We start from the raw sequence: 72089 nt of genomic DNA on the forward strand, positions 1-72089 counted from the left end.
ACGCGGGAGCGGAGCGACCAAGAGCATGTGGCGCCACAGCACCGGGATGTTCTCTGTCCCCTCTGGTATGCATGTGTGTTGGATGTGTAAGCGGTTTAGCAGGCGGCGCCCAGGCACCGTCTGCGATAGCCGCGTATATTGGTTCACGAGGTGGGCCTCCCCCAAGTCCTGATAGGAGTTTACCACTCCCAACGCCTTCAGTTTGGCGTTGGAGGTAGCCACCGGGAGGTCCAGTGCTCGCTTTGTTGCCTTCCTGATGATGGCGTCAATGCGCTCGTCTTGTTGTTTGGTGGTGCGTAGGTACGGCACGGCGTAGAGGATCCGGCTGGTCACGAAGGCATAGGCGAGCCGTAGCGCGACCCTGCCCCGCAGACCACCCCGCTTGTTGGAAACACGGCGGATCATGCGCCCTACCTGTTCACCTATGCTCTTGAGTTTCGCTATAGTAGAGTCCGGCCTAAGTTTGTTATTGATGAACAGACCCAGGATCCGGAGCTCCGCCACTTCTCTGATGGGACCGCCCGACAGAGATATGTGTAGAGACGTGTTGTCCTTGTGGTTTGTCCTGACGTGTAGAAGCTCTGATTTGGCGGGAGCGCATTGGAGACCACAGTCGGCAGCATATGCTTCGACTATGGAGGCGGCCTGCTGAAGGCGGTCCTCCATCTCCCCAAGGCTCCCCTCGGTGGTCCAGATTGTAATGTCGTCTGCGTAGAGTGCGTGTTTTATGCCATCCACCTGAGCCAGTCGGCCGGGCAGGTGCATCATGGCGATGTTGAAAAGGAGCGGTGATAACACCGCCCCCTGTGGTGTACCTCGTGTACCCATAGAGTACGGGCCGTATTCCTCGTCCTCGATCCGAAGGAGTGCCTGACGCGCAGAGAGGAAGTCTCTGACATAGGCGAAGACCTTCGCCCCGCAGTTAGTGGTGTTCAAGTTAGAGAGTATGGTGCCATGTTTAACATTGTCAAACGCCCCCTTAAGATCGAGGGCGAGAATGGCCTTGTCGTTTTGTTGCATGGCTGTGGGTCGTATTATGTCCCTGTGTAGTTGGAGTAGGACATCCTGTGCAGACATGTGCGGGCGGAACCCGAACATAGTGTCTGCAAAGAGGCCCTTACCCTCCATGTATGGAGAGAGGCGATCCCGAACCATCGTCTCCATGAGCTTTCCCACACACGAGGTTAATGAGATGGGTCTCAAGTTGTCCGTAGTCACGGCTTTACCTGCTTTGGGGATGAACGTTACAAGCGATGTTTTCCATTCGAGTGGGAGCGGACACCCATCCCAGATCTGATTTATGTATTGTAGCAAATGGAGGTATGCAGAGTCGGAGAGGTTCGCCAACAGTTTCACTGTTATGCGATCCCGACCCGGTGCCCCACCTCGGCGCATTTTAGCCAGGGCCGCCTTAAGGTCATGCAACTCAAAAGGGGCGTCTAAATCCTGATTTGGCTTGCCGGAGACGTGTACTCGGGCCCAACCGGGTCATTTGTGCGGCAGAGATACCTGTCGCACAAAGTGTCCGCAAGTTGCGCCGTCGTACCTTGGTACCCGTGCAGAGCCCGCCGGAGCTGTTTTTGCGTCTCCCCTTTCGTTTGAGAAGGGTCGATGAGGCTGCGCAAGAGACGCCAAGTCCCCTTCGAGCTCATCTGACGCGCTGCCGAGTTGCAGCGTTCTATCCAATTGGTGTCTGTGAGCTGGGCGGCATATGCCGCAGCCTGCTCCGTAAGTTGTGTAATACGAGCTCTAAGCTTACGATTCGTCTTGTGCTTCTTCCATCGTTTTGTTAAGCTCCGGCGCGCCTCCCACAGATGCAGGAGGTGATTGTCCACTGCGGGGATCTCGTCGGTAGTGTGAATTGTTTGCGTGTGTTGTTTCTGTATGTTGGTGGCCTGTGTTGCCCACTCCGCATAGCCGTCGGAGAATAGTACCGGAGGGACATCCAGAGTTCGAAATTGGTGCCAATTGGTTATTTTCGCCTGGCCCCATTTTTTACGGGCTGCCTTCGCCAAAAGCGTGATGCGGAGAAGGCAGTGGTCGCTGCCCAGGGTATCCCCCAGGTTCTCCCATGTGGCGTTTGTAGTGTTCCTAACGAGAGATAAGTCAGGACACGTGTCACGGGTGACCGAGTTGCCCACACGTGTGGGGCAAGACGGATCCGTGAGCAACGTAAGACGAAGGGTGGAGATGAGCTCCGCCAGCTTGCGTCCCCTGGATTTCTCGAAGTGATAGCCCCAGTGTAGACTGGGTGCATTGAAATCCCCAATGATCACCAGGGGTTCATTGTCAGCCGATTTGAGAGCACGATAGAAAATTTCGCTGAAAGTAACACGCGGCTTATGCGGGGGGCAATACACATTAAGCACATGTATTGACGGGTCGCGGCGCTTGAGAGGCAGAACCCTCACCATGGTGTATTCCTGCTCAGTGTCCAGATCAAGATCGACCTGAATCGCGGTGTATGCTTTATGCACCAGGATGCAGGTAGAGGGGCCCCCCTGAAACGAGCTATACCCAGAGAATTTAGCATCATTGCCGGGCTCTTGCAAACCAAGAAGCGCCGGCATGTCACCAAGGGACTGCAGGTAGAGCTGGAGATGTGACCGTTTTTTGCAGGCTCTGAAACCCCTGCAGTTCCATTGAATGATTTCGAATTGGTGTAATTTTTTAGCTTTCTGATAAGGTTTGCCAGCCATATTGATGTTCTTATTTTACGGTGCTGGGTAGCCACTCGGTTCGGGGGCCGGCGCAGCCCCAGGTAGGGGTTGCATCAACGCCGCGGCTATCGGGCCGGAACCGCTTTCTTCCGCTGCCTGTCGAGGAGCTATTTTACGTTTTAGCTGCGGGGAGTCGCAGGAGAGAGAATTTTGTATTTGGGAGCTGACCCAGGGCTGCACCGCCTTAAGGACAGAGTCAGTCACCTGGGCCGCAATGTCGGGAAGCATTGCAGCAAATGCGGCCTTGAACATGTCCTGAAAGGACTCGCGGACCGCAATCATAATTTGGTTCGGGAGCGCTGCCACCCGCTCCTCCAACTGCTCGGCTTTACGCTCCAGGGCCTCAAAGCGGCCGGCGTCCGCGGGGGCCGAATCGACCACCGTGTCCGCGGTTTGCCGCGAGACGCTAGTTAGGCAAGATGACACTGAGGATCCGTCATCACTATCCTCGGGCTCAGCGTTCTGCATGGGCTCAGACTGCCCGGCCTGCTTAGCTTCTAATTCTTGAATTTTTCGGGCGAGAATTTGATTTTGGCGCCTGAGCTCCTCTACCTGCCGCTGTAGGGCGGATTCGGTGGGGGAGGGAGGGGGGGTGGGCCCAGAGACTAACCCACTCCAACTGCTCACCTGATTTTGGCGCGGTACCAGAGGTGGGAAATCCTCGGCTTTCAGGACCGGTGGCCTCGTCGGGTTCCCGGACTTCACAAATTTTGGCGGCCCGGGCTGGGCCTTCTTGGGTTCGGGCTTGGGCCCCGGAGCCTGCTTGGGTCCGGCCGTGGGCGTCTGTGCCTTTTTGGGTCCCGGCGTCTGCTTCTGCTTTGGGGTGGGTGGGCGTCCCGGCTTGACGACCTTGCGGTGCTTGCCCGCGCAGCCAGGCGCTCCGGTGGGATGGCTGCCTCCGCAGATGAGGCAGCACGGGGAGCATTGATGTTCAGCTGGGCCACCGTCAGGAGCAGCAGCAACCTGAGCCCCGCAGCGTTCACAGCGTCCAGGCTGCGGCCGCGGGCAGGCGTCGGCCCGATGCCCCACCGTGCCACAGCGAGGGCAGGCAGGGATCGTTTTCTTATAGAAGCGGACGGGGAGACGCTCGCAACTATAAAGCACGGTCCGCGGCACCCTTGTCCCCACAAAGGTGACCACAGCAACCTGCGTTTTGCCCAGTTTGCGCACGGATAGTACGTTGGGGTCCTCACTGAGTTTTTTCTTGACAGTCTCAGATGTCTCGTCCGGGGAGACGGTGATGACGCCCTTGCAGAATTCGCCGGAGAGCTTAGGGTGGCCCCAGAATAGCAGCGTGCGGCCTCCGACCGGCAGCATGACGTCCCGGAGCAGCTTCTCCGCAGCTTCCACTGATTTCAGTGTGCACACGAGCACATTTTGCTCCCACACGGGCCACGCTGCAAGCCCCACACTTGCGGCGTCCCCGAGGATGCTGCGAACGGCAGCGCCGGCTTGTCCAGGTCCTAAGGTGGCCTTCAGGTCGATGGTTTCTCGTGGCTTAAGCACCACAATGATTTCGTCTTTCCCGATGCGGGGCGTGTGCTGCGGCCGTCACCGGGGCTGTTTTGCTTGTTGCACAGCTGCATGTTCCGCGTTCTCGCCCTGCACATGTGCAGAGCGTCCCGCCACCCGTTGCTGGCCGGCGTCCGTGTTGGCGTCCCTGGAGGCCTTAGTCTTCCTGCGTCCGCGCCATACGCGGACCATGTACATACACATACACATACACATATTCTTTATTTCTCTAAAAGAGAAAAAGGCCCCTGGGCAAAAAGCTACTTCAGAGTAGCTTGACTAGGCCCGGGGCCCATTACAAGGCAGCAGGGCATGTAGAATTCGGACGTAATAAAGCACAGCATCAATTTGACTAAGCACTGCAATTTCGAAAGCAAAGAAAGACGAAACTTATAAGGCGTTGTTTTTTTTACCAGTTAAATCAAATTGAACATGACACAATATAACAGGCAAGAAGAACAATAAATGAAATCAAAATCAGACATCTAGAACACAACGCTACAAAATGTTTCTAAGCGACAGACATAAGTACAAAATATGATGTTCACTATGAGATAATAGAAATAGGGAAGTAGAGTTTTCTGTTTGTGAAGAGACACAGTGAGGATGTACAAGCATGTACACAAAACAATAGTTAAGAGAAAAAACTGTCATCATCCATACGACTAAGAAAATTTTTGATTAAAACAGTTCTTTTACAGCCGGTATTCCCACACCACCATTCATTTGAATTAAGTGTGTTAGGAACTAGGAAGCGCATCATTTGCCTCCCATAGTTTGTGCGAGTCTGAGGTACCGACCATTGGTTTCTTTGACGTGTATATCTGGGTGGGTCTATTTTTTGTAAGGATGCAAGTTTGAGGAAGAATTTACTGCGGTGGGAGGTCGTGGATTTCATAAGAAGCAGGACGTTGTACTCTAACATTTTGTTTACTGGTAGAATATTGTATAGGATAAATAACGGTGGCGTATGTGTCATGTAATCAGCGGAGGAAATAATACGGATGGCCTTTTTCTGCAAGATGAGAATGTGGTTAATATGTGTACGGGCTGCGGACCCCCAGACTAAGTGGCAGTAGTTAATTTGAGAGTTAAATAATGCATGGTATATCAGTTTCTTAATTGCTACGGGTAGAATATCGCGACACCGACAGATGACACCTACAGTTTTTGCTAAGTTACTTGTCTTGGAGGTATTCCTCCTCGTTGGGAAGAGGCTCTTCATGCTGAACGGTTTCCATGTTAACGATCCCTATGGAGGTGGGATCGTATCCGGTGACTCGGCCTTGGACCGCCATTGCCGAGGAATCCTAGAGGAAACCCCGAACGCTGCCGGCGCAGGCCTTGCCACCGTCAGGCTTAGCGCCGCCGAGATGGGGCGAGGTCTTCAAACACTGAAAATGGAACAAAATTCAGCGCACCTTGGCAAATTTGGTGTCCACGGATGCCGCTTAGGTTGCCGGAGACGATGGTGCCAAGCTTTCTACGGGAAAGAGTTGAGGACCGCAAATAACAGCGATCATTGGTAGAGCCGACGTGGCGTGCGACCGCTCGCAATTTTAGGACAGGAACTTCTGGGCCGCTGCGGAGCCATGCGCCTCACTCACTCAACTGCAACGAGACGTCTGACGAAGGAGAAGCGGGGCAGCTGCCACCGCCGACGCGCGCGCGCTCGTTCAACCGCTACTGTGTGGCGTCACGTTTGCTATGCACAGCAGCGCCCCCCCCCCCCCCCCCCACTGGCGCGAGGTTGCGCTTTTACCCTGTCCTTTCCAAGCTCCCGATCCACTGCTGTCGCAGCTTAAAGGGTGCACACTGCTGGTTACAACGGACAACGGCGACGAAAGAGCTGCGCTCTAAAATCTGGCGAATCAGGCCTTCGGTTCTATTCGACGCATTGCTCCTAAAACGGGTTGTGCCCGCTCAGATGTTGCATGGTACTTGGTATGGTCAGTTGTGCAACCACGTTTCGTTTACGAAACCCAATTCCAACATTTGAAAATAAATTGAGGGGGCACTTTGGCTCTCTGAAGTGCTGCAAGGCGAAAGCCTTTCGTAGCTCACTGTGGATGGATGGATGGATGGATGGATGGATGGATGGATGGATGGATGGACGGACGGACGGACGGACGGACGGACGGACGGACGGACGGACGGACGGACGGACGGACGGACGGACGGACGGACGGACGGATGGACGGATAGCAGCGCCCCCTTTGAAGCGGGGCGGTAGCAACTGCCACCATGATCAGCTTTTTTTCGCTTATTTTTGTTCAACCGTGTTCTTAATTCTCATTAAGAATCGCCGTCTTTTTTCACTACGGTTTCCTACACTTCTAACCTGATGCCACCTCTGTGCTTTTCAGCCACCAATCCTCCGATCGCTTTTAAGCATGAAATGCTTTTAGCTCCCGTTGTCGGCAGTGTGGTGACGTCACGTCGAGACCGAAAGCCATCATCCGGGCACTGAATTCCAGTCATCCGGGCTCTGAAACAAAAAAAAACATCCGGGCACCGTACGAGACTTAACGAGATTTAACGAGACTCTCTAAGCCCTCCTACGCGACCGGCATGCAAGCGCCGGTTGGTCTCCAAACGAGTCACAAAAAATAACTGCTGCCAGCGCCTTCTCAATGTTTATCAAGATATCAGTCCAGCTGTGCGTTTGATAATGCACGGATATATAATTTCCGATTTCTAATAACGCGTGCAAAAAGCACATACATGCAACAATATTTAAACATGAAATGCTTTTAGCTCCCGTTGTCGGCAGTGTGGTGATAGTCACGCCAAGACCGAGAGCCAACATCCGGGCACTGAATTCCACTCATCCGGGCACTGAAACGAGAACATCCGGGCACCGTACGAGATTTAACGAGACTCTCTAAGCCCTCCTACAGGACCGGCATACAAGCGCCGGTAGCTTCGCGCCGAACGGGTGGTGGCGTTCCTCCCTTCCTGTATGGTGCGGTTCGGGTGTCCACCGAGATGACAGAGAATTACTGCGCCATTTCCTTTCCTCAAAAAGCGTTTCGTTCAAAGGGCAACGCATCGCGCCGAACGGGTGGTGACGTTCCTCCCTTCCTGCACGGTGCGGTTCGGGTGTCCACCGCGATTACAGAGAATTACTGCTCCATTTCCTGTCTTCAAAAAACGTTGCGTTCAAAGGGCAAGGCATCGCGCCGAATGGGTGGTAGCGTTCCTACCTTCCTGTAAGGTGCGGCTCGGGTGTCCACCGACATGGCAGAGAATTACTGCGTAATTTCCTTTCCTCAAAAAGCGTCGCGTTCAAAGGACGAGGCATCACGCCGAACGTGTGGTGGCGTTCCGCGGACTGCCTGGCAGCGCTACAACACGCTTCGCGTTCCACTCCTAAAGGCGAAGCTTAAGCGTCATTAATCAGCAGTTTATTAGTATTTAGTCATTAATCAGTCATTACACACTAATCAGTAATTTGTCATTACTTCGTCATGAATTATGTGTGATGTAATCCAGTGGTAGCATCACCAGTGTCACTTACGCAAAGTGGTGATGAAAACGCTTTTGCCTCTACGCACTCCGGACAGTTTCGAACGCGCTGCATATACATTCTTGTCAGGCCAGCGTCTCGTCGTGTCCGCGTGCGCTTCGCATTATGCCCGTAAACATTTCATGCTTACGCTGCTCTCGGTTACGGGAGAGGCAGAGTTTTTTTGCTAGCGCCTTGCGCCACCTATCGGGACGGATGGAAACTATTTTTATAAGTTGTCATCTGCTCAAAATGCGGGCGTCAGACATCCATGGGTGAATTTATTACTTCGAATCCGCGCACTCTGACGTCATAACCATTTCGACCAATCCAAAAGCGTGAGCTCTGCTGACAACCTTCTGCTGACAACACGATGGAAGAATAAGCTAGGTGTCGGAACGGCGGCCGCTGTACGTGGAGCGACCGTGTCGTGCCACTCGTGCATGCTTTGGCCGCTCGCCGACAGATGGCGTGAGGGCTATTGGGGCCTTCGGTAGCGCCGCTGGCACTTGTCACAGCACGTTCGGGCGCTTCTCTTCCATGGGTCGTTTGCACGTTTCGTCCTTGACAGGCATGCATAAGTGAGTGCAATGGGAAAAAAGTGCTTCGTTCCACGCTGCATAACGGGTTACAAAAGCTGTACCGAGAAACTGTCTCTCTTTTGTGCTCCGAAAGATGAAGAACGCTTGAACCTGTGGCGTCGAGCTATACCAAGGGTCATTAGAAGAAAGTGCCCTTCATCATCAGCCTGAAAGCAGCCTTATTCTCTGTAAAACCAGTGGCGGCCTAGTAAAGTTTCGCTTACACAAACCAAAAGCGAATAGGTTCTTTTCTTCTTTCCTTTGCACCAGGGGCGCCCCGTCGGAGACGGCTTTTGAATGATGACTTGAAGGCTGAAGGTTTAGCTAGCAGACAATACTTGGCAACAACGGAGAACTTGCAAGGGATATATACTGGAGCTTTATATACAATAGTTTACATATATATACATACAATTTTGAGCAGTGAGCACAACAACAACATGGAACTGGCTAACATTTAGGGGAGGCCCCTACTCGGCATAGCCGAAGATGCGTTACATCCATCTCCGTAGCCCAGAACCCCCTTTTCCGGGCTCCGGGACCCAGTTGTAAAGACACATGGGCCCGACCCACATTCATCAGCATCCAATTGTGTCAACCTCTTAACACGATTGGTTATTAGCCGTGTGGCCCGCCCTCCAACTTCCTTAAGGCCCATAACTCTCTCTCAAATGTACATATTGTAAAAAGGGCATCATTTTCACTTAAAACATAGTACATTCCGAGAATTCACACACATACGGATTGGCCGCCTGGGTTACGCGCCCCGCCCCACACTTCCACGGTATTACACCAACTCTCTCCCCTATGAAATACACAGCAAAACACATAAAAACAACATGTCAAAACATTTCCACGGGTACGTCTGTCTCCCCGGTACCTGTGACCTTGACGCTTCCCGGCACTAGGGCAGTTATCGGCCCCATCCCAGCTGCGACTGTCGCAAACAACACCCGGGAGCGCAGATCCACTTTCCGATAAGAGTCGGATCACAATGGACTGCCGCCCCACCAGCCGTCCTCCGGGGTCCGGGCGGCGACATAAGTCAAGTGGCCGCCACTGTCCCCAATTAAGCAGGTGGCTGTGCTAGTTCTGTCCGTTGGTGTCGTCTGCGCGCTCCCGTTCCTTGAGACCTAGTTGTCGAGCCTCTCGCCTATACCGGACGCCAGCCAGCTGCACCGCCGCCCACAGCTCCCATTCATCCGGACGCGCCTGGCCCCGCTTCGTTCAGCAGTGTTCTCTTTTCAAAAAAAAAACCGGTCGAACCTCCGAACGAAGCGTTCGAACCTTAATTGGGCCGGAAGTGGTGTTTGTCAAGCCGCGGTGAGCTGTCGGCGTGAGATGAAACGGCGGCGTTGAGATTTTAATGCCTCTTGGCTGTTTGTGCATTGGCACAAAGCGGTCCCGGCGAGGAACGCGCGTCCTCCCCCGAAGGGGGACAATGGGAGGCATGGGTGAGCCGGCCGCTCCCTCTCTGGCTGCTGCCCGCCTTGGGCGCTAACTGCCGCTTCCCGCTTTTGTGCCCTCCTCGCAGCCCCCCCGCCGGGGGCTTTCCGGAGTCTGCAGCGGCGACACAGGAGACAGAAAGGTGGGCACTCCTAATGAGACCGCGCGCATCCACAGATCTCCTTGGGGCCCGCTCAACGGCGAAGCTCCCCTCCCTTAGCCGCGAAGAAAGGAGGGAGGAGGGGGGGGAATAAACACACATGGCGCATGCTAGCCCTCTACACGCCCCCCTTGAAATTCATCTAAGGGTTGTAGCGCGCTTAGATGAATAAACACACACAAAAAGAGGGTGGTGGTGGTGAAAAACTTTAACCTGAAAAACTTTAATCTGGAAAACTTTAATCACAAAAAGAGGGCTAGTGGCTTACATGCAATGAACCCAAAAACGAAACTAAGCACACTACTTCAAAAGTAAAAAGGTTTCATGCATGCTGAGCTCGTAGTATGGGTGTACCGGTCCATTGGCTGTGCTTACAGTCAGTGCCCCACACGCGCGTACACGTTTCATACATCCAAACACAGCGCCTTGACCGCAGCCCAAGTTGTCGCGCTGCGACCGGTTACACCTGCACGCACACCCTCGTCCTGCTCGCGAAATGAGCACACATATTCACAGACACTGGCAACTGAAGCACTCGTATGAGGTCCGCAAGTGGCCGCGTGAGCCCCCCTTGGTCGCACCGAGGTGTCCCTGTGTGCATTCGAGCCATCACGGGTTATCAACGTACACGGTTAACGGGTAACGGTCACTCAGCTCATGCGCCTGGTGCCGCCACGGGGGCGAGAATTCAAAAGCTGCTGCCCTCCAGTATCGAAAATGTCCTGGTCCGCGATGGGTCTGAATACCCGCGCACGTGACGTCCCTGAGGGTACGCTTTCTCCGGCGTGCCAGTACAAACCGCGCGCTGCGTAAGGAGCATAGCCCCTGCTCGGCCTAGTAACCATACCACTGCGGCCGGTTTTGCTGCACTTGCTTTGGCGTACTGCCGCATGGAACGTATTTGCTCCACGCGCCGACTTTCGGCGTGAAAGCCACGCACCTGCCTCCAGCTGCTCTGCCTCGCTTGGAGCCATTTGCAACTTTGTTGCACGCGCCAACCTTGAAATTGCCGCCCCCCCTGCTTGATCAGCGCTAGCCGGCTTCGTGGCATCGGTCTGAGGATGCATGAGCTTCCTCGCAGTCAAATGACCCGAATCTGCCTTTTGGAAAATTGCCACGCGTTTCTCCGTCCTCGGATGACCTGTTCGGACACTCATTGGGCGCGTTCGACAAAGCTGCGCGGCACTGTTCGGCCCAGCAGCCCACCTCCGCTCTCTGCCTCAGATGAAAGGCTCTTGCCATTAGTAACGCTACGCGGCACTTCTGCCCTATGCCTGGCACCGTGTGCCGTTGCGGCACACGGTGCCAGGCATAGGGCAGGAAGGGCAGGAATCTCATAGGCATAGGGCAGGCATAGGGCCAGGCATAGGGCCAGACATAGGGCAGCATAGGGCAGGAATCTCAAATTGGGTTTTCGCCTCACATTGGAACAGAAGACGGCCTGGCTGTTTTGGCTGCGGACGTACTAAATCATTCTCCCCGTAGTCACCTTGTTCGTATGGTGATCGCTACTGACATCACGAAGGCATATGACAACGTCCTACACTCTTCTATTCTTGGTACCCTTCAAGATCTCGGTCTCCCGCATCGCTTTCTACTTTCAGTTCACTCATTTCTAACAAACAGAACCTTCAGTGTACGTGTTCATAGGAAGCCTTTTGGTCACCTTACCTCCAACCGCGGTGTACCCCTGGGCTCCGGTCCTCGCCCCCCCCACTATTAAACGTAACTTTTATACCTCTTGTCCGAGCCCCAGAGAAAAGTCCCTTCTGTACGCGTCCTTGCGTATGCCGACGACATAACCTTGTGGTGTTGTCATCCAGATGCGTCTGTGCAACAGTCGGCGCTCCAGCAAGCGCTGGATGGCTTAACATCACGACTACCCACTTTGGGTTTGACCCTCTCGTGTAATAAATCTTGTTTAATTCGCATTGGAAACAGAAGTGGCTTACGGAAAGCAGCGCCTTTTACCTTCACGGTAGATAATTCTCCAATTCCTCAAGCAGAAAGTGTGCGTGTTCTAGGTCTTTTACTTCATACATCTGGGACTGGGACTCCCGCGGCTAAACGCAACCCGTAAATCGGCTCACGCTACTCTCGGTCTGATTCGACGCATAGCTATGCGCTTTGGCGGAGCGCGTTCTGATACTGCCCGTCAGCTCGTGCGCTCCATCCTTCAGCCGCGGATAGTGTACCAGGCTCAATTTCATCGCCTCACCCGCAGACACCGAGGACTCCCTTGAATCAATCAATCGGCAGGCTATGCGTGCCATAACTTATCTTCCTCGTATCACACCCATACCCATTCTGCAAGAGTACGCTCAACTTAATACATTAAGTGAAATTATCGGCCAGCGTGAGGCGAACAGAGCACGCAAGATGTCGCTTCAGCTTCGTTTGCAGACTCTTCCTCCATGCTCATACTGTCAACTCACAGACAATCGCTCCTCTGCTTCGACGCCGATATCAGCCGCCCATCTTTCTCCAGGGTGCATAATATACACCGATGCATCACACACAGCACTGCAGGGAGTTACTGCAGTTTACAGTCCCTCCCATCCTCATCTTAACTCCCGCGCTACATATAGCGCGGATACTTGTTCCCCCTTTGCCTTGGAGCTTCAGGCGATACACAATGACATTGCTTCCCTTCCACTCGTACCCACTGTCGATATTGTTCACATTTACACTGACTCCCTTGCCGCCCTTAAGCAGCTTAAGGCTGTCCGGCGCACACTCCAAGTTACACAATTCATTCACCAACTTTGCACAAAATATCCCTGTCCTGTGCGTATACATTGGGTTCGCGGGCATGCCCAGGATCCGTATAATATTCATGTGGATGCAATGACACACCTTGACACGTCTGATATCCCGCCACCTTCCCCTCTTCCCTCAGATCCATTCCTCACCCATGTTTCCGAGAAACAGGCTTTGCGTCAGCGAACACGCGCTCTAATTCCTCCGTGATCGTACCCTCTTCCCCGGAGTCTCACTCGGGAGGAGGAGGTATCTGTGCGCCGCATTCGGGCAGGAGCAGCTCTAACTCCTGTGCGTCATCGGTGGCGTGACAAACGTTACGAAGTGACTGAAAAGTCTCCGTATTGTGGTGCTGCGCCCGACCAGTGTGACGAAAAACAATTGCTGTGGACTTGTCCGGCTACAGCTTCCGTGAGACGGCGCTTCCTAAGAAAGGTAGGCCTGCGATGGGACGTTGCAGACGACTATCGCAAGTGGACTCATGATAATCGCTTCATCGCGAACTTCTGCCGCTTTATAAGCGAGGCTTGTTTGCACTCCTTTTTATAACTTTCTTTCCCTTTTCATTTTGCCTAATGGCAAAGACCTCGAATAAAAAAAAAGCGACATGCGGCTGCGACAACTTTAACATTGCCAGGCTTATAAACGCTCAGTTCTCGCTGAAACTATACGCTTTGCCGTCAGAACCAAAACAAATCAAAGCTGGCAACCTTCAATTTGCCCTAAATGTCTCCCTTAAAGGGGTTAGTAGACACAGTATTAATACGGATGAGCGCACGTAAGACTGGCAAAAAAAGCCCCTCAGTGCTGTTCTTTAGAATGTTCAAGTTCGACATCTCAAAATATTCCGCACAAATAATACAGTGGAGGGGGGGGGGGGGGGGGGGGGGGGGGGGGGGGGGGGCGGACGGTGTACTCCCAATAGAGTAGACTGGGAAACGCCTCAAGGAGCGCACAATTCTGAATACTTCCGCCTGCGAACTTACAAGCGCGGTTGCCAAGCATAAAGGTGGCGCTCGCAAGAATTAGGATATTGGCTGTGGCTTCGAAGATCAAGAACTGCAATTGCGTGAGAAAGGCATAGCAACTCAGTCGCACAGCGTTCCGGTGATTTCTCGCCCTCCTCCTGCCACTTAATGAACCTACTACATGAACAAAGAGGTCGTACTCTGCAGCAGAAACGTTAGCTGCAAACAGGCCCCCGAGGGCTTCGGCATTCAGGTGACATTATAGTTCCAAGCAAAAGAGAAAAACTTTGTTTATTTCGCTGGATGCGTTTCACTTCTCAGTTTTTTCTCCTGCAGCGAAAAAAAACCTTCCACGCTCAAAAATTAAGAGGCCAGCGAAAATAACACGATGCGCTAAAAGAGAAAGCTTCTATATTTGAACCAGAACCCGACCTATTTTGACGGAATTTTTTTTCATCATGTGCGAGGCAAAAGAAAAATATAGAGACCAAAATAACATGCCGTGACTAATTGACAGAGCCATCAATAGATTCAAGACTTGGGGACACCGACAATGCAGATGGATAAATTCACAGTGGCTAAGCAAATAACGTAATTTAAAATTTAAGCACCGCATGTCCACTTCAACAGACAAGAAAACGAACAAAAGTCGTCAGGTTAAGCTAACAGCTCTACACACCACGAAGTGCCTTTGTGTGCAAACATTTACTCGACAAGGAAATAAGACTTTGAACGCCTACGTCCCCGATAACTCAAGGGGCCGCCATTTTGTAGCTGCAGTGAAATATCAGCGTAAGGGTACGCTCTTTTGAAACCCAAAGTAGAATTTTTAGGAAGAGTACGCCACTTTTTGGTCTCGGCCACTATGACTGCATTAGTAAAATACAACAGAACGTTTCTAGAAGCAACCACAGATCCATGACCAATTATAGATAGGTACAAAGCTTGGCAGCCGCCTCGGTTTCCTTGCTTAAGAAGGATATTCCAATATTATGGCTTCAGCTTTGATTAGGGCAGTTCAAAAATTATCTCTGTCAGCGCTTGATACCCGTGAACAAGGCTAACGTAAAACTGTGAAAACGTCTCTGAGAACATCACATGAGAGGAACCAAAATACACACAAAAAATATAAAAATCACCGCAGTTTTCCAAAGTTCTCACGACTTCCTTATAGAATACAGAAGATATTGCTTATGAATTACACTACATTACACGTAGTAGTAAATGTTCGTTGCTATTCACAGAAACTCACAGCACCGTCGCAAAGCTTAAAAAATTCTCACATCACAAAATTCTCGTATCAATCGAAAAAGTTGCACTTATTTCGCGGGTTCATCCGAGACCCTTCCGGGCACCGTAACGCCTTTGCGAAAGCCGCAGAGTGGCGCACAAGTTTGTTGCAGTCAACCGAGAAGGGGTTTTTGACATCCTGTCGGGTGCACGTCATGTGGCAGATGGTCATAAAAAATACCTTCTGTTCGTTCAGCTCGGTGCTTATCTGCGTTGTGTTCCCGGCTTCGCTGGCTGCGTCTAGGAAGGCAGAGTAGGCTATCTGCAGCGCCGGTATTTCTGGAAACACACTTCTGCTGCCAGCCAGCTCGCTGTTGTTAAAGCACCTATTTTTGGCTTCGAAAACAGCCTGCGAGCTTGCGCTGAGGAACGAGTCGACCAGCAGTCCATCGGGGTGCCATTGGAGTCCCTCCTGGTCGAGCGCCTTGACCAATTCTAAGGCGAGCGAAAAGCCAAATCCGCCATAGAACATGGCTAGAGTTCCTTGGCTGTAAAACAGCGGACGGGCCACCGCACCGATCGCGACACCTACGGTGTTTTCTACGTAATCGTACTCGAAATACGGCAGGCCATAGTTCTCCGGCATCTCAAGCACTGTGTCGAATTCCGGCGTTCTCTTGATTGTTCGAATGCTTCCGCGCGAGTTGATGAAATATTCGCCAAACGACTCTTGTTTGTCCGGAAACGCTCGAAATAGCTCCTCCAGGTTTGTATCGTTCAGAAATTTTGCGGGAGGCCACAGCCGCAAGCTGGCGGCCCGAAGTTTGTCAGTGGCCAAGGTTCTGCTCTCTGAGTCAAACCAATTAGAATTGTTGAGCAAGTACACAGCCGTCGATATGAGGCGGTCGAAGCCAGCGTCGACCAGTTCCTTGTCGGTGAGCGTTAGCCGCGACGCAAAGCCCAGGGATAGGAGGAGCACCCTGTAGGGCACCTCGATGTGGAATCCGCAGAAGGCGGGTCGCAAGCTTCTGGCTGTCCTGTGGTCGCCGTAACGCGCCACCAGAAGGCCGCTGTCTGACACAGGTGCATAGTGCTGGGCAAATTGCCACCCTAGGAAATCCACAATCGCATCGTTGGTGTATCTCTTGAACAGGTTGCCTACTGTCCGCAGGAAAAGTGCATTGGTCGTAAAAACAATATCCTGGTACGTCAGCTCAGGGTTCAAGGCAGTACCGCCCTGAATCTGTTGCAACCATCGGCGGGAACTAATGTGGTTCGTGTACACTTCCAGATCTTCTATAAGGAACACGGCCGAATGTTTTGGTGATGTTTGTAGCGCCTTGTTGATAGTCTCAATAATGTCGCCTTCCATTTCCGCCGTCTGAAGAGCCCGTTTCTTGTTGGCTGATTTGGCGTCACCAAGGAGGGCCACGTAGAAGTCCATCCAGTACTTGACGTAGGCGTCCTTTCCGTCTCTTATGACAGCGCGATGCTGCTGGCGGTAGAGCGTAATCAGAGGAGACGGCGTCAAAATAATGCTGCGCATGCCTTTGTGCATAAAAGACACTCTCACCTTGAACCAGAAGGAAGCCTGCCAATTGTAGGCCAGATTGACGAGCACGCCAAGCGCATCGGTACCTTGTTTTGGTGGATTCGGCCAAGGCAGGCGGAGATCGTCCAGAAATTGCCGGAAAGCCTTCAGGTTAGTTCCATACGTGGAGGAGTTGCTCATGCAAGACTCTAGCATTGCCAGTGCCTTGCTGGCCACGGGGAACGCCTTGGATCCTTCCTGCAAAGTCGTGCTCAGATCCAGGAGCCATGAGTAGACCATGTCTACCATAGCGGACGTGTCAAAATCTCTCATTTCTTCTCTTACTTTGGGCGGTGACCAGTTTGAGCAGACGTGGGCACTGAAGTCATGGCAGGGGTCAAACTTTGTACTTCGACTCTCTTTGAGGAGTCTTGCGTGGGAAAGGCAGTCGTCGGTCACGCAGAAGCAGTCTTTTACTTTCGGTGTGGTCGTGGGGATTAGGAAGAAGAGGGCGACTAGGAAGAATAGCATGGTCGCTATAGCAACGAGGGTGATGAGAATCTCCTTTTTAAGGAGCACTCCTGCGGCCTTGCCGATGGTCTCACGAGGACTTCTCACCTGAAGACAAAGAGATGCTTTGTATTACTCGACCCTCAGAATCATATCATTAAATATGAGAGCCAAAAATGCGTCCCTTCCCGTATTTCTGCGTCCTGATAGGGTAAAGAAAATCTTCTAAATGGTGCAAAACGAGGACAAGACAGTGCTTGCCCAGGACTAACTTAATTTCGGTAGCTTTGGCCTAAGATATCAGTAGTATTTTGACTTTCAGGGTGTTATAAGTGAGGGCATTATTTTAAGACTGAATTTTGTATGAGAAGGCGGCCAGATATCATGTCAAAAGGAATGAAAGATATAATAGTAAAGCGTTGCACCAGTGGTAATAAATAAAAATGCGAAAAAGATTTCAGTATGCCGTCTCAGAAGAACATTCATACTTCTTTGTAAAGAAATTCTCTGATTGCTGGAAAGAGGTCAGTCATCTTGTGTTGTGAGCAAACGGATCGTGAGCAAACCAAGCACCGTTGCTAAACGATGCAATTTCAACGCGGCCATCGTGGCGCTGCGCATGAGCCTTACGGGAGCTCTGGATGAGAGAGATTGGTCGCGGAAGCCCAACCGGTGGCCGTGTTTGAAGTAGCCACCTTGCTCGGCAGTGCCGCTTAATCGCTGCGCCACTACGCAACGAGTCGTACGAGGACTCCCCTCGATCATGAATGCCATTAAAATGTCATGACGCCACAACCACCACGTGACCACCAGTGATAGAGCACCTATGATACCTATGATAGAGCACCGCGAAAGTTGAAAATGTGACGATCCCCAAAATTTGAAAATCGCCACCGCGAAAAATTTCTAATAACACTCAAAACTCTGGTAGCGCCCCTCCCATATTTGAATAAGAAGATTAATGAGTGAAATAAGCTCGATTAGCAAGTTTAATTAGTAAAACTTCATGTGATAATAAAATAGAAGGCACTCGATCATTCTTGAAGGTTATAATTCGTGCAAACCATTTAGAGCCAATGCAGCGGTTTCAAACCAAAGATTGGGCGCGAAAATTGCAAGAACATTACGCACTCGTTATAGGCATCGTAGTAGGCAATCTAAACGATATATATTTTTTTTCTGCCGCCGTGGTGGCTCAGTGGTTATGATGCTCGGTTGCTGACCCAAAAGACGCGGGTTCGATCCCGGCCGCGGCGGCTGGAATTTCTGTGGAGGAGAAATTCTAGAGGCCCGTGTACTGTGCGATGTCAGTGCATGTTAAAGAACCCACGTGGTCGAAATTTCCGGAGCCCTCCACGACGGCGTCTCTCATAGCCTTAGTCGCTTTGGGACGTTGAACCCCATAAACGAAACCAACGAAACCAATGTTTTTTTTCTTTAAAAATGTGGCTAAGAAGACCGCTTAATTTTCCTGCTAACAATTGATTTTTTTTCCTGACCCTAAACCAAACGCCGCTATATGGCGAATTGCCTCCTGTTGGAAGTAACGCTCGCCTTCCAAATGTTTATCCTAAAGCGCCCTACTCAGAAGTCAAATAAAACTAGTTTTGGTGTGAATGTGCGACATCATCCACCTGTCGTCCATTGCATCAGGGCCCTGGCCTTATAATATCGGATGCAGTTCAATTCCTACGATGCCCCTATATCATAAGACACGGCCGCATGAGGTGTTCAAATCAGCAACTTACCATGTCGGCCAAATCGAAGTTTTTCAGGCCCAGCCAATTGGAGCTCAAGACAGGTGCTCTTCCTTGGAATCGCCTTGGAACCCTTGGCGCGAGGTGCCGGGTCCTCGGCAGGTGCATTCTCCGGCACTAAGCTTGCGGGTGCCGGGTCGCCAGGTGGGGCATCTGCGCTCTGCGGGTAAGCCAGGCTAGTTTCGGCCGCGTCTTTTATGGTAGACGTGGTTGGATGAGCGCTAGGAGGTTGGGTGGCGGTCAGCATGACGATCACGTCCCTCCGCTTTGTTTCTCCACCCGAGGGAGCCTCTTGCACGCCGGAGGCCACTTGGCTGGTTTTTTGCCGTGAGTGCTTTAGAAACGAACCTTTGTCCCGAGTTTGCTGCGATGGCTGATTCTCTGCGACGGGTTCAGGATGTGGCGCTTTGCGGCTCTCAGCATCACTTGGATTTGCAGGCTTCGAAGCGGGGTCGTCCGAGGTTGGCCCTGCTGATTCCACTTTGATGGTTGCACCCTTAAGGCGGCTGGTGGAGCTGCCAGCTAATGAGCGAAGACGGCGGTTGTCAGCAGTACCAGTTGACGGCCTGCGAGGCCTCTTATTGGAAGATCCTGCTTTGACTGCATCATCGGTATCATGCGGAGGTTGAGATTCGTACTTCTGCTCTACGCCGACTGTCGCGCTTGGCGGGGGGGAAATCTGACTGTGCAGCCTGCTCGTGGCCCCCCCCGCCACCGAATACGGGCCGGTGTAGTTTCGGCTACTAGGCTTTGTTTCGGTGCAATGCCAGCAGTGGGGATGGGATGGCCGGGACCCATCCTCTGGGGATGCAAACCCCCAATGGGAGTGGCAGCGACTCCCAGACGACTGTGAGGGCCAGTCGTGCACGTCAGGTCCGATGCCTGAGCGGAGGCAGGCCTGGGTTTATACTCAGGTTGGACCCACGAAATCCGGCCCGGAAGGCATGTCAAAACGCCAAAAGGTTTTCGAATACATGCTACCTTCCTTCCTCTGCGCGCGGGGGCGTGCAAGTCTGGCTACCGACGCGTCGGTTTCTGGTTACGGAGAAACCAGGTCCGCGCGGGGGTTCATAGTGGCCAGGCTCTGAGGACCGCCGCCCCGGGGAAGCGGCCTTACGGCCGGCCGCAGGCTTAACCGCCTGCGGGATGCCGGGGGATGAGGGCTTAGTACTGCCTCGTAAGAGTCTGGCGAAAACCGAAGATGTGTGGAGTACCGGTGGAGTAGGCCCGGGTCATCTCATCCTAAGCCACGTTCTTGGTTAGTGGCCCGGTCGCCCAGCCTTGAACACTCACTCCTCAGTAGGAGAAGAGTAAGCTAGGAGAGGAAATAAGTGCATGGATGGTTGGAGGAAGCACAGAAGGTCCCCCCGGAGTCTGACCGGTTCTGAGGCCGCGAGGCCGTTGACGAACTGGGCGTCCACTGGCCGGGACTATCACACATACTTCCGGTGTCCGAAAAACCGCGAAAAACCTTCGACGGCTAGTAGCCGGCAGGTGGGAAAAGCCTTCTAGTGAGCGATGAGGAGCCCCAGGTAGCTACTGACCCCGTGTTAGGTTTTCCTGTCTCCGACGGTCGGAGCCCGTTGCGTATGGTGGGTGGTCGGGCATCCCGTGAGTGGGGCCGCACCATTGGGCAATCTCGATGCTCTCCCTGCCCTGGCCAGGCGGGCCAGTAATGGAGTCGAGACAATTGAAGGATCAGAGCAAAAATCTCGCTGTCCCCATTCCCTTCCCACGTCCCATTTCCCTTTCCGCTACTTCACAGGGGAGGTCAGGGGAGCCTCCCCGGGCCCGCTCTCTCGGCTGTGGGTCGCTAATGTAGCATTATCCCTAATATTTTATTTTTCCACCCACGGGTGGTCAAATTACAACTTGCCTACGGGCATCCTCTTTTATTTTTCAATTGGGTTAAGCCTGTTGTGTGTAAACGGTGCAGGCAGGGGCCTATTATTTTTATTTCCTTTTCGGTTGCCCCAACCTATTCAATGTCGCGCTTGGCTTGCGTCTCTTACGAGTGAACATCTTAGACATCTCTCCCTCTGGCTTTGAAAGGCCAAGTTCCTTGTCGGGAGAACCTGGTCCAGTAGACATAACGTCTCGACGGCAGAGTATGGCCCAGCCCGAGCCTACAAAGAACACAAGGGTGCGGAACTCTATAAGCCTGCCCCCAATCGTTTGTGTGCCCCTAATAAAGGCGGACAGATATCTGTTGTACAGCTCTTGAGAAAAGTTGGGAGGTAGGTTAGTTTATCCCTTTCAGAATCAGCTATCCACTGCGCCCATCATTACTTCAACAGTATGCATATCCTGAATAATACATAATACTGCACTTCATACTACTTCACGGTGACACGTAAAAAGCGCGGAACATGGGATGCCGGAAATAAAGTGCAGTAGAGCTCACGCCTGTGACCTTCTTTTTCTGAGGTTATTTGTTTTGCGCTGCTTTTTCTTTTCCGTGCTTGCCATATCCTGTTCCACTGAGCGGAGCTAGATTGGCAGAGCGTTGAGTGCGGAGCACCTGCAATGAATAATTTACAAACGCAGTCTTGGACACTCCGCGTGTTCTCGCCGTTACTGATGTATAAATGGCTGCTCCTGCAGCTAAGGTGCGAGAGAATAGCTGCGTCGCTAGAAATAATATTTTTTTGTTGTGAGTATGCGGCGTCAGGACAACCAGGATGTATATAAAGATGTTCTCGATGTTCTTTTGTGCTAGAAGAAAGGGTTTTTAGGAGAAGTATGGCTGATCATAAAAAAACACTTGAGCGGGAACGCCAACAGGCACAAGTGACGAGAAATACAGCAGTGTGTTCGACTATTTCCTCGTCTCTTGTGGCTGATTGTATTCGCGCTGTTCGATACAGGGTCCTTGTGTAGCTGCCATTATGTTTACTCCGTAAGCCTGCAGTGTTCTCTCTAGGGCAGCTGATTATGCAGACGCGCGCAGCACGCATTGTAAAATCCTTTGGAGATCCTACTGACATATTTCACCTTACTCGGCATCTGAATAAATCAACTGAAACTTGTGCCTGTACGTCGTTGCAGCGTATATTAACAAACTGAGACCTGTTCAGCTTGGCGCCATGTGTCAGTGATGGCCAACAAATCATGCAAAATGAAGAGTGTAGACAAGGCCCATGCGCTTTGTGCCTGTCGTGTAGACGGCGATTAGCCTCAAAACAAAGTATCCATCATAGAAGGCACACTTTGGCATGGGAAGATGCATCTGATCACCACTACTGGGAATGCTGCATTACCATGTGGTATCGATTTAGGGGTCAGAGTAAGTGCAAGAAAAAGGCTTATTGCTCTGTCAACCCATTGCGAGTACTGGCGCGTTTTTCGTTCAGCAGCTACGACTGCAAAGGTGAAAGAACGTTGGCTTGCTTATGAAGCGCGCAGGCCAGTTGACGGCAAGTCTCACAGTACACGGTAGATTTTATAGCGCGGCTATGAAAAGAGCTTAGTTGAAAGCTTGTGAGGGCACACTGAGATTCATAACTTCTTTGTGTCTGCGTCTTGTGGAACATGGGTAAAAGCGTCTGCGGCGAGACAATTGCCGTCCGGAGGGGTAGCACAGCTCGTTAAGCAAATTCCTCGCATGCGAGATGAGCGGGGTTTAACTTCAGATAGGCCTGGGTGCTCACCAATTTTTTGCCGTGTGCAAGCTTTACGCTGCCCTTGGACTCTACCATGTCGTTATGGCCGAGCGAACTGCTTAGAAATACGCGTCTCTGACGCCGCCTCGCTTTGACTAAACGCAAGACTAACATGACGCGCATTAACCAAGCAGCCCTTTGTGCAACGAAATCACGATCATCATTTAGCGCCAGACGGAGGGATAGCGCAAAATGGCATAGCAAACACCTCTGATGGAAGTTGCGAAGGCTGTTTGCTGGACGTTAGGGTCCATCGTTATTTATTGCTCCTGTATGATCGGTACCAGTAGGACCCGTAGGGGTCGCCGTTACGCTAGGTTACGTTTAAGCATGCGAGCGCGCGCTTTTTTACGCAGCCGCGATAATGTTTCGCGCGGATCGGGAGACTTTCTTTGGTGTCAGGAAACCACACGAAGCGTATGACGTGGCATAGAAACAGCTGCTGGATGACGTGACGCACGGCAAAGAGACACACAGTTGCGTGGCAATGATCGCTACTGTTGCGCCATTTGCGGTCGATTGAGTAAGCAGCCGTACAGACAGTAGAACACTGCGTTAGTCAGCTAGACCAGAGATCTGTACCCATCGTTGATATGGGTTGCGTGCACCTCAGTGCCTTAATTATTTCAGAGATAAAGGCTCCGAAAAAGGAAAAAATTTTCTGCAAAATCATACTATGAAAGCCTCAAGTATATTAATGAAACACGTTGAGGGCCTAGTGGGTGATGCATTATCCCAGAAGTACTTGTATTTGGGCGTGTTGGTTCATAACTTTCCTGGGGGACACTGGGGCGCAACAAAAGACACGGACAAGAAGTAGACAGGGACGAGCGCTCGTCCCTGTCTACGTCTTGTCCGTGTCTTTTATTGCGCCCCTGTGTCCCCCAGGAAAGAGATGCATTATCTTTTCTCGAAATTTAAATAAAGCTACACTTTAGACGAATACACAGAAGGACATGACAGGAGAGGCGCTGACTACAACTATGTTCACTGACACGTATTTTTGTTGAACATGCAAGAAAGAAAACACTTAGCACATGCGTATCTATGACTGGCCACAGAAAAAAAGGTCAAGAAAACGGGAGAACGGGGAGAGGAAAGTGTGGTCGCACTTTTTTTGTTTGTCTTTTCCACTCAAGATGACACCAAATAAGTCAAAGTAGGTTAAGGAGAGCAGACTGCATTTCTTCCCCTATTTTTAAAGGGACACTGAGGAGAGCTCTATTAATATTTTTTTTATAGCAAAATCCGATAGTTCGGCATTTCATGGCTTTGTTGCCACTTGGCCGTCAGCGAAAGATACATTTATTTCTAAGAAATTTGGATTCGAAGTTGAAATAGTTTTTCCCGCCGCTCTGATTCAAACATGGGATTCTGCTATGACGACACAGAACTAAGTGACGTGAAACATGACATTCACATGACGTAACGCAGACTCCGTGATTTCTGGCGACCAGCAGTGTGCCCCAGCAGCAGGTGAAAAGAAAGCTACCGCCGGCCGCACGTTGAAGGCATCTATCGGCTATTGCGGCCGTCGCGTCGTTTATATTTGCACCGGCGTTTTGCCAGCGTTACAATGTATCCCGTTCTCGAAGTCGTCAACGAAGTTCTCGCAAATAGACGCCTTTAGCATACCGTGTACCTTGTTACCGTTAGCGGAATACCGGGAGCCCCCATACCGATGAGAGCAAGCGCTGATTGGTCCCGGCGCTGCAGGAGCGCGCGTAGCTATCGGGTACGTGGCGCCATCTGGCGACGTCAAGGAGATTTGCGCATACATTTGCTGCGCCTCAGTGATTCGTAGCTTCTCGTGTCCTAGTGTTGCTAGAACTATTGGTTCTAGCAACACTGCTTTGTCCTATGACGCCATGAAACTTGTACTTGCGAGTTTGGCCTGGGGCGGCGATACCTGTATTTTGGTTCTTGCTCTTTTCTATGTTACAGGAGCTTTGTTGTCAGTATGAATGGCGTTTTTGTAATCAGGAGCTGGTATTCTCTCGATGCAAGTCAACTTCAATTTCTCCTCAGTGTCCCTTTAAGCGATGTGAATTCGCTGGTATGCAGGGAGACAGAGGTGGTGCTGACACAAATGGTCTCTCGCCTTGATAAAAATGGCTTCGGATATTTCCCGAGTTAATCTATCTTTCCTCCTCGTCAGAATTTTTATCTTGTCAAGCCGTGGCTCATAGTTCTGATCGTTTAGATCCTTGCACGAACCGCAGTGGGCGGGTCGATTCGTGCTGGGGTCGCGTTTTCCAACGTTTATGTTTCGTGGCACGTGCATTAACAGAACGCCCAGTCTCACCAAAGTACACTTTGCCACAAGAAAGGGGGATCTGATAGACCACACCCATGGCACACCGAAAAAAAAAGGGCTTGCCGTGCTTTTTTTTGTTTTTTCCCCGCGGCCAGATGTTGCAGGGGCACTACTGCTGACCTTAGGGCAAATCTTGGCCAATTTGGACGGCGCCGAGAAAAATCCTCCGGACGCCGTACTTGTTCCCTACCCTTTTTAGGTTGTGGGACACCTTGTGATGTATGGAATAACCACTGTTTTGGCGTTCCCGAGTCTTCCTGATCTCCGTGTCTTCTTTTCCCTTACGTTGATTTTCTGTAGCAGTGCCTTGGTCACAGATGTCAACACGTTGCCAGGGAACCCTGCTTTGCGCAATCTGGCTACCTCTCCCCGAAAGCTCTCTTGCATCATTTGAGTGCACCACTTTACGAGTGCGGATTCTAGAGGATTCTAAGGTTTTTGATTGAGCCGAGGAAAAAGGATAAAACCTTTCTTGGCTCCAGGGTGGTAGCACCAGTGTACACACCTTCCTCCGAGCATGATGCTGAGGTCTAATAATTGGAGCCTGAAGTAACAACCGGATTTGCAACTCAAAGCACAAAGTAATTTTTATCCCTGTAAAAAAAAACTGGGTGCAAAATGTCCCAATGGCTACAAATCGCAACACGAAAACACCATAGTAAGACGAGTACGCCAGAACTAAGGGGTTCACATATTTTTGAAGATGGACTTCATTTTAGAAATAGCAGAAAAAATTGGCAATGCTTTAGCTCTGGTTACACTTGGACGATTGCGAAAACAACGAGTAGAGAGAGAGAGGCAATGGCGAGGGCGCGGCAGCCGCGGCGGCTCGAGCACGCTAGCTATGCGCCGCTATTGCGCATGCGTAACTGGCGAGCGCAACGGCGGCACCTCTCACTCACCCGTGCAGCGACGGCGGCGGCGCGCCAACTGTGCGCTGTGTGACGTCACTCCTCCTCGCGCACGCGCAGTATGGCCTTTCGTCAGCTCCGCGAAATGGCTCGGCGACTGGCGTAGTGTTGCTTTCGCAACAAAAATCATTTTAGCGGTGACAAAATGTCTCTAGAGTTCAAAGGCGTGCTACTCAGCTTACTCTTCTGAGAAATATTCACTACGGTCTCTATCTAAATCAAAAAGGCAACCCAGTTGCAATAACATGACTACGGAATTCGCTTTAAACAAAGGAATTGGTGCTAGCTGGAGCACATCACAAGAAGAAGCTGCGCATTTGCTGCACATTAGTGTGCACAACGCTTCAAAAGGATAATCTATAGCCTAGGGCAGTGAATCTTGTGATTGACGACGCTGATATACGCCGCCAACGCCTACAGTTTAGGCGCTTTGAACTCTAATGGTAAACACTCCAGTTATTTTGCTTACTCACTGTCGTTTTACGGCCTGGTGTGATTCGCTGGAAGCTTTCGCTGCGCTTGAGTGACCGGAGGTGCTTCGTTAAAACCCTCAGGAATACAGGAGACGGGGCTGCAGAGAATGGTGAAGACTATTAATAGTGATTGAATTTTTGCGCGATCAGGAAGATTGTGCTAATGCTTTAGTGACCGATCACTGTCATCTTTTTTTATTTCACCTGTGCGCAATAAACAAAAAGCTATTCATAGATAAATGCAGTGTCTTATAAAAATTTATCCCGCTCAAGCACTCAAAATGCTTATTAACCGGCTGCGAATCCGATAAAGCAAACGCGCCAAACACGCCAAACAAACTTTAAAAATTTAACCTCAAACCAAAAACTCGTCTCCGCTTCCTCGAATGAAATCATCAAGTCAAGATCTTGCTATTTCACTGTTAGGTCCTCTGGTATCGGTTGTTCTGTAAACGTTAATATAGTTTCGCAGTCTTTGATACTGAATGGGTCGTAAATAAAATTCGTTAATGAGATCCGGAAAACAAAATAGAACTATCCCACGTATATTGAGATTCACAAAAGAGATGTGGCACGCTAGTTGGTAGTGCATATCTGTGGGAACGGGGAAGGTAACAGGACAGAACGAAGAGGGACACACACACGGTGTGTGTCCCTCTTCGTTTTGTCCTCTTAACTACGCTGTTCCTACAGATATCGTGACGAATAAGGCATGCTCAACTGTGCTCCATTTAGTCCCAGGCGTATTCACATGTCTGCATTTGGGGCCTTCCCTTTTCCACATTGAATGATCTGTACGAAACAGATACTACTCTTTCTTTCCTATCAATGGCGTGCGCGTTGTGCCCCTCGTTTTCCAATCGTTCTCCGCCAGTCTCTGCAGATGCTAAACTTGGGTGTTAAACCTACTCGAAGGTTTGCGCTGCATTAGTCCAGCCTATGTCTCGTCGTAGTTGTTTGCAATTCCGAGTTAACACGAATACCTACTAGCCCAAAGTTTTGCCCTTGTAAAAAGAAATTATCGTCGCGCTTAAAGCGACGTGATAGACGGTACGAAAAGGCGTCTGCTAACAGCTGTTACATCCGTATCATGTTAGCCCTCTGGCCATATCGAGGAGGGATAAGTGCGGCAACACTGAGAGCTAAGGGTGCGCGAAGAATATTGCAGCAACCTTGCATGATTGGCCAATCCGGCACATCCGGGGGATGTTCCCACTAAAGTCCGAATGAGAGCGATGCGGGCGCCCTGGCGCCCGCGAAGAACGTTTTCGATGACCGATTCACGAAACCGAGAGTTGTTAGTTACAACATGCCTGACTGGCGCGCACGCAACTGGAATCTGAGAAACTACCAAGTAATTACTATCCGAGCTGAACAAGGCTGGACGCTACCGGTAGGGTTACGGAGCATATAGATTGCCCTACTGACAAAACGTCTGGGTTGGCGGGACGTTGTTCGCGATACAAACGCCTCGCTAACTGTTCTGATGGCGAAGGCTCACCTTTTAGCACTTATGAATCCGATGCCTGTGGGCAGCTCAGCAGGCCACACCGGTTCGAAGTTCTGAGAGATCGGACAGCGAGGTTGTCCAATATGTCGCCCGGAAGCATGAGTGGTTCTCGCACTGATGATGATTTTTATGAGGAACAGTGCGCGCTCACGAAGTGGTACGCATAGTGCCAAATTGAGATAGATTCTTGAGTTAACGTGCGTGATGAAAAACTCGAATTGAGAGCTCAAGTAAGAAAGCGGAATGATGTAAATATTTTCGATACCCACTCGTTTACCACGCAAATGAGGCAATCAGGAGGCAACGAGGCAAGTGGATGCATGCGATCCACGCTACATGTGTTGACGAAGACGAAGAGAAAGAGGACTGGAATCTGATCGGTTACCTTGCTAACTTTTTTTTACTCATGATGCCAGACTTGCCACTTCTGCGCATGCGCGAAACCGAGCGACGTCGCGCGCAGCGCAGATGGCCGCCGACTTCGTAATAAAAAAAAAGAATGAAAATAAGCATGGCAATAAATAATAAGCTGTTTAAATATTAACTGCTTAAATATTAGCCGTTGCTTATATTCTTAATTTCTCTAACAACCATGCTCTATTTTTGCGCCCAAACGAAGAAAGTAGGCTGTTAGTGCTCGGCTGTTAGGGCGGTGTCTTTTTCGTTAGAATTGTTTGAAGGGAAAGAGAGAGCGTTTGACTGCTGCGTCCACTCCACCATTTGCTGCCTACTTCCTCTTTTTGACGCACTTGACAAGGTCATCCAAATAGTCCTCATAATTTCGAGCCGATAAGGCCAGCTTTCGAATGGCAGTTTACGGTGGACGGACGACATGAAAGGTTAGTGCCCTTAGAAACTAGTTTGAAATTTTAAAGCTGTTCCTGACATACTCCAGTGCATCTCTCCTCTGATGGTGTCGTCACGTGTAACCTCATCAGCGTAACAGCTCGTCTCTGTGTCATAAATTTTTATCCTTGAAGCGAAACCTAGAGCGGCGAGCGGAAATCTGAGGCAGAATTCCAAAAGGAGCAGACACCTACGAGAAAATCGTGACTCGCCGGCCCATTATATCTGCAGTTTTGATGGCCCGCCATTCCATAGCTGAAGTTGTGGTCAATCATGCTCCTTTCGAACACGTGTACAGATCTGAGAGCAAGAGAACGGAAAAGAGGGGCTCGTTATGGGTGATATGACGGACGCCAACAGTCACCGAAACCAAGCAGCATAGGGTATTCTTTTTAATTTGTTGTGTTCATCAATAGGAAAGCAACAAATGATCATTTCTAAACCTAATTGATTATAAAGCATAAGAAAAAACAACCACATGCCACCGGTGGAGCCCGAACCCTTGACCTCCGTATTTCGCGTGCGGTGCTCTACAAAGTGAGCTAACGTGACGATTGACCAATCTTCTTTCGGGGGCCTTTATGTGTAGTGCAACCGGACCTTGAGCGTGTTCACGTGTGCCGTCCTCGTAAATAGCGGCGGATGTAGCACGTTCTGTATTACTGTGAGTGTCACGTAGGAACATGATCGAACGGCGGAGGCGGACACTGTGCGAAAACTCGCACTAGCGGCATGTTCTAGTTTCGGCTTTCTAATCGCTTATGTGTAAAAGTAAGCACTTGGTTAATCTCCGATTTAGGAACAGCACAAATAAAAAACTCCGCTACGGTCCTTCGTTTCGGTGAGTGTTGGCTTCCCTCATGTCATATTTGATTACGCGTTCCATGACATCGTTGACGCCACATGCAGTCCTGCTCTAGTGCCTGGAAATTCTGACACAGCATATGAACAACTGACCTATCTGTTTCTTTGCTATACATTCCCGGTGTTCAAGCTAGAGTGCATAGCCCGCAAATCTACATACGATCGTGCAGTAAAAGCTGATGGCTGCCCGTTGGTTCAGTGAAAGTAAAAAATCTCTGCCTCTCCCTTAAACGAGAGTAGAGTAAGCATGAAATGTTTACGGGCCTAATATCATCTCGGTGGACACCCGAACCTGCACCGTACAGGAAGGGAGGAACGCCACCACCCGTTCAGCGTTCAGCGCGATGCCTTGCCATTTGAAAGCAAGGTTTTTTTGAGGAAAGGAAATGGCGCAGTAATTCTCTGCCATCTCGGTGGGCACCCGAACCGAACCGTAAAGGAAGGGAGGAACGCCACCACCCGTTCAGCGCGATGTCTTGCCCTTTGAACGCAGCGCTTCTCCCCCGGGCCCCTGTGCGCCTGCGCGGCTTTGCTTCGATGCGCGAAGCCCCTAAGAGATCACGTATGAGAACGAAGTGTAACGTGGCATTTATGTGCTTTTTGCACGCGTTATTAGAAATCGGAAATTATAATTCCGTGCATTATCAAACCCACAGCTCCATTGATGTCTTGATAAACATTGAGAAGGCACTGGCAGCAGTTATTTTTTGTCTCGTTTAGAGACCAACCGGCGCTTGCATGCCGGTCGCGTAGGAGGGCTTAGAGTGTCTCGTTAAATCTCGTTAAGTCTCGTACGGTGCCCGGATGTTCTCGTTTCAGAGCCCGGATGACTGGAATTCAGTGCCCGGATGAGTGGATTTCAGTGCCCGGATGAGTGGATTTCAGTGCCCGGATGAGTGGATTTCAGTGCCCGGATGACTGGAATTCAGTGCCCGGATGAGTGGATTTCAGTGCCCGGATGATGGCTCTCGGTCTCGGCGTGACGTCACCACACTGCCGACAACGGGAGCTAAAAGCATTTCATGCTTAAAATCCTTTCGTGACCCAACGTGGAGCGCCATATTGCATCAATATGGACATTGGGCTTTGTGTTCCCTCTATGTGCTGGCGCCGAAGCAGAAGCTACAGGCCTGCATTGCAAAACGCGAGGAATGAATTGCGCAATGTGATCTCGGCATAATTGCAGCATCATATTTATCGATATTACATGAGTAACATTTCTGGAACTCTTTGTCTTTTCTTGTCCGGTATCGGTGAACAGAAAGGCAATACGTGCCAGTGTTTATGGGTATCAGGTCTAGCCTAACCTGGCCGCAAAATCGGCGGCCTCCTTTAGAAGCATGAAAACAGTACCACCCTACTACGGTGAGCACTTTCAAAGCTCCACTGTATGCTTTGCCATTGCTTCATAAGAAATTGAAAATTAAACAACTTAATTAATGACTAGACTTTTATAGTTCGGCTACTTGTGTAATGACTAGGGCCCGGAACTTCAGGCATTTGCCTAAACAAGCCTATAAAGGCCTAAACCGAGGATTTTTGTACTTACCAGCCTTTTTGTTATTTTTTACTAAATACTGCCTATTTAACCGCACTTGTTGCATATCAATGCGGCATTTCGGTACTCGGTGCTGTTTTTCAATTTTGACACAGTCTAAGTGTGGTGAAAGGCGTGCGCGGATGCACGCACAAAACGCGCCGGTCTCCCAAAACGCTTTTCCCGGCGTGTAGCTGGCGCAACCAAAGAGGTTATATAACCAGCTTGAGTGTAACCCTACACCCGAACTGGAGCCGCCCAGCCAAAGACCATCGCCTCAACGCGCTCCGTCCAGCCGGGGACCGCCGGCTCACCGCGCGCAGGACTCACATGCACTCGCGCGCTCCCTGCTCGCTCTTTGCTCGGTCTACTCTCAGCCGCCCACCCCACCGCAGAGAATGCCCACTTTTTGCTTGCCGCTTCCAGAACACGCGACACTCACTTGAGCGGGCTCACAACCTTTGCTTCGTCAGCGCTTCGCATTTCATTTCGCACTGACATGGCGAAAGAAAAGGCATTGAGAGGCGCTCGTTGCAAGCAATAGGTTTCGGAGCATGCAAATGTTTTTTCATTGAATGAAACTGTGTTTTGCTGCAAAATGCGCGAAACGTCAGCATCAAGTGAGAAGCGATGCCATGTAGCGCAACACGTCGCTAGCAACGAGCATATTGCATACCTGAAGCGATTGAAATGGGGGACATCGCAGCTCCTACTGTCAGTGGCTTTCAGCGGTAGTTCGACAGCAAAGGGTTCGTCATTTCTCAAAGAGTTGTGTCAAGCATTTTTGGCGGCAGATATCCCGTTGTAAAAACTAACCAGCATTGATCATCGCAGCTTTCTGGAACAATACACCCAGTAATATTTTCCAGACGATTCAACGCTTCGTAAGAGATGCGCGAAAGAGTGCTTCGAGGATACTCTAGCCAAAGGCACAGATGAAATTGTGACAACTATATTTGGGTGTCAGTCGATGAAACCACGGACGCTAGCGGACGGAGTGTGGCCAACTTCATCGTCGGATCATTGAGCCCAGAGAAAGCTGGACAATTAATCCTGACCAACGCAGAAGTTCTTGAAAAAAGTGAGCTATTCGACGATAGGGCGTTTTTTCACTTCGTCTATGGAACATCTATGACCAGAAAATGGTCAGTATGAGAAGGTACTTCTGTTCGTCACGGATGGGGAATCCTACATGTGCAAGGTAGGAAATGGACTGGTGCCGTTCTACAAAATGGTTCACCTGACCTGCGTTTTTTATGCAATACATCGTGTCGCCGAATGTGTCCGACCCTCTTTTCCCCAAGTGGACGCGTCAGTATCTAAACACAAAATAGGTGTTTCTTAAATCTCCATCCAGAATTGCTGTTTTCCGCGCCACAGCACCTGACGTTCCTCTGCACCAAAGCCTGTTTTGACTCGATGGGGGAGATGGATAAACGCAGCATTATATTGCGCCCAGCACTTTGAAGTGGTCAAGTCTGTCTTTGATGAAATCAAAGATGAAGCAGCGTGTGCGATGAAAGATGCGAGTTTTGAAAGAGACCGGATATACATGACTGCAAACTTCTCAGCATTGAAGGAAAGGATGGCAGAGTTGCGAAAGACTGGATTCTCAATAGATGATTCATTGAAGGCCGTCGCAGAAGTACAAGCAGCACTTCGGTGACTGGAAGGAAAGGGCGCTATTGCTTCTAGGAAGATGCAACAATTGGTAGAAAAAAATAGAGGCCTAGAAAGAATTTCTGAAATCAGAGACCTTCTAGGCGGAGATGATACGGCCACATCACCTGAAGGCTTGAGTCCCTATGAACTCTCATGTTTTAGGTTCACGCCTCTGACTTCATCCAAACCGGAGAGTGTGCTTTACTGTGGCTTGCTTTAATTGAGGACTGCGTACGCTCCATGCTTGACTGACAAATTTTGTTCTAATAAAGGGTATTATTCAAAGCGCCTATTTTTGCTTTATAGCGCCTATTTCAATGTTTTTTAAAGCCTAGATGCCTGCCTATTTCGGGGTTCGTTAGTGCCTTAATTTCGGGGCCCTAGAAGTTACCATCCTGCCTCGGAGAGAAATTGCGAATGCAAGGCAGCCGTAGCACTTAGCCACCTTTAACGTTAAGGAAGGAGGTGCTTTACGCATATAAGTTCACCGGATACATATTGTATACCACCAATGTAATCTCAACCGGCTTTTCTCCAGTTCAAAATTATCGCAAACATTAATGGCGCCACGATCTTCTCAAGGCTGTTTAACCTTGCGAGGAAAATTGAGCGCATGTGCAATGAAATGAAATAGTCGCAGTCTCCGCGCTCTTCATTGTGTACTAAGATGGCACCAACTAGCCCTATTTCTTGTGCCCCATGTAAGACGACATTCTCTGAAAATTAACGCTTCTCGTTAAATGGTAGCCTCTAAAAGTATAGCTGTGCTATACCTGGAAACGCAACGCCCATGGTGCATTTCACTGTAGTTTGTCGTCTTTGTCATGGCTATCCCGTGCTAGCATGGCTGGCTGTGATGCCTGAGGTCTAATTGTATTAGATGCAGCGGTACAAATAATGTTTTTATTATATTACTCCTCTGCGTCACTGAATTTATGTTGGTCTGAGTTTTTCCTGCACCAGCTTGGCAATGTTTTCACTGCATATCCCGCTTTACAGGGCAGTATTGAAGTTTAATAAGACACAATCACATTCGAGTGCTGACTTGGTAGGTTTTTTCCAGGGCACCTTTCATTCGGCATCGCAGATCTCATGGTCATGTGGTTAAATATAAATGCCGCACTTGTAGCAAAACCGGACAAAGCCTCCTGAACAACTCTAAGCAGTAGCCACTGCTTTGAATGTGCATTCTACGTGCATACATGTCCACGCAGGTTATCCTTGTTATGCAGGGGTTATTTTGGAATAAGACAAAGATGAAGGACAGGAGGAAGTTTTACACAAGGCAAAAAAGGATAGCGTGTAAAAATACAGCTGCTTCTGTGAAATCTCACGTCAAAACAAGAACACAAAGAAGTGCGGCTATATTTCACAAATCGCCAAGGCAATAATTCAATTCAATTCAATTCAAGGTTTATTTTCCAGTTTACACTGGAAGGCTTTCAGGGCTAAAAGCTGCTCTGGGCAGCTTGACGTGGCCACTGAAACCTTCATTTGGCTTTTACAAAACGACAAACAGTGGAAACGCAATAAATAGATCACAAAAACAATAGCAGATATAATACAATACAAGATATATCTGAAAAGCAGATTATTTGAATCACTGTTTATAATGAGAAAAAGATTTTTAAGATTGAAGAACCTATTCTTACAACACATAATAGATTGAACGATGTCGTACTCTGATTAACATCACATAAAAAAACAAAAAAAAAACACAGGAAATCATAAGACACAGTAAGAAAGAAAAATGTTACATATTTACAAAATACTGCTGCAACTGTTTCATTCTGAGAAGTTCTGTGTCCTGATGCTTGTTAAGAATGGTAGGAAGAGAGTAGTGCAGTGTTTGTAGCTTGTAGTTAGTGCGAAAATGAGGCACGAACCATGGTTCTGTGATGCGTGTACGCGCATCATTTACACCAGCTGTAAGACAAGCAGTATTTATTAAAAAGCCTTTTAGTCCTGTAGACGTGGAATGAAAAGATGATAGAATGCGATATATGAGTTGGTGTTCAGTCTTTATTAGCCCGTATTTTTGAAATAAAGCATAAGTGGACGCGGAATATGTAATGTTTGCGATTATCCGAACGATTTTCTTTTGCAGAACATTTATTCTATTCATATATTGTTTAGTTGTTGTGAGCCAAACTAGGCTACAATAGGAAGGGTGGCAACACCCTTCCGAGGCCCTTGCGCCCAGCATTTTTTCCACCTCCATATTTTTTTTCTTTTTGCCTCACCCTCATCGGCCGTCAATACATCCTCGAACCTGACCTATCTTTTCCTTTGGCCTCTAACCAATTTAACGGCTAAAACGCTGATTTGATCAGCTTTTTTCCGAATGCTTGAAGCGCTGTGTACCGAATGCAATATGCGGTATCCAATGTAAGAAGTTGATATTGAGGTCGAAATTCAGAGAGGTTTACTTGACAGAGAGGCGGATACGCCAGCCTTATGTATCATTATCTGCGCTGCTACTCTGCACTCGGGAAGAGAAAGAGGGTATGAATGAAAGGTTATGAAGTGTGATGATGTGGATACGAGAGAGAAACGAATATATGCACGCACATATGGACAGCGCTTAATCACAGCCGAGAGTACAAACACGTTTCCCGCAAGAAACGAAGCACCCGGAATTCCTGGAGAGCTTTCCATCTCTCCGACTAAGGTACTAAATAAACTGACCGGCGCTCTTGGACAGACAGTAGGTTTTCGTTTTGACACGCCGGTTCGACTTCGTTTAATTTCCATTCAGCTGCAAGAAACCGGAATCTCATCGAGAGGTGAGAGAAAAGCCCGAGATAGTTCGCCTAGCGCGAAGAGCAAAAAAAAATAGATTAGATATGGCATCCGGTACAATCGAAGAGGCAACACTTAATCGTAACAACATATTAATTTCGACCACATAGAGAATAGCGACAGTAGGGAAGTCTGCGAGCGTATTCACCGATCCTTATGAAGTGAAAATTGTGCTGTTGAAGTTCAAATTAAAGTGGTATGCCTTATTATTGGGATCAGAAATAAAAAGAATTTCCCTACATTCATGAGGTGCCGAACACGAACACCTCTTTGAAGGAGCTAGACACCGCAGCGGACATGGGACAGAGAAAGAAGACGACACGCTCCCGTGTCCCGTGTCCGCTGCGGTGTCTAGCTCCTTCATGTCTCACCAACTGGCCTACACATCTACCCTCCTGAGTTAAAACACCTCTTTCTTTCGTGATTCGCATTGCTTTTAGCAGTATTGTGTTCGCAGACATCCACAGTGTATCTTGGGTTGGCTTCTTTCATTTATTTTGAATAAACGGCTCTATAACAACGATAAAAACATGTTTAGGTTATCAAAAAATGAGTCAATATTTATTTCAGTAAATTCGTCATGGCGTATGACCAAAATTTGTTATAGTTATCGCATGACTGGCCAAAGTAATATTTCATCATTGATCGCTGGGATGTGATTTGGTGGAGTAAAAGTAAAAAAGTAAATGTTGTGACCCGAAAACGCGGCCTTCGTGGACACACCCGAACCGTTAAAAGGTGTCCAGGAAAGAACGCTGCGCGAACAGCGCGAGGCCAAGAGACTGAAGAAAAAAAAACCAGAAATAGCACACAGGTTCTCATTGCATTTGCGCGCGTTTCATTGCCCTTGCACGTAAATGAACCAAGTAGACCAAATGACTGTTTTACAAAATGTAAAAGCTCGGCTGGGCTGTGGTCTAAATGCCGTCTTTGAGCTGCATGACACGAGTGTAGAAACAATATGCACGCATTATGAAGGCATTTCCTTACAAAAAATTCTTGACCATTTAGGGTGTATGATCACAACGTGGGGTAAAATGCTGAGAGCAAAATTTGAAGTAATAAAAACTTCACAAAATGCAGACTGGCGGAAAACCCACTCCATGAGTTACGCCTATCACTCTGAATGAAGGAAATTAACTTCTCAACACAGTTTCCGCACTCGAGAGGATAGCCGACAATTTTTTTTCTTAAATCCGCTCACTTATAACCCGCGAAGCGGCGCATAACACTCTCCTGAGAGCGCATACGAGTGGTTCTAGCCAAACACACACCGTTCAGCGCGAAGCCAAACAGAAACAAGTTCATGCAAACCTTAAAGGAATATCGACGCCAAATGCTCACTCGCGTGTTTTCACCTTTAAAATTATGCGGTAAAAATTAGACTGCCTCAATCAACAACTGGTATTCGTGTATGAGCGCATTATAATTTATGCTTGAATTGCTTCTTGACACCGTCCCGGTTTCGGTTTCTTAATTACCGATGTGACATGGAGTTCATATTTAGGTTACGTGAACCACTAAAAAAAAATCAATATAACTACTGATGTGTCTTTTATTCTTATTCAACATCTTTAAGCAGGCTGGTTGAAGTGTTGTAATGAACTGAAAGTACGTATGAGCGCTCATATTGCCGATTTTTCCTGCTTTACGTGGCGTAATTGTGAACTAGAACATCAAAGCCATCGTTCAGGAGATGAAACCAGAGCAGAAGAAGAGCAAAAACTCATTTAATAATTATTTATCTGTCGTAGACAAATACCGGGCGATGGTCTATGTATTTTAATGTCTAACGCATGACTTTAAACAAAACAAAAAGGGGAAACTAAAACGAGGTGTGTATTGGCTTTTAATAATACATGTGGAACAGAGAAACTCTTAGTGAGGAGTCGTGCTTTCTATTTTTTCTCTGATTCTTTTCGGAACATTTTTTTTGGGCTATTGGTCCTGTGGGATCAAATATACTGCTCCAGACCTCAGGCGAATAGTGATTTTATTACTGCGTAATTTAATCGGCGGCCAAAAAATGTGGCGGCCAGAATTCACCATCGCATTCAGCAATCTGTGAGCCAGATAAAGGATGTATTTTAATTACGCAAGGAGAAAATTTTTATATTTAACTACACTAGAGAGTATGTGAACATTATGAAGGAAATACCATATTAATCTCATTTAACGCGTTTCGCATTGGTGGGTCGAATGGTAACCCGCGGAATGTTATACGGTGCATATCCTCGCGTATGAGGCGGAACCGGCATTCCGAACGGCCACAGGAGTCAAGTCCATATCTCGTAGCCCTTCCTGCTGCCTTCTCTAAGAGAAGACAGGTGCGCATGGCATAGACTTGCGGCACCACTCTTGGGTTACCGCTATCACTGCAGCATTCGTTTCTGTTGCGATGCGCATACCAACCAAATGGTATGTTCTTCAACCCGGAAAGAATCGCGACTTCCAGGGTAAGCAGTTCCCGTACTGTTTAAACATTTCGTGGCGTATAAACTTTCGTACCGAGTAAAGTTGTGAGGTGACAAAACTTGTTTCAACAGCATAGATGCACAAGCCTGGAAAACCAGCTTAACGCAAATCGTAGCAAGTTATGAATTGCGGGAATCCGGCTTGCGCATTTATGATGCTTAAACTCGGTGGGTATTGCAGCTATTTGTCTGTCGCGCAGGGCCGTGTCAATAGTCAGGAACGGTGGGGAAAATTGCACATGGCCTAGAATGTTTGCCGGTAGTTTGTGTGGTACCAAACGTTCGTGCTATAGTCTGAACAAAATATCCCGTTCATCTGTGGACGACGGGCTGTAGGAAGAGAATGAAGTAGCCAGAGTAATACTTTCATTTTAGCATTTAGCGCAGTTTTTATCATCACTATACTAATGTAGCACGTAAATTAGGGACATAACGACTTTCTGCCAGAACTTGTAGGTTGCGAAGCGCTAGCTCCTCTAATTCACCTGCCTTCTTTTCCTTCTCCTATTTTCTTTTTGTGATTTTGTCGATTTTTAAATGCGTTTTATATGGGCATTTGCGTTGTCATTGTTACGAAGGGGGTTGTCTACTTCACACTTGTGTATGGCGCTCCACTAGTGCGCGTGAGGCAAACCTGATGTGAGACAGCCACCTATAATTTTCAGATGACATGCTTACAACCTGCAACTACATGTGATTCTACTTCTTCGAAAGTTTTGCTATATATGTTGAACCAACAGCTGCGGCAAGGCACCGCTTTGTTTATAAAGCTACTATATGCTCGGGCGCTCTACATAAGTGTGAGGAAGGCTCCACATGGCATTCCTAGTGGAGCACAAAAACCAACCAAATAGTGAGGTGACAACGATATAACAAGATTGTATTGAGGATTTCATTTAGTGTTATAAAACCAGCTGGGTGGCCAGAATCCATGCCATCATCATCGTGATATGGCGTGCCTTGTAGCAAGTGCGCAGTTTTGTTCACGTACCGTCAGATGAAACTCCAACTTGACACGCCAAATATGAAAAGCGAAATGAGAACATGCTGGCGCGAAGACTGTCCTTTAGAGAGTTTATTCGACCTCGTTTCTATCGCATCCCCAGGGCTAATAAGTTTGTGTTTTACTGTTGACAGTTCCATTGTATTGTTCGCTTTTTACATTTTCCTTATAGTACGTAAGTACGGTGTGAGTGAAGGCCTCATATCTCTGTGTGTGGCTGATTGCCTCGCAACCAACGTGCGATGGTATTAGGCGCCTGCCACGGCAGATAAATGAAGCTGCTTTAAATTCACTGCCTCAAAGCGGATTTATACAAGCTGAGTTGCGCTCTATATAAGCGACCTGGCTTTTGCAGTTGTTCACTGCTTCGGATTTTGCGAGATCCCCCGTCAATTCCAGTGCGACATTCGGAAAAACCTGGCATTTGGAAGCGAAATGTCTGAACACTGCACGCCCAGTCAACAACTTCATTCCCCACGAGGACGGGGATTTCTGAAACGGGGTATTCAGCAAATCCATGGTGAGCCGAGAAGAACACGGTAAAAGTTTCTGATAGGGTGGCCCAGAAGGCGGGAGACGTTCAGATGTAATCTCCAGACCAGGGACGTACTCCGTAGTACACCGACGCCCACCTGTCTCCGGAACATTTACAACAGCGTTGTTTTCTATTCCTTGTTAGCAAAAGGCAGCATATTTTCAGGGAAAAGTTGGCTGTATGCTCTGCTGTAATATCCGTTTTCCGCACTTATTAAGCCTCGAAATAGAGATGTTGCAACTTGCGGTGAATGAAGTGCGGCGCGAGAGAGGATTAGCTTCCTGGAATCCGGAAAATTTCGCTGAGTTAATATAGCGCGGTATCATTTTGAGAGAGGTTTCAGTGGCTGACGTACTGAGTGGGCGCATTTCCTCATGTGAAGGTTTGAGTGCTCAAGGGCTGTTATTTGAAAAAAACTCTGTACGTTTGTCTGTATTTAATCTTTGCTTGTGCTTCGACACAGCGTGGGTGATACTGCTTTTTTTGCGCCGCCACACAACTACACAGACGCAGAAAAGAATGCACTCCACAAACCCACTGGTTAAAATGGGGACATACAAATAAGGGTACCTTTCTGCAGCCCACAGAGAAATAAGGTTCACAGGGAAAGGGCGCTGCCGCCGGAACTAGTTTTCGACACGAGGCGCTTCAGTCTCGGCCCTAGTGTGCGCTCAGTTAAAGCGCGTCGCCAGTGGGGATGGGCAGAGCTCTTCGTGTCATCTCAAGCCGCTCTTTCAGTCAAGGGTTGGGGAGATGGGTGGTTTTCAGCAACCCTTATCGGAAAGTGCAAGCATTCCTGTCGTCTAAGGCACGCTGAAATTTCCTCGTCATTTCACTCCTCGTTTCTCTGTTTTCCGTTCCTTTCGTATAGCACTTTTTGTCGAGACACACGTAGTTGCCGGTGTTGACAAGAAAAACACAGTGCTCGAGAGAAACAAAGGGCGTAGAGTGTTTAAATAGCCTCCAAAGAAAGGCATATGTCTAGAAGGTAAAATATGCTAACGAAAATGTGCGTGGCTACAGTTGAGGAGAAAAAAAAATGAGATGGGGAAGTAGACGGAGATATTCAGATGGATTGACCATTCTCAACATCTTCGGAGTGATTTTGCGGTTTTGTATTTGATGTTGGGCTTTTATTTAAGCATTGCATGACAGGACTGCGTCTAACTGGTTTTCACCACGGCATTATTTCACTTAGCGTTTTCCTGTTTATTGCGTAGTGATTATGTCTCGTTTATGGCCAGATAAATGTGCGTTTCTGAGAGTGATAACATCTTTACCGCCCTGCCAGCTGAACATAAGGTTGATGCACGTTTCACATCATCCAGTCGGTCGAAAGCAATGGGCTGTTTTGGAGAATGAGCTCCCCTCTAGCGACATCGACGACGAATTGATTGTGCTTCATGACGCCGACGATGAAGTCACAAGTGAGGAGGTTTCAGCATGTGTGATCAAAACCCGCCGATTGGGAGCTTGAAGGGTTTCAAGTTTGCCTCACAGCCGTTTCGAGGTATTCGACGGCAATCTGTCGCGATCGGGAGCTCCGTCCGACGATCACTAAGAAAGCACGAGGAAGGAAGCGTGGGCTGCGTGCACAGAATGGTCACGTGATCACATACGACCGCGGTGCCCACGACGATGAAAGCAGCGCCAGGCGCAATGCATAGGCTCGCGTTCTCCTTGAGAGATTCCTCTCTGTGCCATACCCGTAGTCTCTACCCCGCACTGCCCGCCTCCTCCTCCTGCATTAGTACTCGAACGCGAATACCTGCGCGATTACCACCAACCTTCGAATTATCGGTTTGCGCTGTAAAACGACACCATAAGGAGCACCAATACCTGGACACATAAAAAGGTGTCTGCATTTAAAAAATGCTCCCTGAGCCAGCAATACCATAATCCCACGCGAATTGATATCATTCGCTCTATTTTATAATTTGCACTCACGTGAACTAAATAAAAAAAAGACATTTCATTTCAGCCTAACGATTTTTCTGAACAAAAACGATGAGTGAAAAGAAGGCCGGGAGAAATATGACACGGGTAATCGTCTCTAGCAGAATCCATCATAGTCAAACACAAGAAACAAAAATGAGCGGTTAAAAGCAGTTTGTTATTCACATTTTTTAGAGGCTCTGCGCTTCTAACAGTTTTAAAGGTTGGGTGTTTAATGATGTTTAATGCCTTGCATAAACTTGCATTACCAAAAAACGAATCCGAGTGTGTCAGCTACAATTTTTTTTTGGGGGGTCCACCTAAACTTCATGTGTGCAGCGCCCATGGGCGCTCGTGCAGGTCGGTGGAGTCCTGGACTCTAAGGACTCTAGCATCGCTACAGAGCCCATTGAGCACTCGTTGCAAAGCACATGTATTCTCATTATCGATACCTCGCTTCACTCGGCCGGCGATAATAAAGAACAAGAGGTCGCTAATCCAAGGCCTGCGGGAAAATACGAAGCGAAGAATTCGCAGCGTGAAAATAACAAAATCCATTTTTTGGAAAAAAGACGTAAGTCTATGAAGAATGTGCTGGTGATAAAAACATTGGCGGCATTTCATCATTATCATCATGATCAGCCTGACTGAAAGGCGTCTCACATATCTCTACAATTATCCGGTATTGTGCCAGCTGCGGCCTTCTTATCCCCGCAAAGCTCTCAATCTCATCCACCCACCTAACTTTCTGCCACCCCCGGCTGCGCTTGCCTTCCCGTGGAATCTAGCCTGCTACCATCAAGGACCATTGTTTATCATGGCTTCGCATTACAAGTTCTGCCCAAGCCAATTTCTCCTTATTGGTTTTGACTAAGATATCGTAAATGCGTGTTTGATCTCTTACCGACTCTGCCCTGTTCCTGTCTATAAACTTTACATCTATCATTCTTCTTTCCATAGCTGAAAGCTTTTGGTAAGCTTCTACGCTTCAGCCCCATAGGTAAGTACCGGTAAGGCACAGCTGTCATCTACTTTTCTCTTGAGGGACATTGGTACATTAGCATTCATGAAAAGAGAACATGCCAAATATGATCCACCCCATTCTTGTTCTTCTGGTAATTTCACTACCGCGATCCGGATCTGCGATCACTACCTGTCAGAAGTAGACGTACCAGTATTTCCTTACCACTTGCAGCACCTCGCTTGCAATTGTAAACAGCTGTTTTCTTCTGAAAGCGTTGAACATTACTTTGGTTTACTGCTTATTATTTTTAGACCTATCATTTTGTTGTCCCTGTTTAACTAAATGATCATGTTTTTCATTTTATCGGCTGAATGACATAGCAAGGCAATGTCATAAGCGAATCGCATGTTACCAAGGTATTCTTCATTATTTCTTATCCCCGACTGTTCCCAATCCAGGCCTCTGAATACCTCGGGTAAACAGGCGGTGAATAGCATTGGCGAGATCGTATTTCCCTCCTTGAACTTTTCTTACTGGAATTTTAGTGTTGACGTTATTGAGGATTATGGTAGCTTCGCACCCTCTATATATTTCTTCCAGTATTTTTACATAAGGATGTTCTACACCCTGATTCAACAATGCCTGCATGACTGCTGAAATTCCGACAGGGCCGAATGCTTTCTATTAGTTTATAAAGGCTCCGTATAGCTGTTGATTATACTCTGCGTATTTCTCTATAACCTGAATGATTGTGGGAGTATGGTCTATTGTCGAGTAGCCTATACGAAAGTCTTCATGATCATTTGGTTCATTAAAGTCTAGCTTTGTCCTGACTCTATTAGCGAATACCTTAGCAAATATAGTGTAGGCAACGGACAGTAAGCTGATTTGACTAACTTTTGAAGTCCTCGACGTCTACTTTGTTATGAATTAAGATAATGTTAGCGTTCTTCCAAGCTTCTCGTGCGCTCACAGTTATAAGGCATTGCGTAAAGAGGGTGGCTAGTTTTTTTAGCACGATCTCCCCTCCATCGTTGAAGAGATCTGCTGTTATTTGTTCCTCACCAGCTGCTTTCTCCCTTTGCATTGCTCCTAAACCTTTCCTTACTTCGTCTTTTTTTAGGGGCGGCATGTCGCAGGGCTGTGCACTACTGCCTCTATTATTAACCTCCTGATTTTATTGGCTATTTCTTAGATTTAGAACTCATCGGCTTCTGTAACTATCTTATCCGTATTGGTAATGGGGTATTGGGCTGCTATTATATTGGCAATATTACCCTAATTCCAGACAAAAAAAAAAACTCACGCCTTTTGTGTGGCTGAAAATATGAGGCAAGAAAATCTTGCCCATAGTGCGCTACTGAATGAGGACTTCAAAGCTTTATGCGACATAAAAGATGCATACATTCTGTATATTTCAGTTGAAGTATACCAGAACAGCTTGCGCCTATATGCAGGATTAGTCCTTCTCAACTCAACTCAGTCCTCATGCCACTAGCAGCGCAGTGGCCCAGCAGTTAAACGATGCGCCACTGCACTGCCAGGTAGCTGTTTCCTCCACAGCGGCCGGTAGGGATTGTGCGACCCTCTTGCTCTTCCCGAGCAACCTCTCGCGCAGATGGCGTGACACTCCTCCGAACTTACCCACGCTTACCCGAGTTGCTAGCCGAGCTTAAGCGAGTAACTCGAGTAAGCCTGGGTAGCGACTCGGTTTGCTAGGCAACGGCACCAGACCTGAAAAATGTATGTACTATTGGGGACAAAATTCTCCAGGACGCGCGACTCATGATGTTGGCTTATAGGTATTAAGTGCGCTAGTGTTCAGCTGATTTCCCTAACAAGCATTATAGAATCCAAGGCCTAGTTTCATCTGCACAAGTGTGACCTGCAAGCATTGGCTGAAAACAAATCTCTATGATAGAATAGAGCTAGTAGAGCTGTCGAAGATAATAAATAAGCGCAAGGTAGCCGACATCAGGAAGTTTAACATGGAGAAAATCGAGCATACTCTAAAGAGCGGAGGTAGCCTAAAAGCAGCGAAGAGAAAACTAGGCATAGGTGAAAACCAGATGCATGCAATAAGAGACAAAGAGGGCAATGTCATTTATTTATTTATTTATTTCAGTACCCTCAGGGCCCGAGGACATTACAGAGGGGAGTGGGGTACAATAGGCAAGATGACAAAAGAACAGCAGTCACAAGTAACACAAAATGTGAACAAAAATATGGCTCGCGCAAATCAGTAGGTTACAGCAAATACAATCAAACAAATTAACAGTCATTTAACACGAAATTATGAGCAAAGAATAAAAGTAAGCATACCACGCAAACAAAACAAAAAAACACGAGGAAGTTGTTGAAAATGACAGGAAAACACTGGTGCACACATTCTGTCATGCGCTTAAACAGAATTTGTGAAGGGGAAAAAAACAAAAAACACGAGGTCTGTTCGAACTACCACATAAGCTGAAAAGAATAAATGGCAGGGCGCAAGAATTACATGTACTATGTTACCATAAAGTTAGTTAAAGCCGATTTAAACACAGAATGGTCACTTATTTCGACGACCGAGCGGGGAAGGTGCTCCATTGTGCCGATGTGCTGGCGATGAATGAGTTGTAAAAGTGGTTTGTTTGGCATGAAAGAACACCAACTTTGTGAGGATGAACGATCCGAGCTGAAACGTAGCAAGGTGGCGTTATAAATTTTCTCTTAAGGATGGGGTTATCATAGTAAATATTATGGAATAGACAAAGGCGGGATATATTTCTACGTGGCGACAGTAGTGGGAGTGATAAGCTCGATTTCATGGCATTGACGCTAGAGTTACAGTGATAATTCGAGAGAATGAAACAGGCCGCACGGTTCTGTATAGATTCAAGTTGTTATATTAGTGTCTCTTGATAGGGGTCAAAGATAGATGCAGCATATGCTAGTTTACTACGAACCAACGACTTGTAGAGAAGCAGTTTTACGGAGCTAGAAGAAAGATTAAAGTTACGGCGTATGTAGCCCAGCATGCGATTAGCGTTATTGCTTACATGGTCTATGTGTACTTTCCAAGAAAGATTATGGGAAATGAAGACACCTAAATATTTATAAAAAGGCATAGACTCAAGGCTGCAATTATTAAGACGATATGAAGGCAATGTGGTGTTACGACGAGAAACCCGCATGTACTTGCACTTTTTTATGTTTAGTTCCATGTTCCATTTGTTAGTCCATTCAAGAGCATGATCAATATCCGATTGAAGAAGAGCTATATCAGAGTGACTGTTAATTTCGCGGTATATGACGCAGTCATCAGCAAAAAGATTTATTGTTGAACATAGATTGTCAGGTAAGTCATTGATATATATAAGAAAAAGCAGAGGCCCTAGAAGAGAGCCTTGTGGCACTCCAGATCCAACTGGAGAAGTGAAGGAAGAAGCATTATTAGCGGTGACAAATTGTGAACGATTAGTGAGAAACGAATGCAGCCACCTAAGAACGTTAGGGTCGAGGTTAAGTTTACTAAGTTTAAAAAAAAAAAGCAGTTGATGAGAGACCTTGTCAAACACCTTTGAGAAATCGAGGAATATGCAGTCGACAACGGAACCCCTGTCGAGGAATGAGTTTAGATCATGCGTGAAGGTTAAAAGCTGTGTTTCGCAAGAAAACCACTTCCGAAATCCATGTTGACTGTCAGTAAAAAAGGCATTAGAATCAAGGAACGATGCAAGGTGAGAGTAAATAACATGCTCCATAATTTTACACGGAATGCTGGTAAGTGAGATAGGTCGATAATTATGCGGGGAATGTTGATCACCAGATTTATGCAAGGGAATCACCTTCCCGACCTTCCAGTCATCAGGTATGCATGTTGTTTCAAGAGATTGCTGAAATAGGTTAGAGAGTATTATTGCGCTGTACACTTTGGTTTTAATCAAGAACTTAGAACTAATGTTATCAACAAAGCATGATGAAGAAACCTTTTGTTTTTCGATTACTTTTTCCACTCCAGCAGGATCAAAAAGAATAGAATCCATCGGTCAAAAGTCAGCACTATTATATGCAGGTGTTACCGAACACTGATTTTTGGAGAAAGCTGAAACGAATACACTGTTTAGAACATTTGCACATTCATTAGGATGAATTAGTTGGTCACTGGAGTCTTTAAGGCTGACGGATGAATTGTCTTTTTTGTTAACTACGCTCCAAAATTGCCTAGGGTTATTTATCATAGCAACATGGATAAGATAGTTAAAGTAGCCGAAGAATTATACACAAATCTATACAGTAGCGATTGCAATCACAATGTCACTGAGAGAGGCAGTGGAACACAGCAATGGGAGATCCCGCCAGTAACGAAGGAGGAAGTAAAGAAAGCCTTGGGAGCAATGCAGAGGGGGAAAGAAGCTGGTGATGATCAGATAGCAGCAGATTTGTTGAAGGATGGAGGAGAGATTGTGCTCGAAAAACTAGCCACCATGTATACGCAATGCCTTGTGACCTCGAGTGTACCTAGAGCTTGGAAAAACGCTAACATTATCTTCATTCATAAGAAAGAAGACGCCAAGGACTTGAAGAATTACAGGCCTATCAGCTTACTGTCTGTTGTCTACAAGGTATTTACTAAGGTAATCGCTATAGGGTCAGGACAACCTTAGACTTCAATCAACCAAATGACCAGGCAGGCTTTCGTAAAGGATACCCGACAATGGACCATATTCACGCAATCAATCAGGAGATAGAGAAATGCGCAGAATATAACCAGCCCCTATATATAGCGTTCATTGATTACGAGAAAGCATTCGACTCAGTCGAAACCTCAGCAGTCATGAAGGCATTGCGGTATCAGGGTGTAGAGGAGTGTTATGTGAAAATATTGGAAGATATTTATAACGATTGCAGAGCTACCATAGTTCTTCATAAAGTCAGAAAATAAAATTCCAATAAGGAAAGGATGCCAGGCAGGGAGACACGATCTCGCCTATGCTATTCACTGCCTATTTACAGGAGGTATTCCGGGGCCTGAGATGGGAACAGTTGGGGATAAGAGTTAATGGAGAATACCTAAGTAATTTGCGATTCGCTGATGACATTGCCTTGCTAAGTCACTCAGGACATGAACAGCAAAGCACGATCAATGAATTAGACAGGCAGAGCAGAACGGTGGGGCTAAAAATAAACATGCAGAAAACCGAAGCAATGTTGAACAGCCTAGCAAGGGAACAGCAGTTCGCAGTTGGTAGCCAGGTGCTGGAAGTAGTAAGTGAATATGTTTAATTAGGGCAGGTAGTGACAGCTGATCGATATCATGAGAGGGAAATAACTAGAAGAATAAGAACGGGGTGGAGCGCATATGGCAGGTTATCTCAGATCATGAATGGCAGTTTGCCAATATCCCTCAAGAGAAAAGTATACAACAGGTGTATCTTACCGGTACTCACCTATGGGGTAGAAACGTGGAGGCTAACAAAGGTGGTTCAGCTTAGGTTAAGGACAACGCAGCGAGCAATGGAAAGAAAAATGACAGGTGTAACGTTAAGAGATCGGAAGCGGGCGGAGTGGGTGAGAGAACAAACGCGTGTTAATGATATCCTAGTTGAAATCAAGAGGAAGAAGTGGGCTTGGGCAGGGTATGTAATGCGTAGGCAAGATCAGGCAAGTTCAGGTAAGTGAGTGACGCAGTGCACGTGGGCGCTCGAGGCTCTTTATCGCTTGAGTACAGCTCTAAATAGTATTTCTTTTCCAATAGCAGACCCAAACACAATGCATGGCAGATACTCTGTGTGTAACTTTAAATTCTCCGGCAAATTATACAAAAGAAAAATTCATGTCACTGGTCCTCCAGCAAAGTGTCTTTTGTTTTAGACTTTTCTAATGGTTCTCATCGTAGCACGTTTAGTTATAATGCAAAAAAAACGAACCCTTTCTGGCATGTTGCGTAAAGGCTTGAAAAGTGTTAAGCATGTCGGACTGTGCGCCAAAGCCGGATTGTTCATAAACGCAGGAAGCGCTTTCTGTTTTTCTCTCGTATCTTTTGAGTCCTCTAAACTACCGGGGTCAAGGTATTTTGAAGGCAGCTTCATTCTTCACTCTCTATTTACGGTCATTATCACTGCATTACAATCTCGTGGCAACTTCGCGTGTATTGGTCTCTTAGTAATACACGTTCGTCAGACACAATATTTCACTCCTTCTTAGGCGCGACATAAATGAAACTTATGCTGTCAATGCAAAACACTTTTAAATGAAACCTCCCTCAAGGTTGTCTGAGGAAGTAATCTCACATAAGGTGCAAATTCTCCCCACAGGCTCTCTCCTGAAACCCTCAGTTCCGCTTCGCATGCGGTCTCCTAACTGGGAGACATTTTGTTCCACATCCAGAATTCAAGGCAGGGTTTGAAAAAACGCGCTGCTAACGTCGAACGTGTCCTTACGTGATACCACGCATTGTGGAACAGAAACAAAGTGGCACTGAAGTGTGCTGTACAGACAGGAAGGCACTCTGAAGTATTTTATGAGACATGATTGATATTTGCGTAATTTTGTGCCTTGAAAGGTTCTGTATTTATGGTTGTGGCTTGAATTTTGCAATGCCGTTAGGCATGACGCCTTAATCGCTGCTGGAAACTGGCGGCCTGACAACGCCCTCCCCTCCCCACAGCTTTCTCTGCCGTATCGACGTGCTCAAATCTGGGGAATAAAGCGTGCGTGCGCATGTTTGTTTGTTCGGCTGTGCAGGGGAGTTTAACCTTGCATACTTATCGCATTGGCTTCGCTCGAGTAGCTTGAGGTGAGGCCTGCCATCCATCTTCCTCTGCGCGAAAGCGAGCGGCAAGAGGACGGCGTGCTAGTTAATAAACAACCCTGACGACCATTCTCCGAAATTTTCACTCCATAAATTACGGCATGCATTTAGAAAAGGCGAATGCGAGCGTTGGCTTCACTTGGCGTCAAGTACGCTAGCATGAGCGATGTTTATTTGTTTACCCTCCACGCCCCCAACTCCGAACTTAAATACCACGAACCCGACAACATAACCCATTGTGTTCCCTCCACTCACTAATAATAGCGTGACTCCGCTATCAAACACTTTCGATTGTCATGTGTGCTTAGACATTCAGCCGTTAGCGCCAAAGGTAAATATTTTTGTTAAAACTTCCTCCGGCTGTTTACAAGGCTGCAGTGAAAAAGAGCTAGATTAGGACCAAGTGAACATGTCTATTTTCTAGCCTATATTGAAATGTTCGTTAATATGATGCTTTTTTTTTGTATTCCTTCGCAATACTGCAATAAAATATGGTTTTCTTCTAGATTCAAACCATACGTATTTTCATGCGCCGATGAAAGCATTATTGGAAGCTAACGTGAACGAATTCGTGCGTTGTAACAAATAAATCATGAAAATAAGTTTTTAAAACAAGAATACATGCTTTCTAAAACTGCATATGTGAATCTAACCAACCTCCTCATAAGAATTTCAGGCATTCGAAGCTGCACCCCCAACTTTCCGCCCTCTCGGTATCTATCTCGAAGCTGCTCTTAGCTCTGTTCGACAGAGCGGCTTACTAAGAAGTGGGATTAGGAAGGCGTCATTGTCAACAACAAGTTTACTTTTTTTCTGCACCCAGGTTGGAAGCACTTAGGCTTGCTGGGATTGGGCGCGGATTCGTGGTAATTCAGTACATCGCTAAGTGTCTGTAGTAATAGTTTATGAATTAATGAACTTGTTGGGGCAGGTTTGAGAAATCGGATGAGTCGGACAATACGTGCAGCTATGGCTCTAAGGCTCAATGTGTGATAACTATTATTTCACTGAGCGACCTATCCTGCGGGGCTAAAAAGCACTCAGAGCTATGAATGAGCAGAATGGATTTTTTCCTGGTTCGGTGTGTTTGCAAGTGTACGCGTCTCTTACATCCGCCTTTCATTCACTTAGTGATATGTGAAGAACAGGTGCATTTATACTAAAAAAAATAATTTTACATTTTTTGAAGAAGCGTAGCTTGTTGGGACAGTTGGCGCATGGTGTGTAGAAACCAGCGAAAAGGACGCATTCACAAGGAGGAGAAGTACACTGGACAACGCTGTGTACATCCAGCGTTGTCCTGTGTACTTCTCCTCCTTGTGAATGCGTCCTTTTCGCTGGTTTTCTACATACTTTACATTTTTTCGTCCTTGAATAAGGACTTTTATGTACCAGTTCTCTGGGGTGTCATCGGAGGTACGCAACTGCTGAGACTTCGTCCATTTCGCTGCCTGTTTTCTTGACGCAACTTCAGAACTTGAAAAAGTGCCTTATAATAGAGCCATCTTACTTAGTAATGAAGCGAAAATAATGAAGAATTGTCACAGACTTTCTAAAGCAATGCTTGTCACCGTTTACGTAATAGTTCGCCATGTACGAGGCCACATTAATTTTCCTCATCGCAAAAAAGGAAGGTGGGCACTGATGGCAACTGCGATATCTTCTCAGTATAAGTGCGGAGAGCGCAAGGAATAAGCATTGCGGCATTCTGCTGTTTTCATCACTCTCATCCATGCAAACTGCAGGAGGAACACAGATTTATCCACTGTCAATTTATTTCCCATGTGCTGCGTTCCTTTCATTGCACACCATGGGGTTTGAATAAGGGGTTCTATCCCCCGTGCGTATAGGGTACCCACCGGTAACACAGTGGGTACAAGCTTTCGCTTTGCCTTGTGCTCGTCTTATCTGGGTGAAATGCTTCGGTAATGAGTATTGTACATCAACCTGTGCAGACGAAGATGGGGCATAGCTGCCCTTGCACCATAAATAGTAATCATCTTCAACACTCATAGCACCTGTCGCGATGTTCAATGAACGTATAAGGTTACTCCGTGTACTGTGGTTTCCAATGTCACCTAAAGTTTGGCCTTCGACGCGCCTTCGCAACAGAAATATTTGAATAGCACCATAGCATTCGAAGGGCTTATTTTAGTAAGGCCACTAAGGCTTTTAGAATTGCATGCATATTATCTGTTAAAGAAGCGAGAGAAAACAAGAACTCAGGTTTTCAGAACACGTCCTTGAGCCGCGCTGAACGACATATTACGTATTCATGTCACTCGAATACGTAGTTCAGTATGCATCAGTTACGCTGACGCCCTTGCTACTGAAAAGGATGTCTGAACATAATTTTTTACCTGTTTGCTCTCTTCCCTAGAGAAAATGGACTCTGAAGCTCAAAATTTATTATCACTGATGGTTTACAGAGAATGGAGTAATGGTATGCAGAGAAAGGTCCGGAAGTCAATGCTGTACCGGGAGCTTTTATCATCAATGCATAGGAAAAGTAAAACAGAAGGAGTCGGGCAATGAACAAAATCATATGTCCGTAACAAAATATGCTAAATAACTTAACTAAAAATGTTCACAAGGAAAGTATCAGTAGAATAAGAGGTAGAAATATCGTTAGAAATCAGTATATTCGGTAAGCTGTAGGAGGCAAATACTGAAAACAAGGTTCAAACGAACAATGGATGATTGAAGGATATAACGGTAGAAGATTTAGTAGGAGGGCTACGCGCAAAAATATGATTTAAACAATGATAGAATACTATAACACTATGGGATGATTGCAAATGTACTGCCTGAAAGATTTCCTGAAATATAAGAGAAAGAACGATGATTTGACAGAGAATAGAAGTTTGTTCTACATTTGAACCAAGGTGAAAGTAATAGTTAGTTTGCCATACTTGGTGCAAACGTTTGGAAGTAAAGGGTTATTTACATTGGAAATTCGGGTTATGTTGAGTCAAGCTGCCTACGTGAGTGTGTATAAAGAGCAAAGCTATTTTCATGCAAAGTTTTTTCAGGCCTTGCCATTTGCCCTTCTTATTTTCTTCCAGGCTACCAAGCATAAATTTGCCGCCGTGGTGGCTCACTGGTTACAGTGCTCGGCTGCTGACCCGAAAGACGCGGGTTCGATCCCGGCCGCGGCGGTTGAATTTCTTTGGAGGAGAAATTCCAGAGGCCCGTGTACTGTGCGATGTCAGTGCACGTTAAAGAACCTCAGGTGGTCGAAATTTCCGGAGCCCTTCACTACGGCGTCTTTCATAGCCTTAGTCGCTGTGGGACGTTAAACCCCATAAACCACACCAAACCAAACATAAATTTAAAAAAATTTTTGCAGTCATTACAGAATACGCCTTCACATCGTCGTATTACTGTTTACTCCACACTTAATGGTATTCGAGGATAAAAAGCTAGAGTGAAATGTGGAAAGGAGGTAGAGGAGAAATTTATAGCACTGTTTTGCGCTTGAAAGAAAGCTGAAAAGTGGAGACAAGTATAAATTTCAAAAGGCTCGAGCGCCTACACATACCTGTATAATGGGATGGGCGGATCAGGCGATTAATGCAGCTACCAGGAAGGCAGTGCTTTTATACATGAATATAAACTTTTAATGCCAACTTTTTAGTACGGTATTCTCATCTCGAAGAACTGCAAAGGAATTAAGCGGTTTGTTAGACTTGATATTGAACCAGCATTTCAATGAAAGCGACAGGAGAAGGTTGTATTGCACTCCCATTTCTGTTTATTATTTTAGCAGTCCATAACCTATTCATTTACATTTCGCCCGGCCACTGGTCAGCTGAACATTTCGTACTGCGAACAACGACGAACAATTACTGCATGTCACCATATCATCACAGAAAGTGTGTGCGTTTGACAATAGTGATAGGTAAAATAATACAGTGTGAAAATTACGTATTCAATAATAAATATAAAATGTCGCCTGTTAGAGAGAATTGCTATTTCCAGCAACTATTCTTCCCACCGCATGGGACGCTACGTGTCAAAATGAGCACCTTTTTTTTTTTCGAATGTAAACAATGATAAGATGTATCTTCAGGGCAGCTCACGAGGTAGCTGCGGAGTTGGGTTTCATCGTAGAGCAAATTGTTGAGTTTTTTTTTACATCCCTCGTGTAATAAGATTATGAAATTAAGTCTAGAAGCTTCAGCGTTTCTGAAGTAAATGCTACATTTCTGATTACAATTTTATTGTGCCCTTATATATTTCTCGTCTTCTGATTGTGCCTCTAACATCATTTACAAAGTAAAAGCTTAACCTGGAGTTGGCGAAGGCGGTAAATATGGCTTATTATTTGTCAAGGCCACAGTGTTAATGCATGTAATTTTAAACAAACATTGGCTGAAGCACAGTTCTATATTTAGTTCATCTTGCACTTAAGTGCAAGGGGTGAAGAAATAAAGAAGGCTCTAAGCAGCAATGTCCTACTACTAGTAGTACTAGTTACACTTACCTGCATTCACTTGATTGCGCCGTTTGAAATGTTACATTCTTTTGAAATGAAAAGAAGGAAAGGAGATTTACTTGCGCACATAATAAACTACTCAGAAATTATGCACTAACAATCAAGAGATGATAAGCTGGTTTATTTGAAAGAAATATGCGAAAAGAAAGCGAATGAGTTCCCATAGAAAAGGCTTTTCAATACAAGTTTTATCACACTACAAGCAACGCATGCATCGTGTCTCACTGCTTATGACACGTATGCTTAGAATGCCTAGCAATGTTCTTTCGTGGCAAATATGCCTAAGAGTTTAACATGTCTCGCATGTCGTCCTGAAGGATAGTGGTCAACGGGAAGGCGATTTGCTTCTGGCTAATGTATCCTCAGGAAAGCGCTTCGTTTCATTGAATATATTGTCGAACCTTGGTCACTAGTGGCGCATCCCTTTCTTAACTGCTTGAGTATAAGAGAATATTATTCACATACATTCCATACGAGAACAGCGTGGTTGCTTTCGCTCGGCGTCGAAGAAAGTGTAAACTCTTTAATTAAATGGACACTGAGGACCATTCCATCCCGTTTTTGTCTTCGGGAAAAAATGGATTCGGTAGCTCTTTCTGGGTGTTGTTGTGCTTGAGCCCGAATTCCGCTCACCTCTCTCAAAACCAGAGCCGTGCGCCCGCCATCGCGCAAAGCAAGCCCGGACTGGCCGCCATGGCACGGCTTGCAAGGAGTCATCCTGGCTCGCCGGCGCAGACCCTTCCTTCTCGTCCTCCTGACCAAGCGTCGGCTCGAGCCAATCCGAACGGCGGCCTGTGGCGTGTCCTGATTGGAGCGTTCGAACGGCTGGCTGCCGCAACGGTCACCTGCGGCTATAAGAAGAGAGCCGCGCTGAGACGCAGTAGCAGGCGGGCAGCAGACGCGCCATCGTGCCAGAGAGACGCTCTCCGCAGGTCCTCGTCCTAACCCATTGTGCTCTCGGCCCTTGTATATATGATGTAAAAGGGTTGTAAATACTGTATATAAACGTCCGTTCACTCACCGTCGCGTCTACCGTTCTTCAAGAACTCGCGTGGTGGAAGGCTTCAGTGCAAACACATTGGTGGTTTTACAGGCCTAAAATACCAAAGATTTTTTTCGCGTATCGGAGTAAAGGTACCATTAATTTCAGTTATAAAAATCGCCAACCAAATCACCTTCTTTTTGTAACGCCTTGATGATCGATAAAGGAGAAGGTGAGCGTTTGTAGGTAAGCGTGGCGCGTTGTATAGTACCGTGTGGTGACAGCGGAAACTACCACAGCGCAGACCTCCATGCCCGAAAAGTACATCTACATTGTTACATTTTCTCCTTTGTTCGTGCAGAACTTTCTGCGTGCCCAGAATCGGCGTTTTCCCGCATCTCTGGAGGATCACGCTCCTCCCACCCAAACCGAACACCGATTCTCCATTGTTCACGCCCTCGCGTCGCCGAAGCTGCGAGTGTCACGGCCGCGGCGCGCCCGGCGCAGTCTAACCGCCGCTACCTCTAGCGTTTCTTTCCGCCTTTCGTTTTCTCTGGGGCGCTCCACCTCCATTCCTTCTCCCAACATCGTAGGCAACAACCACCAGTTCATCGGGCGGCCGGGCCAACGACCCCGACCCTCTGATGGCCGTCCTAAGCTCCTTGCTCACACTCTCTCTTGATCGCCATTTGTGGCTCTCCGTTCCCATTCCGCTGAACACTCCGCTAGAATCGAGTCCTCAGGCTCCGCAGCGACGAAGCTGAGATGCAGCGCCATCCTTTCGCCAAAAGTTCTTTCTGTAGGCGGTCAGACGTTGTTGAGCGATCAAGGTCTCACATAACGACTTCAGTTTGGGCTTCTTGACAACACACGCACGCACAAAATCTCGAAATATGCGAAATAGAAGTGGAACAGATAAGGGAAGCGGCGCCTTGGAATGTATAAAATATTCGAATTATGCAAGTTTTTGAAATATGCGAAATCGAAGCGGAACAGATCAGGGAACCTCGAAACGTTTTCCAGCAGCTTGCAGCCATTAGAGTTACTGCCATTCCATTCAACGAAACTCTGAACGGGGTCTAACTATGGTCCTACATCGGGAGTTCGTTTTCACTACAAGGGTACGATGTGTATCAACAGCCCTTCCCTTCCATATACGAGAGGGAATTGAGTTATGTGACCACCCACGTGCCTTTCAGCTAACTTCTGTTGATAAGTGACTTGGCAGCGGCGACGGCAGTGGTGGCTTAGTTACGCAACGCTGAGAACTTTTCTGCTTCTTCACTGCAGATAGCCTGTCTGGGAAGCTGCAAGCCGGACCCACCACCAGTAGAGCTGTTCGCACGTGCTCACAAGCAACTGACCTGGTGCGATATCAACAGTCATCAGAGGGCGCGGCCGTCAGCGATTCCTATCAACGGCATTGTAGGCGGAAACGTCACAGCTTCGCAGCTACAAAAGGAGACATCCATGGTCCCACCGGTTCACTTGGCAGCGGCGACGGCAGTGGTGGCTTAGTTACGCAGCGCTGAGCACTTTTCTGCTTCTTCACTGCAGGTTGGTTATTCTTGATAACTTATCTTGTATATTTCTGGTTATCATTCTGTCGTCGCTGCTGCCAAATTTTTGTACTGAGTGTGTTATATTTTGATCACTTTTTTTTGTACCAAGCATGCCGAAAGATCTAGCGAAAATGGAAAAAGAACTAAAGGCTGAATTTGCTCGCTTTAAGGAAGAATGCAAACAAGAACTGAAATCCTACAAAGAAGCATTAGAAAGAGATTGCAGAGCTGAAATACGCGAACTGAAGACCGAGATAAACAACATGAAAGACAGTTTGGAGTTTGCTTATACGTCAATTAACGAGCTGGAAACTAAGGTGAAAGCTCTGGAACCAGAAAAACAAAAGGTAGTACTTGAAAACGAGGCCCTGGAGGCCAAGATCTTGGATCTGGAAAGGAGGCATCGAGAGCATGACACTCGCATTGTTCACATGGAACAATACAGCAGGAATAAGAACCTCGAAATTCAGGGCGTAACAAAGCTTGAGGATGAAAATGTTGTTAGCATTGTTTCACAAATTGGCCGTGCCATAAGTGAGGAAATCACAGAAAGTGACATTGAGGCATGTCATCGTGTGCCCACTCGGAACCCTGATAAACACAACATTTTAGTTCAGTTTAAATCCCGGTCAAAGCGAGATGCTGCATTAACAAAAGCGAAACGCCTGCGTTTGACAAACGAAGACATCGGCATTGAAAGCAAAGAGCCATTTTATGTCAATAGACATTTGTGTCCGTCGCTGAAACGACTTCTAGGAACGGCAATACAGAGGAAGCGCGAACATGAATGGAAGTCAGTTTGGGTGTACAATGGCCAAATTTTTGCACGGAAGTGTGAAGGTACACCTGTCATTAAGATTCTGCATAACGCAGATATCTACAAAATATGCCAGTCATTTGTTACTGAGCGTAAGCCATCACCATGAAGTACACTGAATTTGTCTTTCCCAATCATCTTAACCTTCAAGACCCCTCGCATAAGTCTGTTTTGCATTTCAACGCCCGCTCAGCTACAAACAAACACAACCAGATAGTATGCTTCCTAAGTCAATTCCAATTTTGCTTTGATATCATAATGATATCAAAGACGTGGTATCAAGAAAACTGTAATCCACTCCTCCTTGATGGTTACGATCATTATTTCATAAATAGAGAAAATAGGAGAGGTGGTGGCGTGGCAATCTATGCTAAAAAATGTGCGCAGTGCACTGTGATACCAGAATTTAGCCTTATCACGAATGAGTATGAGATACTGACTTTGAGGAGCAGAGGTGAAGTGATATCTGTTTTATACCGGCCCCCTGATGGGAATATTAACGAGTTCTTGAAGTTTTTCGATGTTTTTCTGCAATATGTTTCACTAAACAGCTTCCATCTTATTTGTGCTGGTGACTTTAACATCAATATCCTTGAAGACAATAACAGAACATACGATCTTGTAACTACGCTGCAGTCATCTGGTTTTTCAAACGTCATTACGAGTCCCACAAGAATTACTGCCAGTTGCTCATCTGCCCTTGATCTTCTCATTGCAAATATGGAAACCAGTATTTCTGACGCCGGCACTATAACTTCCGATATTAGCGACCACTGTCCGATCTTTATGTTCTATTCCAGTAACACCGGGAAATATGCATTTCATAATGAGGCCTTCTGTTTCCAGCCTTTCTCTGATACGGCACTCGAAGCGTTCAAATATGAGATAAGCTTACATGACTGGTCTACTGTTCTCGGCGAGAATGATGTCAACAAAGCGTATTCTAAATTTATTGAAGCCTTCGCACGTATTTACGCTAAGCATTTCCCTCTAAAAACTAATAAGCGATCGAAAAAGCATAGAAAACCCTGGATTTCACACGAGCATATCTGCATGATCAGAAACAAAAACCGTCTTTACCAGAGATTTCTGCTCTCAAGGTCAGAAATGGCATTGAAAGAATTTAAGACTACTAGGAATAAGTTAAATTCTGCACTACGACAAGCGAAAATGACCTACTACCAGCAGCTGTTCGCCGATGTTTCTAGAAAGCACCCCACTGCTATCTGGAAAATATTAAATAGGGTCTTAAATCGTGGAAACATTGATCAAGCCCCGACATTCATATTACATGCAAACGAAAACTTATCTGGAAAAGAACTTGCTGACCATTTTATTCATCACTTTGTAAATATAGCAGGGTCAATCAGTAATGCCACACACGTGCCCCAAAACACAGTCAATATCAGTAACGTTCCTTTGGGAAGTATTTTCTTCGAACCAACAAATGTATCTGAAGTTTTCAGTTCATTTCTGAACCTATGAAACAGTAGAACCCTCGACTTTGATAACTTGCAAATCAAGCCAATCAAATATGTCCTTGAATATATTACTCCTGTGCTTGTCCACATATTTAATTTGGCAATTGCAACACATACATTTCCAGACGCTATGAAAGTAGCCAGAGTATCGGTAATTTACAAAAGCGGCGACAAAAACCTAATGTCTAACTATCGGCCAATTTCAGTGCTTCCCGTCTTTTCAAAAGGACTTGAAAAAATAATTCTTTTCCGCATAACAAAATTCATAGAAAAATTTCATATTCTTAGCTATGCGCAATTTGGATTTCGAAAGGGTAGATCAACAGAATCAGCGTTATTGGAAATAAAAGAAGAAATTGTACAAAACATTGACAGCAACCAATTTACACTAGGCGTTTTCATTGATGTTAGTAAGGCCTTCGACTGCCTAAACCATAAAATTCTTCTTGGCAAGTTACATTCATACGGCATTCGTGGAGAACCGCTAATGCTGCTTGAGTCCTACCTGAGTAACAGAAGACAATGCGTATCCCTAGACAGCCAACAATCTTCCTTGTTACCTATTGTCTGCGGCGTGCCGCAGGGAATTATATTGGGCCCCGTTCTTTTTAACATGTACATTAACGATTTAGTGGAAATTGACAAAACAGTTAAATTTTCATTTATGCCGACGACAGTAGCTTTCTAATTACCGGAAGTGGCCCAAACACACTAGTTGTAAAATGTAATGAAATACTCGGTAAACTATGCATGTGGTCACAGTCTAATTTTCTTCAACTTAATGCTACCAAAACCAAAGCAATATTATTTCGCGCCCGAAATAAGATTTTTAAAATGAACAGCGCACTACAATATCAAGGCCAACCTATCGAACTCGTCGAACAACATAAAATCCTAGGCGTAACGTTTCACAGCGATTTGAGCTGGAACAATCATATCGGTCACATCTGTAAGAAGCTTTCTGTCGCTGCTGGCGCGCTATCCCGCTGTCGAATGTTACTTCCTGTAAAAGCTAGGCTTCAAGTATATGATGGCTTATTTTTCTCTCAAATAAACTATTGCAATCTAGTTTGGGCTACCACAACACAAAGCAACATAAATAAAATCAGTATCCTTCAAAAGAAAATTATGCGCCACATCGCAAATATTGATCCTGGCTTGACCACCGCCGATAGTTTTGCTGACTACAATATTATCCGAATTCATCACTTTTATGGGTATCGCATCTTGAAGTCATTTCTCTTTTCCACAAAAGAGTTCCAATCTTTTTTTAAACGTGTATCTTCATTGACACGCCACGAACACAATGTTGCTACCCGTAACACCGACCCTTGGCTCGTTCCTCATTTTCGCACCAATTATAAATTGCAGTCCATAAAGCACAATCTACCTGTTATATTAAATCGCCATAAAGATATGAATAACTTTTCGCGTAAAAAGCTACACGAATACTTTAGTAAATTGTAATTGCCTTCTTCCTCGCATTTTGTACTTATATAACTCTGTATAAGTGTCCTCTTTTGTGTGCTTTGTATATATATATGCATGTACTTTTTATATGTGTACACTCTGTTTAACTTTTGTATTGTATAGTATTTCTCCGTATGTACTGCCTGTCGCTGCTCTGTAAACGTCTCCGGGACTCAGTCAAGGCCCAGTCGGTCCTTTTAGCCCGGAGAACGTTCCAGTGTATAACTGGAGAATAAATTGAATTGAATTGAATTGAATGTTTGTATTTATACGCCTTTCGTTCTCCAATAAAAACTAGTTGATAGTCAGCGCTTGCTCGTGTCATTCTTTCGTCTCGTGTCCCGTTCTTGTTGCGCTGTGAGCAAAATCATAAATACTTACCAACTCACACAAATTTCCGCCTTGCTGAGCGTATAAACGCGTCCTGGTCGCCACATCACTGCTGGCTGGAATTTAGTCACAGTGGTTCCGACATCCGCAGAATATGGACGCACATCCCTCTACAGGTTACTCCGTCCTGGCACGGCTGTTCACACTGGTAAGGGGCTTTTATGCTCCGACCTATATGTGCGCGAGGTTGGCGGCCAAGGTCGGATATGTGAGGTTAGTGAGGCAGCGTTGTTAGGTGCATGCTAAAAATGGCAAACTGTTGGTTTGAAAGGAGCGACATGAAGAGTGTGCACGCGGTAGGTCGTACCAATCCGTGCATGGGGCGGTGTTTTAACCATGAAATTCTTTTAGATCTAATTATCCTCGGTGCGCCATGGGTTACATCGGCGCCATAACGGAGGGAGAACACGAATCAGACCTAAGCGAACTTTGTCGAACCTTTCTATCTTCAATTTGGTGCTTACGTACTGCGCTGACGCCAGAGCGCGCATTCGTCAATAGCAGCGTCCTCCATAACCTCTTCCATAACCGTCTCTCCATAACCTCCATAGCCGCCGCGGTGGCTCAGTAGTTATGGTGCTCGGCTGCTGACCCAAAAGACGCGGGTTCGATCCCGGCCATGGTGGCTGGAATTTCTTTGGAGGAGAAATTCTAGAGGCCCGTGTACTGTGCGATGCCAGTACACGTTAAAGAACCACAGGAGGTCGAAATTTCCGGAGCCCTTCACTACGGCGTCTCTCATAGCCTTAGTCGCTTTGGGACGTTAAACCCCATAAACCAAACCATCCATAACCTCTTCCTTCTTATCTCGATGGGCGAAGTCAGCGAGATACGAAAAAGCATGTGCAGTGTCTTGAAGCCCCTGCGGCGCACGCGCGGGTATCGCGACTTGTGATCGAAATGGGAGCACAGCGCGTTGCGCCATGCCTGAGCCCACGGTCTCGTGCTGAGCCATGGCGCCATCTTTCTGCGCATCGGAACGCGATGTAAAAGGTGGTGGCATTGCATTCTTGCTCCCGAGCGACGCTGCGAACAGATGGTGGTGCCTGGTAGAAGAGAGACATTGCCTGTCAGTGAGGTTCAGTCCCTAGAAAATTGCACGCCTGTACTGTACAGCATTTCATGCTTACATCAACTCTCGACCACGATGGGAGTGTTTTTTTTTTTCTGGCATCGACGAATTGGTCAAGGCAAGCGGTGTGCACGAAATATTGCAACGGATAATCTCCGTGAAGACGACGTAGAGGAAGTGCCCGGTGTGTGCGTGCTTGCCGCTCGGGGCTAGCTGTGATCTGTACCCTGTGCTCCGGTCGTCCTTGTGCCGACATAGACTTCGGGCCACGTAACATCTTTGGTGGACGTGCCGGGTAAACGATCTCCACGCCACGCAGCTCCGAAGCGGTCGTCAGGCCGGGGCTACTACCATCATGGCTCCACCCGGCGAGTCACGAACCACTCCCTCTGCTCCCTCTGCTCCCTTCGTGGTCATGGCTCCTCCCCGTGACCCTGGTACCTTTTCTGGGAACGACGGCACCGATGTCGACGTCTGGCTCAGCCTATACGAACGAGTGAGCACCTATAACCGGTGGGATCCCACCGTGATGCTAGCGAATGCGATCTTCTATCTTAGTGGCACGGCCCGGGTCTGGTACGAAACCCATGAAGAAGAACTGACGAGCTGGGACACTTTTAAAGAAAAGCTCCGTACTTTGTTTGACAGACCCGATGACCGGAAGCTCTCCGCGAAGAAGCAGCTCGCGTCGCGCGCCCAGTCGTCAACCGAAAGCTATGTGGCATATATCCAAGATGTCTTGGCGCTTTGCCACAAGGTCGACGCCGCCATGACCGAGTCCGACAAAGTGAGCCATATTCTGAAAGGGATTGCGGATGATGCTTTTAACTTACTGGTTTGAAAGACTGCACCACCGTGGACGCAATCATAAAAGAATGCCGTCATTTCGAACAGGTTAAAAGCCGCCGAATTCCACAGCAGTTCTCTCGGCTCCCTAATACTGCCGCTACTTCTTCCTGTGAGGAACACCGATTACCGTCCCGCGCCTCTTCCGATGATGACCCCGTTGCCGGCACTGTGACCCGCATCGTTCGCCGCGAACTGGAAGCCCTTGCGCCTGTTCTGCCCCGTCCGACCGCACCTGATAACTCTCTACCCACCGTGTCGCTGATTCAGGCCGTCGTGCGTCAGGAACTCGCTAACCTGAACCTTCCTCCGGCTGTGTGCACCATCAGAAGCCCGGACACCCCCCAGCCACCTCTCTCTGTTTATCGTCGCACCTATTATTCTCCGCAGCGTTATTGCAATCCAAATGAGTGGCGTACGGCAGACGACCGCCCGATCTGCTTCCGGTGTTCTCGCATTGGCCACATCGCCCGACATTGCCGCAGTCCATGGTCTTCACCAGCCCGCAACGTCTGCCCCTCCTTCTACAGTTCTACCTCGACCCGCACCTTCTCGCCCCGAGCCCCGTCCGAACCATCTGAAGCAGCCGTTCCCCCTCCACGCCGATTCTCCCGCTCTCCGTCGCCGCAGGGCCGCCGCTCTCGCTCCCCACAGTCGCCTTCAACCAGCCGCTTCCATTTGGAAAACTAAATGATGCAGCTCCCGGAGGTGACGCTGCATCAACGACCCGGACCACAAATCCTCTCTCGACCTCTCGACCAAATCTCCTGGACGTCTTTATCGACCGTGTTCCTGTGCGCGCCCTGATTGACACCGGTGCTCAAATATCAGTGATGAGTGCTGCCCTCCGCCGTCGCCTACGCAAAGTCCTCACGCCTGCAATGTCCCGTGTGCGTGTCGCGGATGGTGGCACGCCTGCTGTCGACGGTACGTGTACCGCGCGCGTTACTATTGGCGGCCACAGTATACCGGTTCAATTCACCGTGCTGACCACCTGTGCCCATGACCTCATTCTTGGCTTGGATTTTCTGACTGACCATTCCGCCCTCATTGACTGCTCGGATGGCGTCCTACACCTCGAACTTCCACTGCTGGATTCAGAACCCGTCGATATATCCCTGCGACTGTACAGTACCGATTATGCTCGCCTGTCATCCCGAACCGCCTCTTTCGTTCCACTGACCCCATCTCGCCCAGTACCTGATGGCGACTATCTCGTTACGCCCAACCTTGACCTCCTGCTGACCCGTAACGTTGCCCTACCTCATACCATCGCCACCATCCAAGCTAACGCCCTCTCTCTGCCTTTCCTCAACTTCGGCGTCTCTTCTCAAGTGCTCCCGTCCGGCATCTGCGTGGCTACACTATCTCCTCTCGCTCCTTGCCACGTCGCTCAGTTGGCCAACACCCCTATTCAAGACACTGCCACCCCGCGCCGGCAATCTCCACAGTCGCCCGACGCCTTCATGACCATGATGGCCACCGACCTCAGTCCCGACCAAACTGCCCAGCTTCGTGCCCTTCTCGAATCTTTTTCGGATATTTTTGATGTCAACAACACGACGCTGGGCCAAACTCTCGCCGTCAGGCACCGCATTGAAACTGGCGATGCCCCTCCCATCCGCCGCCGCCCCTATCGAGTCTCTCACGCCGAGCGTCAAGTTATCAATGCGGAAGTTACTAAAATGCTCGCAAAAAACATTATCGAACCCTCGCACAGTCCCTGGGCCTCACCCGTCGTACTTGTGAAGAAAAAGGATGGCTCCTGGCGTTTTTGCATTGATTATCGGCACTTGAATAAGATCACCAAAAAGGACGTGTACCCCTTGCCGCGTATCGATGACGCCCTTGACTGCCTTCATGGTGCCAAATTTTTCTCATCCATAGATCTTCGCTCCGGCTACTGGCAAATTGCTGTAGACGACCAGGACCGTGGAAAGACCGCCTTTGTGACACCTGATGGGCTTTACCAATTCAAAGTTATGCCTTTCGGATTATGCAACGCGCCAGCCACATTCGAGCGCATGATGGATGCCCTTTTGCACGGCTTTAAGTGGTCCACCTGCCTGTGCTACCTCGATGACGTCATTGTCTTTTCGCCCACGTTTTCCACTCATATCACTGACCTTTCCCAGATCCTTTCCCTCTTTCGTCATGCCGGCCTGCAGCTCAACTCGTCTAAGTGCCGTTTCGCGCGTCGCCAGCTCACCATCTTGGGTCATGTCGTCGACAATACGGGGGTCCACCCTGACCCTGAGAAGATCCGAGCCGTCAAAGACTTTCCCCAGCCACGTTCTTCTAACGACGTCCGAAGCTTCTTGGGGCTCTGCTCCTACTTTCGTCGATTCGTTCAAGGCTTCGCCGACATCGCCCGCCCCCTAACCAACCTTCTGAAGAAAGACACCACCTTCATCTGGGGACCCGACCAGGCACAAGCGTTTTCCAACCTGATATCGAAGCTTACTACCGCGCTAGTTCTCGCCCACTTCGATGTGACCGCTCCCACTGAAGTTCGCACTGACGCCAGTGGCTACGGCATCGGGGCTATCCTCTCACAGAGACAATCCGGAGAGCACCGTGTGATCGCGTACGCCAGCCGTCTCCTCTCTGCCCCGGAGCGGAATTACTCAATTACCGAACGCGAGTGCTTAGCTCTTGTCTGTGCTGTTGGGAAATTCCGCCCATATTTATACGGCCGCCCCTTTACAGTTGTCACTGACCACCATGCGTTGTGCTGGCTCTCTTCCTTGAAAGACCCTACAGGACGGCTTGGTCGTTGGGCACTCAGCCTGCAGCAGTACCATTACTCTGTACTCTACAAGTCTGGCCGCTTGCACGCCGATGCAGACTGCCTTTCCCGTTACCCCGTTGGCCCGTGTGACAATCTTGGCACTGACAGCGAGGATGCTCTGTGCTCCCTCTCTGTCCTCGCTAACATGGCCGAAGAACAGCGCCGCGATGCCGAGCTGCGCTCCATTATCGACCGCCTAAACACCGCCCCATTCGACCCTCCGATGCGCCGCTTTGTGCTCCGTGATGGAGTTTTATACCGCAGGAGCCTTAGCCAAGTTGGCCCAGACCTCCTTCTCGTTGTCCCCGAGCACCTTCGCACTGCTGTCCTCCAAGAGCTGCATGATCTTCCCACTGCTGGTCACTTGGGTGTCTCCCGTACTTACGACCGCGTGCGTCGTCGATTCTTTTGGCCGCGCCTCTACCGCTGTGTACGCCGCTATGTTGCTGCCTGCGATGAGTGCCAGCGCCGGAAACGCCCCACCACTCTGTCAGCCGGTCTGCTTCAGCCCATTGACGTCCCACCCGAACCTTTCCATCGCGTCGGCTTAGACCTTTTGGGACCATTTCCGGAATCCGCCTCGGGCAACAAATGGATAGCTGTTGCCACAGACTACGCTACCCGTTACGCGATCACACGGGCACTGCCCACCAGTACGGCTACTGATGTTGCCGACTTTCTTTTGACCGACCTTATCCTACATCATGGAGCTCCCCGTCAACTTCTGACCGACCGAGGCCGATGCTTTCTCTCCAGAGTTGTCGCTGACATTCTTCGGTCGTGCTCTACGAAACATAAGCTCACCACCGCCTACCACCCGCAGACGAACGGCCTCACAGAACGCTTCAACCGCACTCTCACCGATATGCTGGCTATGTACGTTTCTCCGGACCATCGCGACTGGGATACCGCTCTCCCCTATGTGACCTTCGCCTACAACTCCTCCCGCCATGACACTGCCGGTTATTCCCCTTTTTATCTTTTGTACGGCCGCGAGCCCCTTCTGCCTCTGGACACGCTGCTTCCCACTTCTACTGCTCCGCCGTCTGCATACGCCTACGACGCCATTACTCGCGCTGACCACGCTCGCCAACTCGCACGCTCCCGGCTCCTCGCTTCCCAGACCTCTCAGCAGGAATTCTACAACCGCCGTCACCGTATGGTCTCCTTCACCCCTGGCTCCCTCGTCTTACTTTGGTCGCCATCTCGCCGCGTGGGGCTCTCTGAAAAACTTATGTCCCGCTACATCGGCCCGTACCGTGTCCTGCGCCAAGTAACCGCAGTCACCTACGAGATCGCTCCGGCCTTCCCCGGTGCCACGTCCTCTCAGCATCAGACCGATGTTGTGCACGTCTCTCGCCTCAAGCCCTACGTCTTGCAGTCCCCCTCACTACCCTGATGAACACCGAGACGGTGCCTTTCCGACCGGGGGGCCATGCAACGGATAATCTCCGTGAAGACGACGTAGAGGAAGTGCCCGGTGTGTGCGTGCTTGCCGCTCGGGGCTAGCTGTGATCTGTACCCTGTGCTCCGGTCGTCCTTGTGCCGACATAGACTTCGGGCCACGTAACAATATTAACTACGCTTTCTGCCAGAGCCAATGGGAATGTCGTTCTGCCCGGCGTGATGTCACCCTGCCGCGCGCTGAAACGGAGTAGCGCCGCCTTTAGCGCCGTAGGGCCTCAAGCATTAGAGTCCGAATAACAGTCACGCTCTTTATTTTGTTGGCTCGCACATCTGTTAAAACCGGTACGACCCTGCGTTAAAGGTGAACTGAGGTCTTCCCCATTTTGCAACGAGTTCCGCCACTTCCCGATAGCACCCTTGGTACTAGGATTAACCAAGGCAGTGCAAATTACGGGACAGCTGATATTTTACCAAAGATTCGGCGTTTAGAATTATTCAACAATAAATTCTCGAAGTTTTACTGCGTTAATACCTGCGCCATACTAAAGATGGGCTCAACAATCGAAGAAAAAGGTCTGCTGAAAGGAAATCTAACAGAAAACATTGCGTATAGATTGCTACAAATTGCAACTAACAAGGTGCAATTTGACTATTTTCTAAGACTTTCTATTTTTTCTAAGGCTATTTTCTAACACTTTGACTATTTTCTAGGACAGTACTTTATTTACCTACTCTGCAGCAAAAATGAATCACATAAATTATAAACAAAAATATGCACATTCTTTCTGTTCCTACTCGCCCTGTGTTCACCTATAGCTCACTTAAGTGCACTAATGAAAATGGTTCGCTTTCCCACAGATCTAGATGCCTTAGTCTATACTTTGGTATCAATTTCTGTACAGATCTAAAGTCGGAGAACCTAAAACACCTTTAGCGCTCACTTGGAGACATTGGGCGAGGGACAATAGCGGACGCATATTTTGGCCTATAATAAAAAAGAACGCTCCTTCTACAACCAACTCGGAGGTCAGCTAGAAGGAAGCAGAAAGCCCAACTTCAAATATAAAAATATCTGAGCAGAACATCCTCAAAGCGTAAACTATGTGATTAAGTAAGCAGTGGAGCGCTTTATTATACATCTCTATTTCATTTCATTTATTCAACTCTCAGTGCTAAAGGCGCTAAAGAAGGTAGCGCTTACACTACAAAAAATGCGTGAATAAATGCAGTGCATGTTACAAAACGAAGTATTTTTATCCTCCTGTTACAGAATATCAGCTAGTGCTGAACGAAAATGCTGTTTATCACTAATATCGACAATATCTGGGGGAAGACGGTTCCATTCGCGAGTTGTACGAAGCAAGAGAGACTGAAATGGCTTTAGAGTGTTACATGTTTTAATGCCAACTTTGTGACGATAATCAATTCAGTTTAATACGCATCTGGTGATCGAAATGAGAGCATCGCGTAGCATGTGATGATGATGCAGTTTATTAAGAAGGCTCAGGCGAATAAACTGCCGGCGGGATGTTAAAAGAGCTAAGAAAGATTAGCTTTAAAGTTTGTTACACTCGCGGTGCGGTTAAAGTTGGCCACGATAAAACAGGCAGCGTTATTTTCAACCCTTAAGGCACCGTAATTAGTTTTTCATGATGGAGATCCCATATGGCGGCGGCGAATGTCAGTTCAGAACGTAGTATTGTTCTGTGAAGTAGTAATTTCAAGGAAGCTGAGGTTTGCAAAAATTACGTCGCACGTAGCCCGACATGCTGTTAACGTTTTAGTAATGTACACAATACGGCAGCGTCCAATTCATGTCAGCAGAAATGTGCACATCTAAATATTTATCTGAAGTGATCGCTTCTAAGGGAACGTTATTTAAGTAGTACACAGGTAGATTGGCGGTACGTTTTGATACTCACATAACTTTACACTTATTACCATTAAGTTCTATAAGCCATTCATTACACAAAAGAGAAATGTTAAAGAGATCGAGCTGAAGGATGTTAGCATCGTCGGCGGATTTATTTCGCTGAAAGCAACGCAGTCTTCAACACACAAAGTAATATTAGGTGATACAATGACAGGGAGATCATTATTGTAAATAAGAAATAAAAGGGGTCCAAGCACTGAGCTTTCTCGCAAGCTCGAGCAAACTTCGTTGAAAGGTGAGTTAAAATTTTTGGCGGAAACAAACTATGACCCGTCAAGAAGATAGTATTTATTTATTTATTTATTTATTTATTTATTGTACCCTCAGGGCCCGAAGGCATTACAGAGGGGAGTGGGAATACATAAAATTTTCAGTCTAAACAGCAACAACAAGAGAAAACAAAAATAAACCAGGAATACATGACAAATTGAAAACACAGGAAGGCAATAAGATTAGAATGCAGTAGGGATATATTAAAACAGTGTGTAGACAGTGAAAGGCAATTTTTATACAGTAATAAACGACACATACTCAGAAAGAAACATTAAGGACTTGACGAAATGCATTGTTATCAGAAATACCTGCGATGTCGTGGGGAAGGTGATTCCAGCTGGCACACGTTCGAGGTATGAATGAGTCATGAAAACATTTGGTGTGACAAGATGGGATTCCAACTTTATGACGGTGATCAACGCGTGCTGATATGTAACATGGTCTTGACAGTAACTTAGGGTTGAGAAAGCTGTTGTGGTAAATTTTATGAAAAAGACAAAATGAGGCTATTGATCTGCGGTGGGAAAGAAGTGGTAGGGACAAACTTGATTTCATGGCGGTTACACTGCTTGTTCGGTGATAATTAGAAAGAATGAAACGGCATGTGCGGTTCTGCACAGCTTCCAAATCTGAAACAAGTGAATCGATGCCAGGGCTCCAGACAGATGCAGCATATTCTAACTTGGACCGTACCAATGTTTTATAAAGTAATAATTTTATTGAACTAGATGAACGTGAGAAATTTCTGCGAAGGTACCCAAGCATGCGATCAGCGTTATTTATTATGTATTCAACGTGAGTTTTCCAAGACAGGTTACAAGAAACGTAAACACCCAGATATTTATAACATGACACGGTTTCGAGAGACACGTTGTTAATGTGATAAGAGGAAGGGGCATTAGAGAGACGAGAAATGCGTACATGTTTACACTTATTAATGTTTAGTTGCATGTTCCAAATAAAACACCAGTCAAGAATCTTGTTAATATCGGATTGAAGACAACAGACATCATTATCATCTTTAATTTCGCGGTAAATAGCACAATCATCGGCAAAAAGATTAATTGAAGAAGAAATGTTAGCCGGTAAGTCATTTATATAGATGAGAAAAAGGAGGGGCCCAAGAACTGACCCCTGAGGCACTCCGGAACGGACAGGCAAAGAATGCGAGTTTATATTGTTCGCTGTTACGAATTGTGAACGGTTAGAAAGAAAGCATTGCAGACATGCAAGGACATTAGGGTCTATGTTAAGATTGCTTAATTTAAGAAAGAGAAGCTCATGCGAAACAGTGTCAAACGCTTTCGAGAAGTCCAAAAATATGCAGTCTGCCTGAGACCCGTGGTCAAGGATGCAATGAAGGTCATGTGTGAAACATATTAGCTGAGTTTCGCATGAAAAAGACTTACGAAAACCATGCTGGGCAATGCTGAAAAAGGAGTTAGATTCTAAAAAAGAGATGAGATGAGAATATATGACGTGTTCCATGATCTTGCACGGAATACTAGTGAGCGATATAGGTCTAAAGTTATCAGGAGAATGTTTATTTCCGGACTTATGCAGTGGAATCACCTTCCCAATTTTCCAATCATTGGCAATACAACCTGTTACAAGAGACTGTTCAAACAATTTAGTAAGAATTATGGAACTATAGAACTTTGTATTAATTAAAAACTTCGAATTAATGTTGTGAACACCGCAGGAAGAGGAAACCTTAAGATTTTCTATGATGCACTGGATGCCTGACGCGTCGAATACAACTGGATCCATAGGAAGAGCATCAAAAACAGGGCACACGCGATGAACAAGAGAAACATTGCAGTTCAATCCATTTCAGAACATTGGAGTTGGTATTCAGCTAGAATAGATTGAAAAATAGTAAGCGGTGACATTTGTTGTCGAATGCTTTAGAGTAACCAAAGGAAATGCAGGCAGCTTCTCATGCATGCTCTAAAATACCGTGAAGTTCCATAGTGAAGCTGGTAAGTTGAGCTTCGCAAGAAAATGACCTCCGAAAGCCACGCTGTGCGGGTGTAAAAAACGAGTTAGACTCGAGAAAGTTCACAACGTTAGTGAATGTGACCTGTCATAATAGTTTCCAGGAAGTACTAGTGAGCGACATAGGACGGTAATTTGTAGGGGAGCTTCTATTTGCTGATTGAATAACGGAACCACCTTCCCGATATTATGGTGGCAGACTGAACTATCGAGAGTCTGCTGGAAAATGTGGTTTAGTATTAAGGGGCTGTAGGTAATTTTTTTCTAAATATTTAGCAGTAAAATCCGGGCAATTAATGAAATATTACGGAATAAATAAGTTCAGCAAAGCGAGATGAATCGATGAAAATTTGAGGCATAGTTGGGTAATTATACTCAAGCGGAACGAGACGTATGGTGTTTGATGTGCGCGAGCATTCCTGAATAAAGGTTTCGTTAAGTGCTGACACGAATAAATGAGCCGGAGTAGGGTCATCTAACGCGTCGGTTGAGTTAATAGATTCTTCCGTATTTGACTTGATGACGCGCCAGAATTTTTTAATGTTGGTTGATAGCATGGATGATAACGTGTTATAAAGGAACTTATGTTTTGCTTGCTTACGCGCAGCTATATTGTCATGTAGTGGTGACTGCAGTCCGACGAACAGGAGAACAGTGAGAATTGCTTCTAAACGAAACTCTTTAGTTCGGCTGACTTGCGCCCGCAAAGTACTAAATCACTCGGCGGCGGCGTAGCAACAAGCGTGCTCGGCTGTCGTCGAACACAATGCCCGCTGCTATCATGCGTGCTCTTTTAAAGGTAATAGCGAACTTTTTAGATAAAGCATACAAAGTTACTATAACATTCTGTAACAACGTAAAACCGGCTCCGCCTGAATAGAATCAATCGAGATAAATCTAGGAGCTCTTGCATCACAAACAAAGCAATAACGCGGTGTGGCAGCAGCTTTGTAGAATGAACAAGAAACGCTCCATAGATTTACGGAAATATAGGCAACAGCGGCAGCCTTGTAGTCGCCCCTGCTGACTTTAATAGCTTTTAATATGTAATAATGTTTTTCGCATCGAGTACGTGTATTGAAAAATTCTATAATGCATGTCTGGCATGGGGCGCGTAAGAAAACAAAATCTCGATCCAGCTCCGGCTTTTAGCCGGAATTGGATCTAAGTAAATTTTAAAGCATATATTTTTGCGGATTAGCTTTAATTAAGGCGACACAGTGAAAAGTCGAATAACTGCGTTGCACCACGGGAAATTGGGCAGGGAGAGAAAGTCAACAGACTGAAGCAGGAGGCATGTTCGATTGGGCCTAGCCATTAAGTGGACTTCGTTCCTTCTAAGGTTCTTTCCCACCATTGACCTTCCGAACAAAAAAAGAAGGTGGAGCACAGCGGGACGTAATTGCTCGTCTGGATCGAGGTAGTACAATGAAGAACTCTTTCGTTTTCTTTTCCTGACGGTAGTTTTCTTGGCAGCACCCGAACCAAACAAGGTGTAATTGTGGCAGCTTTAGGGCGCCTCCACTGTGAGTAGACGCGGCAACCACAATCTAGAAAATTGAGGAGGACTTCGAAATAAACCTTCGGACAATATG

The 72089-nt window shown here is 47.4% G+C and overlaps 1 protein-coding gene across 1 annotated transcript; it reads right to left on the reverse strand.

The window, feature by feature from the left end:
• Positions 1-14955: 14955 nt before the first annotated feature.
• Positions 14956-16947, reverse strand: LOC149360782 (endothelin-converting enzyme 2-like). Its single transcript, XM_089567928.1, has one exon. It carries the CDS (start codon positions 16945-16947, stop codon positions 14956-14958), a length of 1992 nt encoding a protein of 663 aa, XP_089424054.1.
• Between the last annotated feature and the right edge of the window lie 55142 nt (positions 16948-72089).

The sequence above is a fragment of the Amblyomma mixtum genome, chromosome 2 (genome assembly GCF_055824585.1).
Source record: "Amblyomma mixtum isolate Tamu chromosome 2, ASM5582458v1, whole genome shotgun sequence".
In the NCBI taxonomy this organism is placed as follows: domain Eukaryota; kingdom Metazoa; phylum Arthropoda; class Arachnida; order Ixodida; family Ixodidae; genus Amblyomma; species Amblyomma mixtum.

Coding starts and splice junctions, on each gene's coding strand:
- LOC149360782 (XM_089567928.1), bottom strand. CDS start 16,947: ATGCTATTCTTCCTAGTCGCCCTCTTCTTCCTAATCCCCACGACCACA.